This window comes from Moschus berezovskii, chromosome 13, assembly GCF_049115385.1.
Source record: "Moschus berezovskii isolate FMDL1 chromosome 13, NW_MosBer_1.0, whole genome shotgun sequence".
Lineage (NCBI taxonomy): Eukaryota > Metazoa > Chordata > Mammalia > Artiodactyla > Moschidae > Moschus > Moschus berezovskii.
The window spans coordinates 68,133,219-68,193,508 of record NC_142472.1 but is presented as its reverse complement, the minus strand read 5'-3'; the positions used below and the strand labels follow the sequence as shown (position 1 = coordinate 68,193,508).

General features: G+C 42.9%; 2 protein-coding genes across 3 annotated transcripts; both read left to right on the top strand.

Moving 5' to 3' along the window:
- Positions 1-13,769: 13,769 nt before the first annotated feature.
- Positions 13,770-16,173, top strand: MLNR (motilin receptor). Its single transcript, XM_055426821.2, has 2 exons — positions 13,770-14,661; positions 15,451-16,173. The coding sequence occupies exons 1-2, from the start codon at positions 13,770-13,772 to the stop codon at positions 15,819-15,821; spliced, it is 1,263 nt and encodes a 420-aa protein (XP_055282796.2). The 3' UTR covers positions 15,822-16,173.
- An 8,003-nt stretch (positions 16,174-24,176) lies between these two features.
- Positions 24,177-54,584, top strand: CDADC1 (cytidine and dCMP deaminase domain containing 1). Of its 2 annotated transcripts, none has more exons than XM_088842748.1 (10): positions 24,177-24,558; positions 25,322-25,419; positions 30,188-30,262; positions 33,905-34,082; positions 36,780-37,382; positions 41,382-41,431; positions 44,260-44,429; positions 46,218-46,407; positions 49,632-49,692; positions 53,915-54,584. In XM_088842748.1, exons 1-10 carry the CDS (start codon positions 24,324-24,326, stop codon positions 53,986-53,988), a joined length of 1,734 nt encoding a protein of 577 aa, XP_088698874.1. In that variant the 5' UTR covers positions 24,177-24,323; the 3' UTR covers positions 53,989-54,584. The 2 variants fall into 2 exon arrangements, with proteins under 2 accessions (XP_088698874.1, XP_055282086.2); XM_055426111.2 differs by having other exon boundaries at positions 24,181-24,558; positions 36,813-37,382.
- The last annotated feature ends 5,706 nt before the right edge of the window (positions 54,585-60,290 follow it).

The window sequence follows — 60,290 nt, the reverse complement described above, 5'->3', positions numbered from 1 at the left end:
GAACAACTTATAATACCAGCACACATACACAGAAAAGAACAGAAAGCCCATAGTCCCAAGGACATAGAAAATCTGGTACAGGCATTTCAGACCACACATAAAGCTCTAATTTCTTTACTCCAAAATTTCATCCTTAGATACACTGATTCCCATTTTGAGCCTCCACCCTGCCCTAGGTTTAACTCATTCTCTTAAACACTCATTCACCCACAGGTGAGACAAGCTCACTTGTTCAAAAAGGGAATATAGCTATTGGGTTGGCCAAAAAGTTCATCGGGGTTTCTCTGTGCCATCTCACAGAGAAACGAACTTTTTGATCAATTTAGTACAACGTGGCTGAAACCTGAAACCAGGCTGAGTCAAACTAGACACAGCAGGTCACATATTGTGTGATTCTATTCATTGGAAATATCAAGACTACATAAATCCATATAGATCAGTGGTTGCCAGGAGCTGGAAGAAAGAAATGGGGAGTAACTGCTTAATGTGTATGCTGTTTCATTGGGGAAATGGTTTGGAACTTGATAGAAGTAGGTAGGTGTTGCACAACATTGTGACTATACTAAGTCCCTGGCAGTCCAGTGGCTAAAACTCCATGCTCCCAATGCAGGGGGCCCAGGTTTGATCCCTGGTCAGGGAACTAGATCCTACATACTGTAACTGAGCCCCAGCACAGTCAAATAAATAAAAGCCCCTGAAATGCTCACTTTGAGATGGTTAATTTTCAGTGACTTTTACCTCAATTTCTAGAAGGGACTATAAGACATTCCTAAAGATTGATATACAGATAGCACATGACTAGAGAATCCTGGACATCAAGTCAATAAAGTGACCTAGTCATTAAGTCCACGTTTCTAAGGACACAGACCAACTTCTCACTTCCTTTCCAACTTCCCTGATATCCTTGGGTGTTCCCATTCCCTTTAGTTGGTGGGTTGTGCCTGGTAAAACGGAGTCTTTTATGGGTGTCATTAATAGCTATTAAATGATTTGGCCTGCTTACTAGTTGCCAGCTCTGTCTGACTCTTAACATTTCTAGGATGACCCAGTGATGTTGGAGAGGAAGTTACGTTTTACAGTTTCAGTTTACCAATGACAGTAGCTGTGCAGTAAGAAGTTCATATAGGGTAGCATAAGACCTTTTTCCTTACAGCCTGTATTCTGAAAAGCAACCTAAAAATCATGTGAGGAAAATTCATGTATTAATGCTTCCCTGGTGGCTCAGATGGTGAAGAATCTGCCTGCAATGCAGGAGACCCAGGTTCAATCCTGGGTTGGGAAGATCCCCTGGAGAAGGGAACAGCTACCCACTCCAGTATTCTGGCCTGGAGAATTCCATGGATAGAGGAACCTGGTAGGCTACAGTCCATCGGGTCATAAAGAGTCAGACATGACTGAGTGACTTCCACTTTTTTCAAGTACTAATACTCATAGAATTAATGTATGATTCTCTAAATTTGATTCAGACCTTTAAAAGCAGCATGAAGTCTAGTATCCAGTCATGCTATGAACAATGTAAATCTGGCTCAAAATGACCTCAGAGGAGGACTTCCATGGTGATCCAGCGGTTGAGAATCCACCTTGCAATGCAGGGGACACGGGTTCAATCCCTGGTCGGGGAACTAGGATTCCACATGCCAAGGAGTAATTCGGCCCCCATGCCACAGCTTTAGAGCCCACTTGACAGAATGAAGATCAGAGTACCGCAAGTGAGATGCGAAGCAGTCTAATTAATTAACAAAAAAAATTTTTTAATTACCTCAGATGGGTGACAAGTATAAAACTACAAAGGATCCAGGGAGTACACATTATTCTAGAAAGAGCACACACCGTTTATGACAATATCATCAATAACATTTTAAAGGGACACCAAATTTTAAAAGATAGTATAAATCTACTGTAAATAAGTAAACTGTCATTCATTTGGGAAAACAAAAATAGAAAAATGCTGAGAAAGAGCAATGAGAGGGGACTAACTGCACTAAATTATAAAGCCTTAATAATAACAGCAGAAAAGATTTGTTTGGAACCGACTAGAAAGCCCATAGACCCAATTACATAGAAGAATTCAGTACTTAATAAAGCTGGCACCTCAAATCAGTGGAGTAAAAATGAACAAGTCATCAAACGATGGGTAAAGAATCCGCCTGCCAAGCAGGGAACACAGGTTCAATCCCTGGGTTGGGAAGATCCCCTGGAGGAGGAAATGGCAGTCCACTCCAGTAGTTTTGACCGGAGAATTCCATGGACAGAGAAGCCTGGCAGGCTCCAGTCCATGGGGTCCCAAAGAGTCAGACACAGCTTAGCGACTAAACCACAACAAATAATATTGGTGCAGCTGGGTAGCCACCTAAACATTAAAGTTGGAGCCACATTTCTCACCTTATACCAGGATGAATTCCAAAGGAATATAAATATAAATCATGAAACTAAATAAATGAGAAGATATGGAGAATTCCTTTATAATCTTGGAGTTGTGGTGGCCTTTCAAATTGTGCCTCAAGACATAGAAGTCACAAAAACCCTGATCATTTTAATGCCATAAAAATAAAGACTTCTGTATAGCAGTAAAGAAACAAACAAAAAAAAATAGTTATAGCAAATAGCCAACCAGGAAATACTTGCACTAATATCCCAGAAAAGGGCTCATCTAATCTTTCTAATAAGGAAAATGTAAGTTCTGAAATATGGAAATGAAATAAGAAACATAAAAACCCAGAAAAACCATTTTCATTCTCACTGGCAAAAATGCAAAGCTTTGATTACACACCATTGATAACTGTAGAAAAACTAGATAGTGCTGGTGGAGCTTAAGCTATGCAATCCTTATGAAGGGAAATTAAATTTTGTTTGCACTCTTTGAGCAGGCAGTTCACTAACAAACATTGGATAGCACCATTCATTGAAGACCGTTTGTACCAGCAAAAGACCAGAAATTACCTACATGAGCCACAATGCGAGACTAGTTAAATAAATTGTACACCCAACGCAGTGGAACACCATGTGCAGCTATAGCAAAAGAGATTAAAGTAGCCTCCTATTGACTGATCTGGAAAGAGCACCAAGATAAGTCATTAAGCTAAATGACAAAGTGCAGAATAACGCAGGTGCTCCGGTCAGGTGCCCTTGTCCTCAAATTTCCTGGATCCAGGCCAGACAGAGAGAATGAGCTTCCAGCAATGCCATTCCCCAGGTGTTTCCCAGCCTTTGGGGTGTCAGCCTATTAGTTGTGTTACTGAGTGCAAGCTCGCAGTGCTTGCTGCACGACAGGTTGGTAAACTGAGAGACCAGTTGTTGGGGCAAGTGACAGCAACTTTAGTTGGAAAGCCAGCAGACCAAGAAAGAAGATAGTAGATTTGGGTCCCAAAGAACCATCTTGCCCGAGTTGGGATTCGGGCTTCTTTTATACTAAAAGGGAAGGGAATTAAGTCAAACTTTTCCTGGTTCCAGCCAGCTGCTGGAAAGAACGTGTTAGTTAATTCCTGCCTGCAGTCATTCACAGGTGGGCCTGGTCAGGATGTTTCCTGTGAGCTGAACAAAGGTATTTACCTTAATGCTCATTAGCTGGGAGGCAGGGTTCCCAGAAATGAGCCATTTATGTATAATTTAAGCTTATAGGCAACATCCCTTTAGTGATTAATTTGTAATAGAATACAAAGGTTCTTCCCTATTACAGTTCCCCAGTGTCAATGTCAGTTCCAGAATCTTATGGGAAAAAGGATGAAGATGGTTCAGGCTACTTCTTACTGAATGGAGGTGATGAATATTCTTAGAATCTCTAATCAATCCTTTTTTTTTAATCTACAGCTATTTGAACCTGATGAAATCCTGCTTCTTCACAAAATAGGTATGTGTGCTGTGCTTAGTCGCTCAGTCATGTCTGACTCTTTGCGACCCCATGGACAGTATGTAGCCTTCCAGGCTCCTCTGTCCATGGAGATTCTCCAGGCAAGAATACTGGATTGGGTTGCCGTGCCGTCCTCCGGGGGATCTTCCCAACTCAGGGATCAAAGCCAGGTCTCTGCATTGCAGGCAGATTCTTTAATGACTGAGCCACCAGGGAAGCCCAGGAATACTGGAGTGGGTAGCCTACCCTTTCTCCAGGGGATCTGCCTGACCCAGGAATCAAACAGGGGTCTGCTGCATTGCAGGCGGATTCTTTACCAGCTAGCTGAGCTACCAGGGAAGCCCCAATATAGCTACAGAGTCATTCAAAAGCCACTGTAAAGCCATAAATAGCAATTGCTCATAGGTCCATCTAGTCAAGGCTATGGTTTTTCCCGTGGTCATGTATGGATGTGAGAGTTGGACTGTGAAGAAAGCTGATTGCCGAAGAATTGATGCTTTTGAACTGTGGTGCTAGAGAAGACTCTTGAGAGTCCCTTGGACTGCAAGGAGATCCAACCAGTCCATTCTAAAGGAGATCAATCCTGGATGTTCATTGGAAGGACTTATGCTAAAGCTGAAACTGCAATACTTTGGCCACCTCATGCGACGAGTTGACTCACTGGAGAAGACTCTGATGCTGGGAAGGATTGGGGGCGGGAGGAGAAGGGGACGACAGAGAATGAGATGGCTGAATGGCATCACCGACTCGATGGACATGAGTTTGAGTGAACTCCGGGAGTTGGTGATGGACAGGGAGGCCTGGCGTGCTGTGATTCATGGGGTCGCAAAGAGTCGGATATGACTGAGCGACTGAACTGAACTGAACCAGAATTTTAGGAATTTCACATAATTTCTAAAATGTGTATATTAACATTTACCCATAGATACAATCTAAGAAGTTCTATAATACAATCTATTTCATCACCATTTATTTGACAATGCTTCTTATGTAGTTTAACATACCAAACAAGCCTAATTAGCTTGATATTCCTCAGAGATGGAGACAATAATTTGAGGTATTCCAGGGACCCTTTGGAAAGCCTCAAACTTAGCTTGAGGTCACATGAACTTCATTTAGAATTTGATCTTTGGGCAGTTTGTCAAAAATATCAAAAGTTTCAACCAGTGATATAAAAGTATCTCAATGACAAATACAGAACACTTAAGGAAATGCACAATTATCAAAAGCAGTTCAATATGTTAAGAAAATCTTGTCCTCTTTAGAGAATGAAATTCAGGTTTTGTACATTATTTTTAAAATTCATTTTCTTAAGTCAGTTCAATGTTATCTTAGCCAGTCCTGACCATGCACAAAACTCTTTCAGTGTTCCTGCTCTAAGAACCTTCTACAATTTCTGTATCTGTATTAATCTATCCCTCACTTTCTTTTCCATTCAGACACAATTAGCTCAGGGCTTTCCTGTGGTCCAGCGCTTAAGAATCCGCCTTGTTCGATCCCTGATCAGTGTCACGTGGCAACTAAACCCGCACTCTGTAAGGAGACGCCCATGTGCTAACAATGAAGGCCCAGTGCAGCCTAAATTTTAAAAATAAATTCATGTATAAAAAAGAAACAGTCATCTCTAAGACAAAACCACCTTTTTTGCTTCAGGAAAATGCATTTTCATTCCTCATACCTTCTTTGCTGAAAACACATGTCCTATATCTTTGCATGCTGAAATTTTACCTTGCAATTCTGAACCTTAAAACCTTCACCTCTAGTGAAAAACGAAGAAGCAAGTAATTGGAAACTGTCATATCGCATTTCCTAACTGACAAACTTGAGCTTTAGTCTTCCTTTCCTGAGAAGGCAAAGGTAGGTAAACTTAGACATGCCCAGAAATTAATGTCCTAATATTTTATCCCATTTGAAATGGCCCAGATATTCAATGGATCCTCTTCATTTAACTTTGTTGAATTTCAAATTACATAAATCTGGAGAAACTATTTTAGATAGATATTCCCAAAATATAATTATTCCTATTTGTTGTTTAGTCGCTAAGTCATGTCTGACTCTTGTGACCCCATGGACTGTAGCCCACCAAGCTCCTCTGTCTATGGGATTTCCCAGGCAAGAATACTGGAGTGGTTTACCAGTTCTTTCTCCAATGGATCTTCCCAACCCAGGGATCAAACCTATGTCTCCTGCATTGGCAGGCTGATTCCCAGCTGAGCCACCAGGGAAGCCCCAGCTATTTCTATAGTGTTTACCTAAAACTCTTACCTCATTTATCTCTATTTTATTTACTTAAAAGCTTTGTTATATTGTTATTTTTCTTGCTGTAATAGGAATAATAAGGTCTTACAGTATTTGATTTCTAGCAAACCTAGGCACAATAAAAGTATTATACTTGATGTTGATGACCTAAAACATGTCTGTATTAATCAAACCAACAAGCTTAAGCTAACTTTAATACCAGACATTAATTCAATACTGAATATTTCCTAGGTCACATGAACCTGAAATTCCTTCTGGCCAGTGTTTTAAAAAATATTTGAGTATTTATTTAAGCACTTAAATTCCTTTGAAAGTGAAAGTCACTCAGTCATGTTTGACTCTTTGCGACTCCATGGACTGTAGCTTACCAGGCTCCTCTGTCCATGGGGATTCTCCAGGCAAGAATACTGGAGTAGGTAGCTATTTCCTTCTCCAGGGGATCTTCCCAATGAAGCGATCAAACCCAGGTCTCCCGCATTGCAGGCAAATTCTTTACCATCTGAGCCATCAGGGAAGCCCAGGAATACTGGGGTGGGTAGCCAGTCCTTCTCCAGGGGATCTTTCTGACCCAGGAATCGAATCAGGGTCTCTCACATTACAGGTGGATTCTTTACCAGCTGAGCTACTGCTACTGCTAAGTCACTTCAGTCGTGTCCGACTCTGTGTGGGAAGCCTAAATTCCTTTAGGTCAATTAAGTTATTTCACAAATTAATTCTGGCAATGCAAGACATCTGTAACATGTACAAACAAACACAGTTCCCATTCCAAAATTTCAGTCATGAATCAGGTATAACATTGTATAACCCATCAGTTACAAAAGAGAGTGGATTCAAATTGGGTTTCTGTCAGAATAAATCCTATCTGTCTAGATGGCAAAACCCCTTACTAATATTCATGGAAAAGACACGTCTATTTCTGTTTGTAACTTTTGGTAATTTTAGGAACCAAGGGGAAGATTTCTCTTCTTCCTGGGAATATCCCACTCTTGGACAAAAAAAAAAGTTTGTTTTCTCTTTGCTTTTTTTCCTGTTCCTTACCTCCACTTGACATCAGTAAAAAAATTTTAAATATCACCAAAGTGGGCTGGCGATAAATGGAGAAAGAATATCAAGCAAAATTTAAAAGAAAAAAAAAACCTAAAGGACAATCAGAAAATCTAAATAAACCCTCAATTTTGGACTTGGGGGCTTGACATATGCCAGTGAAGGAGGAGACCCTAAATGATCTAATTAACACAACAAGGATAGCAGTACAAGGTGCCCAGGGTCCCCAGATAACCCTGCCTCAACCCCTCCTGGAGATCCTAATAGGCACTGTGGCCACACGTTGTTTCAGTAAAATATCTTTTTCTCCCTCATGGGTTCACAGCTGTAACCAGATCACTGATCCAAAATGCACCTCAGAGGACCGTTGAAACATTCTCCGTTTTTAAAGACAGAAATTCAAGACAAACAAAGCATTCTGTAAAGCAATTATCCTTCAAATAAAAGGTGAGTAATTTTTTCAAAAAAGACAAAGGACAAACTGCATATACAAACACATACGGCACCCAAAGAAACAAGTGAACCGGTCACAAACCAGGTCAAAGCCCAACAGCTCTTTCCTTTCTCCAACAGGGTTCCCCACTCAAATGCAAAGCAAATCGGCTTATTCTCAGAAAAGACCCCGAATGGAAAGGAAATCAATTTTCTGGCTGAACACACCAGAGAAACTTACCCTACCATATGGAGCCTGTCAGCCTCCAAATGCTGATTCCTTGCTCCGACTGCCAAGCGCTGAGGCAGCCAGAGCCACTCTGGGACATTTTAAGAAGATTCTCAAGACAAGTGGTCCCAGCAGCTGCTAGGGCCTTACCCGAAAATTCCCCAAAGGGGACCAGCTAGCCATGAGTAGCAAGGCTCCTGGCTGACTGCACCAAAATTTGTTATCAAGTCCAACCTGGTACTGCTCGCCACACGACAGGCCAAAAAAAATCAAGCAACTTTATTCAGAGAGCCAGCTGACCAAGAAGCTGGGGAGCCATCTTGCCCGAGTCAGAATTCAGGCTTCTCTTTTGCTCAAAGCATAGGAAGTAAAGACAAACACGTCCAGCTCCAGGTCAGCCTCCAAAGGGGATGTGTTCATTTCTTCCTCCCTGCAGTCATTCACAGGTGGGCCTGGTCAGGATGGTTCAGCCAGCCAAAGGTGTTTTAGCTTAATGCTCATTACCTGGGAGGCAGGGCTCCTTAGAGGTGGGCCATGTAAGTTTACAGACATCATCTCTTTAGTGATTAACTTGTAATAGAATACAAAGGTTCTACTCCGTTACAGCTGGGCGGAGAACCTCCACGGCAACCCCTCACTCTGCCTGAGGACCAGGCTGGGTTACTGTGGCCCAGTCTCCAGGTTCCTGTGCAGATGGGAGAGGCTGCAGCCCAAGGGCAGCTCCCTAGTGAGGTGAAGATGAGTGGCAGGAGCCTGCTCAAGGATGACTCAACCCTACAAGGGCTCCAGGAGCACGGGAAACGGCACTGTAAGTGTGAAACTAACACAGCACGGTAAATCACGGTGGTTGTTTAGTTGCTGAGTCATGTTCGACTCTTATGACCCCCTGGACTATAGCCCACCAGGCTCCTCTGGCCATGGGATTCCCCAGGCAAGAATGCTGAAGTGGGTTGCCATTTCCTTCTACCCAGGGGATTGTCCCCATCCAGAGATTGAACCCAAGTCTCCTGAATTGCAGGCAGATTTTTTACTGTTGAACCACCAGGGAAGACCCCAAATCAACTATACTTCAATTTTAAAAAAAACAAACCACTTCTGTTTCCATTTGTCCACAAAAATCTGGTTTATGGAATACGAACTAAAACATACTTTCCAAGCAGAAGTCGATCACACGAACCATTCCTAAGACTGGTTGTGCTATGGCCCACCAAGTGAGAGGCCCTGGCACAGAGGTCGTGCCTTCGGCCTTGGGAAGCAGACACTCACCAGCTGCGTGACCTAAGGCAGCTTCTCGGTGCCTTGGTCTCCTCATCTATAAAATGGACATACTGAAAGCACCTGCTCAAAAGGCTGTGGTTAAAGACTCAATGAGTTACCATATGCAGGTAGTTGAAAATGCGCCTCACATACAGCACAAAGTTGGCTTTATTTTCTTTTTGGAGTACATTCCAGCCTATGAGGCTTCCAGCCAGGGACGAAATACCTATTAAGGACATCAGCCCCTTGCTTCCAGGGAAGCAGGGGGAGAGCTGGGTCAGTTTTAGGCTCGGTTTTGCCCCACACAAGCAGCAAATGTGAAGGTGGATGCTTCACATTCGGTAGAGGAGGAGGATAGCCACACGCTGCGACTGCTGAAAATTCTCCCTCTCCTCCAATGAATACAGCGTCATGAGCTGGTGGATGGCTTAGAAATACAAACCAGAAAGAGGGTTGAGTCATTCTTCAGGTATCTGGTCCCATTTCTTCCTAAAACATGGAAGGCCAAGCCATCATAATAGGGTTCAGATCTGCCCCAGGGACCAAGTCATGCTTGAGCCAAAACATAATGAAAACCTGGCCATGAATCTAATTCTCTATCAGTATTCTATCTCCAACCAGATCATCAAGGAGTGCTTGCTGAACAGCTCCTGTAATCACAGTACTGTTCTCAACTGCTGGGAATTGTAAAGAAAATAGTGGTGCCCTGTTCTGGAGAGGCATATTCATGCTCTGAGATTAAAAAATATTTATTGAATTCTCACTTGGTACAGGGCACTAGGGAAAGATGAAATCCTGTCTTCTGGAGCATGTGATGTCAGGAGATGGAGGGGGCTGGATAACAAACAGCTAAGTAGATTCAATAGCAGGTCAGTTGGTCGTAAGCTCCACAGAGAAAACGCAGCAGCGCAGGGGAGGGTCTGAATGGAGGTGCGCAGTACAGAGGAGATGGAGGGTCGGCTTTTGTGAGCCTGCTGAGCCGCAGTGGGCCTTTCTCAGAGTGGTCACGTGGTGGAGACAGGTGAGGGGGCCTTTCAGCAGACGTGGGCAGACCACCAGGCCAAGGAGCAGAAAGGACCCAAGGACAGAGACTCGAGGGGGCTGCAGCCTGTGACAGCCGACAGCTGGTACCTACCAGGTGTTCCTGGGAGCATCACGGGAGTCAAAGAAAAAGACCACAGGTTCATGAGCCACAGACCTCTGCCTTCAGGTTAGCAGAGCACCTAGTGACCAAGGTGGACGAGGATCCTGAACTGGAGTCCAGCAAGTGCCAGCCCCCCAGGAACCAACACAAAGCTAGGCATCCCCTCCCTGCTTGTTTCCTAAGTCCCTTTAAGCCACCTGACCTTCACTTCCTGCCCACCTGGGCCCTCTTAGGGAAAGGGGGCAGAAGGAGGAAGCCATAGGAGAGAAGAGGGCCGAGCACTGCTGAGAGGAGCTGTCTAATTCACCCAACTGGACAATGCTTTACGCGGCTAGATAATTGTTTCTTGCTACCCCAGGGAGTAAGGGAGAGTTCAGATCAACCAGAGATGGAGAAATTACATTTCTGTTGCTTAGGCAGAGAGGGAGACGGAGGGAGGCAAAGGGGAGACAGTGGATGCAGAAACTGTTTTGAGTTTTGCTGAAAACATGGAAACGATCCAGAAGAGGGAGGAAAATCTGATGATGCGTGTGAGAGAGAATTTCCAGAGTGAGTTCTAGGATTTTGAGGAAGTGAATGAAGTGCCGAGTGGCAGAGTTGATCAGGTACAAGTACCATCCACTCATTCATCTGTCCAGGAAGTGGAAGGGGGTGTGTGTATTGAAAAGCAGAGACATTACTCTGCGAACAAAGGTCCGTACAGTCAAGGCTATGGTCTTCCCAGTGGTCACATACTGTTGTGAGAGCTGAACCATAAAGAAGGCAGAGTGTCAAAGAATTGATGCCTTCAAACTGTACTGTTGGAGAAGACTCCTGAGAGTCCCTTAGACAGCAAGGAGATCAAACCAGTCAGTCTTAAGGGAAATCAATCCTGAATACTCATTGGAAGGACTGATGCTGAAGCTGAAGCTCAAGTATTTTGGTTACCTGATGTGAACAGCTGACTCACTGGAAAAGATATTGGGAAAGATTGAGGGCAGAAGGAGAAGAGGGCGTCAGAGGATGAGATGGCCAGATGGCATCACTGATGCAGTGGAAGTGAACTTGGGCAAACTTTGGGAGATAGTGAGGGACAGGGAGGCCTGGCGTGCTGCAGTCCATGGGGTCTCAAAGAGGCAGACTGGGTGACTGAACAACAACATCCACTCATTCATCTCTCTGGGGATTGGGGGGATGGTGGCTGTGGTGATGGGAGCATGTAGTTCTCGTCCAACTGTTTCTATTCTTTCCAGGAATTAAAGTACAAGGTCACCACCTGAGCGTGAGGATGGGAAGGAAGTCTTGAGGATCAAGGAGAGAGGAGGATGTACAGAGCGGTCTGGAGTATGGGAAAAGCAAACGAAATAGGATAAGGATGAGGATGGTGGGAGAAAACTAAGCCCCCAGATAAAGGTTGTGAATTTCAAGAGATGCAACTCTACTCAAGATACGTGGAAGCTTGCACGAAGTAAGCAGAGGGTTCAGCTTCACCAGGGTTACTCTGGCCAAGGAGACCAGAAAGAAAAGAGCAGAGGCATTGAGAGTGTTTTCCTGGAAGCCTGCTCTTGGAGTTTAAGTCGTTACAGTCGTGAAGTGTGGGCCTGAGACTCGTGAGGGACAGGGTGGAGGAGAGACTGAGTGGAGGTCCCACTGAACTCCAGCAGCTGCAGGAGTTGAGGGATCAGAGAAAGTGAGCTAGAAAGACAGGGGCTGGAGGTCAGAATCTGGGGTGGCTGAAACTGAGACGAAGGCGAGCCCCCAGGTCCTGGGAATGGAATGATAAGGCATAATGGATGTGTTCACAAAGGCACTGCCTGAGGCCAGGCGGAGGACAAGGCCACGGATAGAAAGGAGAGGCAGAGGAATTGTGTAGGGGCGTGAATTTTATTAATATCAGAGCTCCTGAGAAAATGAAGGTCAGGTGCCAAAATTCTCAAGAATGACGTTGAATGAGTGGGGAGGGGCTGGAGAGGGCACAGTGTGAGGAGGTTAGATTTAAAGATAGGTTTTAGGACAACCGGGACAGTGATGATGAGGGCAGTGACAGGTACCCCTCTTCCGGAGGGCTGAGCGGAGCAGGGGGGAGCCAGGCTAGACCAAAGCCTGCTTTCAGTTCCAGGAAGAGGAAGGGAACTCGGAAAAATAAGTTGAGGATTTAAACCACAGCAGGACGGATGGAAAAACCGCTAGACAGTGTCCATCCACAAACAAAGAACTCAGTTCCAATGACTTGAAAATTAAACGGGAAGCACAGCACCAGACACATCCTGAGCTCTCAGCTGTCATCAAGACCACAATGCATGGACTCATGACTCAGTTTTTCGTCTTTCCCCCAGGATTTTAGTTCTTCCTCTGTGACTGTCCCTCAGTAGGGTACGACTCTTTGCAACCCCATAGACTGCAGCCCACCAGGCTCTTCTGTTCATGGAATTCTCCAGGCAAGGATACTGAAGTGGGTTGCCATGCCCTCCTTCAGGGGATCTTCTCGACCCAGGGGTCAAAGTTGGGTCTTCTGCATTGCAGGCAGATTCTTTACTGTCTGAGCCACCAGGGAAGTCCTTGGTGTTGGCCAACACTATGCTTTAAGTTAATCACATACTTCGTACACAGAAACAAAACAGCACACGTTTAAGTACTCAGATATCAGCATAAATACTTAAGCCTTGTTCTTTAAAATGAGTGCTGTGCTTAGTCACTCAGTCTTGTCCAACTCTTTGTGACCCATGGACTGCAGCCCGCCAGGCTCCTCTGTCCATGGAATTCCCCTGGCAAGGAATTGTCATTCCCTTCTGCAGGGGATCTTTCGAACCCAGGGACCGAACCCAGGGGTCCCGCATTGAAGACGGATTCTTAACCGTCTGAGCCACGGGGGAAGCCCCTTAAAACGAGTAGACATGGTCATGTCCATAGATTTCAGAGTCATAAGAGATCGTTCAAATTACTTGGTCAACTCCATCATCATTTGAAAATTTACAGAAGAGGAGAACTGGCTGTTGCCCCCTCAGGCTGGGGCTGACCTGAGATGACTCGGCTGTCGAGCCACCACCAGAGCCCAGGAGGGGCTCTAGATCTGGTCTAAGCTCCGCTCCCGCTATTAGTCCTGCGGCTCCGTCCCGAGCCGTCAAGACGCAGCCACCAGCCGAGGTCCCTCAGAAGGTCCCTCTCAGAACCCAACCGTAAAAAAGCGCCCGCACTCCGCTGGGCGCAGTAACCTATGTGGCTGGGGGCTCAGAAATCGCTTTCCCGCGTCGGGGCAGGCGTCGTCCTGGGCGGCCGCCTCCCGCGTTCAGCTGGGGAGGGAAGCGCCTGCAAAGCGACGGGCCGGGGAGCGGGCGCGCCCGCGGGGCCGGGGCGGGCCGGGCGGCGGCCGGGGGCGGGGACTGCGCGCCACCCGCTCAGCAGCCCTCAGCGGACCCCGCGGAGTCGCGTTCCGGCGCGCGGTGCAGCGGCGCTCGAGCCGTGCGGGCGGCGGGAGCTCCGCGCGCACTCCGCGCGCCGGCCGCCGAAGGAAGCGCTTTCGCAGCGGGGCCAGGCGCTGGGCACCCGGCCCTGCCCCGGGGACCCCGCGCGCCGCGCCCATGGGCAGCCCCGGGAACCGCAGCCACGCTTCGCGGGGCGCCGGGGAGCCGCCGTGGGCCGCGCTGCTGCTGTGCGACGAGCGCCGCTGCTCGCCCTTCCCCCTGGGGGCGCTGGTGCCGGTGACCGCCGTGTGCCTGGGGCTGTTCGCCGTCGGGGTGAGCGGCAACGTGGTGACGGTGCTGCTGATCGGGCGCTACCGGGACATGCGGACCACCACCAACTTATACCTGGGCAGCATGGCCGTGTCCGACCTGCTCATCCTGCTCGGGCTCCCCTTCGACCTGTACCGCCTGTGGCGCTCGCGGCCCTGGGTGTTCGGGCAGCTCCTCTGCCGCCTCTCACTCTACGTGGGCGAGGGCTGCACCTACGCCACGCTGCTGCACATGACGGCGCTCGCCGTGGAGCGCTACCTGGCCGTCTGCCGCCCGCTCCGGGCGCGCGTCCTGGTCACCCGGCGCCGTGTCCGCGCGCTCATCGCTGCGCTCTGGGCCGTGGCGCTGCTCTCCGCCGGGCCCTTCTTCTTTTTGGTGGGCGTTGAGCAGGACCCCGGCCACGATGCGCTCCAAGACCTTAACGGTACCGCGCGGCCCTCCCCCGTGCCGCCGCTGCCCTTCCTGGGGTCCTCTCTGGCTTCCCCGCCGTCCCCGCCGTCGGGGCCCGAAGCAGCCGCCGCCGCGCTGTTCAGCCGGGAGTGCCGGCCGAGCCCGGCGCAGCGGGGCGCGCTGCGCGTCATGCTGTGGGTCACCACCGCCTACTTCTTCCTGCCCTTCCTATGCCTCAGCGTCCTCTACGGGCTCATCGGGCGCGAGCTGTGGAGGAGCCGCGGGAAGCTGCGAGGCCCGGCCACCTCCGGCCGGGAGAAGGGACACCGGCAGACGGTCCGCGTCCTGCGTAAGTGACGCCGCCTCTGTTCCAAACACCCCAACCGCGCGGTGCCCCTTCGCCGGATCTCCCAGCCTTCGGCACCCCTTCTGGCCACGCTTCCTTTTGTAGTCGACCCCAGCCTCCACCTGCTTGTCCCTCCAGTCTCCGTAGAAAACCATCTCGTCTTCTAGGAGCTCTGTGTCACCGTCAGGGAGCCCCCATAACGGTGGGATATTCGGGTCTGGTAAATAACTATTATTTATTTAGCCTCTGTGAGCAGAGAGCTAGACTGATCCAAGATGAATAGATTGCAGGCTCTTAAGCCCACTGCCTGTGTCCTTTAGATGCCGCAGAAGCGGAATTATTCACAGAACCCTGGAGAAGACGGGATACCTCACGTTAAGATAAAGTTTCTTCACTTAATGTTATCTTGAAGACTAAAGTGAATCGTGCCCGTGTCAAAAAAAAATAAAGATCGTGCAGACGTTGCATAATTCTTTTCAACGGAAAATAGAGAACATGTTTCTGAAATAGGTTTGTGGAAAGAAACGATTTCTACTTGTTAGTAGAAATCAGTCTCTCTGGTTTATGCCCGGCCTTGCTAGTGCATGTATGAGCCGAATATTCAGCTGTTGTTGTTCTCGAATATTCAATTTCAAAGCAAACATTGATGCTGTCTGTAACCTGGTAGTTTTTCTGGGGTGGGGATCTGGCTAGGCCAGAGTTTTATTGATTTTGCTGTTAATTATTGCTTCAGTGGGAACTCTTGTTTTCGGATGCTTTGGCTAATTCTGGTGTCTTTGTTTTGTTTTGCAGTGGTGGTGGTTCTGGCGTTTATAGTTTGCTGGTTGCCTTTCCATGTTGGCAGAATCATTTACATAAATACCAAAGATTCCCAGATGATGTACTTCTCTCAGTACTTTAACATCGTTGCTCTGCAACTTTTCTATCTGAGCGCCTCCATCAACCCCATCCTCTACAACCTCATTTCGAAGAAGTATAGAGCAGCGGCCTGGAAACTGCTGCTGGCCAGATGGTCCAGACAGAGAGGTTTCTGCAGAAGCAGGGAGGCCAAAGGGAACCTCGCCGGAGACAGGGCTGGCTGCACGAAGAACAGCACCAACATGCAGGCGTCAGCAACCAGCACTGCCAAACCTGGTGCCCTGTCCTATGACTCTGGGACTTAAGGGAAAACAGGTCTGTAGGGAGGAAAGAATCAGGAGGGGGTAACAGATGCTGTTAAGGAGAATTGAAAAGAGTAGTTGACATTTTGCAGTATAAGGAAATCAACCCTAAATACTCATTGGAAGGACTGATGTTGAAGCTGACGCTCCAATACTTTGGCCACCTGACGGGAACAGCCGACTCACTGTTAAAGACCCTGATGTTGGGAAAGATTGAGGAAAGGAGGAGATGGGGGCCACAGAGGATGAGATGGTTGGATGGCATCACAAACTCAGTGGACATGAGTTTGAGCAAGCTCCAGGAGATGGTGAAGGACAGGAAAGCCTGGCGTGCTGCAGAGTGGAGTTGCAGAGTTGGACACAACTTAGCGACTAAACAACAAGAAAGAGTGGTTGACGTTTTGCAAGTTTGTCAGCAGCTTAGCGTGAATTTTTTTTTTTTTTTTGTAAACAAAGGTATGAGATGTATCTGTACCAATTCTCTGGCTTTCCTTTCCTGTACCTCCTTGGGGAAGTTCATTTCATCCTCCTGAAATCCCACATCATAAAATGTGCTCTGGGGAGGTTTTGTAAGTCCTCACTCTCCTACTCTCAGGATATGACACTCATTTTCCAGTTAACAAGTAATCCAGACAGATGCTGCCGTGAAAACTGTCACCTGTGAGGCCAGAGGTGTGTTTCGTTTTAGATATATGTGTTATGTGTTGTTTATGTTTTAGATAAATGTGATGATGCATCTACCAGGAATCCAGGATAATGAGATTTTGATTCAAGAAATTACTTAATGTTTACTTATGGCAGCAAAAATGTTTAGAAACAAGTGAAAGGAATTCTGGGTAGAGTTGAGTGATCAGGGGTCTCACCTCTCTCAGGCTGGTAGAAAATCATTTACTTTAGGCACAGTACCCTCTGTTCAGAACATAGTCACTGAAGCCTGAGGGCAGGGAGCTGCAGCAGGACTTGGCTTCCACAAAGAGACTGCTGATCACATTGATAAGAGCTTTCCGGTTCCAGTTCAGTCGCTCAGTCGTGTCCGACTCTTTGCGACCCCGAGGACTGTAGCCTACCAGGCTTCTCCGTCCATGGGATTCTCCGTCCATGGGATTCTCCAGGCAAGAATACTGGAGTGGGTTACCATTTCCTTCTCCAGGGGGTCTTCCCGACCCAGGGATCGAACCCGGGTCTCCCGCATTGGAGGCAGATGCTTTAACCTCTGAGCCACCAGGGAAGCCCGATAAGAGCTTTAATATGCCTTATTCGCCTTGGCGAATTCAAGACTTGAATGGATTTAAGTCTCAGGACTGAGTCTGATTTCTTAAGAGCCTTACCCACTCCCACCCTGAGAAGCTATACTTACAGAAAAACATGAGTCAAGGGAAAGATTGGGGGCGTGAGGAGAAGGGGGCGACAGGACCAGATGGTTGGATGGCATCACAGACTCAATGGGCAGGAGTTTGAGCAAGCTCCGGGAGATAGTGAAGGACAGGGGAGCCTGGTGTGCTGCAGCCCATGGGGTCGCAAAGAGTCGGCCTCGACTGGGTGACTGAACAACAATGGATGCAGTCTTGGTGAGAGAGACTGTATGGATGTTCTGGCCAACAACTGTGTAACGTTGTTTTAGTTTGAAACATAAACCTGTTTTCAGAGGGCTGCTGCTGCCTCTGGGAACTCCAAAGGGCCTCAGCCACTGCCAGGGTCTTATGAATGGTGGCCCCTGGAGGTAGGCAGGATACAACTGGCTCAGCTGTGAGCTAAAATGGTGACTCCATAAACAAGGGACTGCTCCACATGCTGACCAGGTCCTTTTTTATGCTTTTTCATGTGATTAGCTATGTACGTGACGCCTTCAAGTCCCCTTGAAGCGTCCTGACACCCTGGCCCTGCCCTCGTGCAGCAGTGAGGAAGCCTCCCGTCTACACTGTTTCTTCCAACTAGTGAAAGAGGCATACTGGTCACTTGGGGCAGCAGTCCCTAAACTGTGTTCTGCAGGTTTTAAGAGAGCATTTGAAAAAAGGATTCTGTGGTCAGCTATGATAGAAAAACACTGCATGCTGTACCCACCTTCCCAAGAGTCACACAACACAAAAGTAGATGTCAGAGGCTCTGAGAAGTTGTTGCTGGGGACACTGATGGCGGGGGGTGGCGCACACTGGGCTCTCAGTGCAGCCTTGTGCCTCCGCCACTCGTTTGCTTGGTGGCACTAAGGGGCACGTGCTGGAGCTGCAGCCACACAGTCTTTCTTCTCATGGGAGTTCCTCTCTGGGGCAGTCAGAAGTGGCTTCTTCCCTGCGGAAAATCATGGCCAAGAATTTTATTGATACATTCTTTATATTATAATGCTTTTATGTTTTTATAACATTTTATTTATGGTATAAAGTTTAGAAGCAAAGAGCTCTCCTTTGAACTTTCTTGTTCAGATTCTAGAAAAAAGGGATCTGCATCACACTTTCCTGTGACAGAGGTGTGTTTCCAGGTGTCACAAGGAGCATCAGCCTTCCTTACCACTGAGTCCCTGACATGGAGGCTCTGAATTCCATTGCTCCTGTGGATGGCTGGGCACCTGCTTTCAAAATGTCCACCTCATCCATTGGCAGAGTGTGAGATGACTGCAGTCTGTCACATGTTTATTGGAATGTGAGTAGAATAATCAGTGTATCATGTGTAGTAAAGCCAACTGTTATGTTGTGAAACTTTTGTTGCAATTATATATCGGTTGGTATCTTTCATGGTTCATAAAATGTATTCTCATTGTGGGTCATAGTCAAATATATTTGAAAAGTTGTTCTAAGGTCTAAAATTGTTCTGTGTTTAGTCATGTCTACAGAGAAGGCAATGGCAACCCACTCCAGTACTCTTGCCTGGAAAACCCCATGGACGGAGGAGCCTGGTGCGCTGCAGTCCATGGGGTCGCTGAGGGTTGGACACGACTGAGCGACCTCACTTTCACTTTCATGCATTGGAGAAGGAAATGGCAACCCACTCGTGTTCTTGCCTGGAGAATCCCAGGGACGGGGGAGCCTGGTGGGCTGCCGTCTATGGGGTCGCGCAGAGTCGGACATGACTAAAGCGACTTAGCAGCAGCAGTCACGTCTAACCTTTTGCAACCCCATGGATTGTAGCCCATCAAGCTGCTCTGTCCATGGGATTTTCCAGGCAAGAATACTGGAGTGGGTTGCTATTTCCTTCTTCAGGGGGATCTTCCTGACCCAGGGATCAAACCCATGTCCCCTGTATTGGCAGGTGGATTTTTTACTACTAGCACCACCTGGGAATCCCCAAAGTGTTCTCTAGCACAGCAGAAAGTGTCTTCTTGCGTTGACCACTAGCTGTAAAGGGGAGAGGCATCATGGGAAGACGTGAGGAGTGGCCCCACGGGTCTCAAGTCAAGGGTCACTGGAGAGGGATGGGTGGCTGCAATTTCAGTCCTGGGCCTCCCTCTGCCCTGAGGATGGTGTCCTGGATGCCCTGACTGGGAACTCTCGCTGCCCCCAGAAAGAGCTCTCTTTGAGCCCCCCAGCTTTTTCCAAGTGAGGCACCAACCTTGGGGAAGGGTTTGTGTTTCATTAATTGACTCCACAAATACTCACCGAGCAAAGTGTATGACAAAATACCCTAGAAACATTAGTTCATGTTATGGGGTTGAAATCATCTCGACTTTTGAATGGCCTTTTTGGCCTTGAAATGTATGACTGTATCATGTAGACTAACCACAGATTCAGCTCACAGGCCAATAAAAGCACTGACATCAGAAGGGCCTGCAGAATTTCAAGTGATTAAAAAAAAAAAAGGTGGTTCTGTAAGATTCTGAAAGATTCTGCTTTCGTAGGTCTGAAGTAGGACCCAAGGTTCTGCATTCCTAATAAGCTCCTAAATGATGCTGATGTTGCTGGTCCTTAGCTTCCTTGCCTGTAAAATGGAGATGAAAATCTGCATCATAGATGTTATAGTAAATGAAGTGATGAGCATTTATATCTTTCTCCCACCCCCTCAAGCTGTGTCTGCTTGATCAAGGTACTCAATGTCTCAGTTCCTATCAGTAGGGATAAAAATAAAAATACATACTTCATGCGGTTGTTGGAAGGAGTAAATGAATATGGCATTCCCAATTGGCTCAGTGGTAAAGAACCTGCCTGCCAATGCAGTAGACGTGGGTTCAATCCCTGGGTCAGGAAGATCCCCTGGAGAAGGAAATGGCAACCCACTCCAGTATTCTTGCCTGGGAAATCCCATGGACAGAGGAGCCTGGCGGGCTACAGTCCATGGGCTCACAGAAGAGTTGGACATGACTGAGCGACTGAGCACGGAACACACGCAAAATGGCTAGAACAGAGCCTGGAACATAGCAAACGCTCTGTACTGTAAGATACCATTATTACTATTACCATTATCATTGTTATAAAGTTGATTCAAGAAGCTATTCCACCAGCATTAGTTCCCTATTCCCTGTCTTACCTGTCCTCTCATTCCTACCCCTCCCTCTAGTCCCTGGACTTCTAACATGAATCATGAGGGAACCTCTTCAGGCTGCTGATTCAGAAACGCCCAAACCCAGTCCAGACGGTGCTGCACACATGGGGACCCTCACGAAGCATGGCCATGGATCGTGGTACCAGGCCCACTGCCTGCCTGCTCCCAGGCCGCCGATGGCAGAGAACCCCAGGACATCACAGGAGGCGGGCCTGCCCGTCCTTCCTACCTCGTGGGGCACAGACGCCCTCAGGGTCCCCGGATAGCACATTGATCTCTGTGGCACCGAGTTTACTTTTCTTAGGACACCAGTAGGGACAATATATGGAAAACTTGAGAAGTGATTTCTCTCTGGCAGCACTGCCCTCCATAACAAAGCAAATGTGCCATGAAGGGCGTCTGGATTTTGTTTTGGCTTCTCTTTGCTTCTTTGAGGTTGAAGTACTGCCAGGAACTGCCTTCCAAGAATTCTTTAGGAAGCCTCAATTTCTGGATTCAGGATGGTGCTTATGGTTACATCCTTGCCTAAAACAACCACGTGAGGGCCGATCCTTTGCACAAGGGTGCACTGGCCACCAGGGGCCCCTTATCTCCAGGCGCGCAGGCGGCACGGTCCTTGGTCGTGGTGTGCCTGCCACCAACCAGAGCAGGACCGAGGGTGAGGCAGGTTTTCTTCTATAGGCCAGGTATTCAGCCTCTGCCAAACTTCACCATTACCAACAAACCCAGCACAGACACCTCAGCTTGTTTTATTGTAAGAGGACTCTATCCAGATACACACACTGCTAGGACCAATGTTCCCAATCAACAGGACCTAGAATGAAAGAAAGAGATCCAGGTTATCTACAAAGAATAAGTAAATGAAACACAAAGCGGGGAAGGATACTAATTAGTGATGTTGAGCACCTATTCTTTACCAGCACTGAGCTACCTAGGATCATTGAGTTTTTAAGAAAATTTGGGATAAACATAATAACCCTCCCTACCCCCCTCCATCCCCTCCATCTGTCTCTCCCTCCTTCTTTCCCCATTCTCTGAATAAGCTGGCCAAAAAGTCATTTGACAGGACTTCCCTGGCGGTCCAGTGGCTAAGGCTCCGCCCTTCCAGTGCAGGGGGTGCAGTTTGATCCCTGGTCGGGAAGCTAAGATCCCACTTGCCACAACTAATATTTCACATGTGCAGCTAAAGATCCCACATGCCACAGCTAAGACCCGGCACAGCCAAGTAAATATATAAATATTTTAAAAATTAATAAAATAAAACTTACATGGATGATTAAAGGGTCAAGAATAACCAAGATACTCCTGAAGAAAATCAGGTGGTTTTATTGGGGGGTAGTGGGGGGAGTTAAGGGGGCAGAGGTATAATAAACCAATAATGTACAATATAGAACCCAGAAATAGATTTACGTATATATGGAAACTGGATACATGACAGAAGTGACACTGCAGATCAATGAGATAATGCTGGGCTAACTGATTTTCCAAGTGGAAAAGAAAGTGGATTCTGACTTAACATCAACAGTTCAGTTCAGTTCAGTCGCTCAGTCATGTCCGACTCTGCGACCGCATGAATCACAACACGCCAAGCTTCCCTGTCCATCACCAACTCCCGGAGTTCACTCAAACTCATGTCCATCGAGTCGGTGATGCCATCCAGCCATCTCATTCTCTGTTGTCCCCTTCTCCTCCCGCCCCCAACCTGTCCCAGCATCAGAGTCTTTTCCAGTGAGTCAACTCATCACATGAGGTGGCCAAAGTATTGCAGTTTCAGTTTTAGCATCAGTCCTTCCAATGAACACCCAGGATTGATCTCCTTTAGAATGGACTGGTTGGATCTCCTTGCACTCCAAGAGACTCTCAAGAGTCTTCTCTAGCACTACAGTTCAAAAGCATCAATTCTTCGGCAATCAGCTTTCTTCACAGTCCAATTCTCACATCCATACATGACCACGGGAAAAACCATAGCCTTGACTAGACGGACCTTGGTTGGCAAAGTAATGCACAAAACTAAATTCTAGATGAATGATGATATAAATATGAAAAGAAAAACCTATGGCCTTTAGATAAAATATAAAAGTTACTGTTAAAAAGGTGAGATTAATTGACACAGACAGACAAAAGGTATCTTTATAAACCTGGATAAAAAATGCTTTTTGAAAAGATACAAAACCCACATAAGAAAATTATTTGTATGTTTGGCACATTAAAAAATAAAGAACTATGCACTGAAAAAAATAATTAAGTGAAAAAGCAAGTGACAAATGGGGAGAAGATTTTTACCATACACATTCCCGCCCAAGAATGAGTATCAAGGATGTATAAAAAATGCTTACAAATGAATAAAAAATAACTACCAAATAGAAAAATGGTTAACAGGTATTTCATAGAGAGGACACATGTATGGCCAATGCACCTAGGCAGAAATCAGGGAAAATCATAATCACAAGATATCATTTTATGCCAACCAGATTGGTAAAAATTAAAAGTTTGACAATACCCAAGAATTAGTGGGGATACAGAGCTATGTAAATTGGTCCAATCTCTCCGGAAAACTTTTCAGCAGTATTTGGAAAACTTGACAACTCAAGAATTCTACTCCTAAGTGTAGTCCCTAAAGAAGCTCATCCATATGAACATAAGAAAATATATACAAAAAAGTTTAAAGCAGCATTGCTTGCAATAGCAAAAAGCTGGAGATAGAGCAAATGTCTCTTGACTCAAATATGGGTAAATAAATTGTGGTATATAGCTACAATGTGGAGAAGGCAATGGCACCCCACTCCAGTACTCTTGCCTGGAAAATCCCATGGATGGAGGAGCCTGGTGGGCTGCCATAGGGTCCCTGAGGGTCGGATAAGACTGAGCGACTTCACTTTCACTTTTCACTTTCATGCATTGGAGAAGGAAATGGCAACCCACTCCAGTGTTATTGCCTGGAGAATCTCAGGGACGGGGGAGCCTGGTGGGCTGCCGTCTATAGGGTCGCACAGAGTCCGACACGACTGAAGCGACTTAGCAGCAGCAGCAGCTACAATGAAATACAACAGTGACAATTAATGAACCACAATCATAGCAATCAACACTGAAAATTCTCTTCAGTCTTTTACAAAAAAATGTACTTTCATAACGTTGACTTTCGCTTTCACAGTCGTGGAGCGGTTTTTGTGCCTATTTTTTAAATCAAATATGATAACAGCTTAGGTTTGAACGGAAAATGGCCTGAGTCAGTGGGGGAAGGGAGGAGCTTCATTCTGAGTCATGCCTAGGACACATCAAATCATAAAACTAAATTGCACTGAGCACAAATCCACAAGGTCTGGTATCTCTCAGATTTTCCAAGGGCCACTTCCTGCATCCTCAATTTCCTGAGGACAGTTCTACCCTCAATGTCTTCATGTGCTTAAGAAGCAGCAGAATGTTCTTGTGGCGGTCCCCAGCACTAAGTTGCCCAGGACTGGCCAATCTTAGAGGATAACCACATGGGACCGCCCAGCTCCCACCTCATTCGCCTCTCAAACTCTCTGAGACCCTGACCGCTAACTGTATGGGGGCTAGTTTCCATCTTAATGGCTCTGGGTGTAAAGAATCTGCCTGTAATGCAGGAGACCTGGGTTCGATCTCTGGGGTCGGGAAGACCTCCTGGAGGAGGAAGTGGCAACCCACTCCAGTATTCCTGCCTGGAGAATCCCACGGACAGAGCATCCTGGCGGGCTACCGTCCATGGGGTCGCAAAGAGTGGGAGACGACTGAAGATTAACACAGACTTCCATTTCAATTCTCCTTCACGCTCGGGCCAACTCTCACGTATGCGAAGCCCTCATCGCCCTCGCCGAGTGTGCGCAACCTGGGACTTCGAGCCAAGACATCCTCAAGCGACCAGACTTCATTCAGCAAACCCTAAGAACGCAGCCAAACACGAGCGTCAAATGACTCACGGCCCCGTGTCCCCTGCTACTCGCCGGGTCGCCGCAGGAGGAGCGGCCCCGACGCCACCGCGGCCGCGCCTCGCCGTGACGTCACACAGGGCGCCCGGAAATGGCCGCCGAGCCCGCGCGTCATCTGACCGCGCCGAGTCGGCCGTCGCCGTCCTGTCTGTTACTGGGAGGAGGCGAGAGGTGGGGTTGCTGGGGCAAAGATCATGCAGGACAGCGAGAGGTTTGCTGGGCAGCAGAGGCCGCTAGGCTGGGGATGAGAGAAGCGGGGCAGATGCAAAATCTGGAGAGCGCGGGGGCCGGACGGTCAGTCAGCACCCAGACGGGCAGCATGACCGGTGAGTGCCCCGAACCCCGCTCCGGCCGTCAGCCTCCCGCTCTGCTCTGCGCGTCTCCCGCCGTTTCACTCCCGGTTTCCTGCTTGCTCTTCTTCGCCCGCGTTTCCGCTCCTGGGTGTCCCATCCCTGCCCCGGGCGCGTCCCCGCCTCCGTCACCGGGATCTCCTGGCCCGGCTGCACTGGCTTCTGAAGTTGCGCTCACTCCTCACTCCCCTTTACTTTTTCCTCCCAGGACCTGGAGCTGGGGTTTCTGGGGATCGGCGAGCCTGAGAACTCCCTAAACCGTGTTTTGTTTTTTAAATTTAATTCCAAAATTAACCGCACGCGGCGCTTTCTTGTATTTCAGCTCCTTTACCTTTTAAGGTCACCGTATTTTTAGTTCTGTGTTCTAATCCCCGCCCTTGTTGCAGCGCCTCATCACAGTTCAGAGTAAAGCTTGCTCCACCGTGATCTCCGATGCAAGGACTTTTCATAACTTTTTTTTTTTTTGGAATTCCCATAGCTCCGTGCATCACTTGTACTTTTTTTTTTTCCCCTGCTGGGTGAAAGAGGGCCCAACTTCGAAGGTGCTGGAAGAGGTTGCCCTTAAGGAGACTGAAACTTTCTGATAAGAAAGTGCTTTGATTCTTTTGCACACGAATCCAGTTTCTCTGCCTCTTGCTAAAACAGCGGAGCCAAGGCTGCAGCACCCAAGTAGCAGTGAGCTTAGTTCTTATTTTCATCATCAGTAAAAGTTTTAAGTGTTTGCCCTCTCTTTTTGTAGGTGAAATACCAAGGCTTTCTAAAGTCAACCTTTTCACTCTGCTCAGTCTCTGGATGGAACTCTTCCCAGCAGTGAAAACCCAAAGACAGAAATCTCAGGTATAATTTGTTTCATAGATAGTTTTTCAACCTTTAGACAAGCGGCGGTCTAAAATCTGATTTTATTGCTTTAGTTTTGGTCACACTTAAAAACACACTCAACAAGCCTTCAAATTTGCAAAACACTCTTCTGGTTTTCTGTGATGCCTGTAGTTCATAGCTGTGATGGTTTCGCTTTCCAAACTAAAAATAGAATATTGACAGTTACCCTCTCACACTGCCATCTGTATTTTCTTTGGTCAGCTGGCTGTTAAGGTCCACATTTTCATCAGGTTATCTGTTTTCTTATTGTTGAGTTTTAAGAGTTCTTTGTATATTTTGGAGAGTAGTCTTTTATTAGATGTGTCTATTATAAATATTTTCTCCTAGTCTGTGACTTGTCTTCTCATTCTCTTGAGACATTGTCTTTTGCAGAGTGGTTTTTAATTTTAATGAATTCCAACTTTTTTGTATTTTAAAAGTCATTGCCATACTCAAAATCATCTAGGTTTTCTCCTATGGTTATTTTCTAGGATTGTTATAGTTTTGGTCTGTGACTCATTTTGAGTTAATTTTTGTGAAGCATGTAAGGTCTATGTGTAGACAGGGAATTTACTTCATGATAAAATGATAGTTCTTGGAGTGGTTTTCTCCCAATACCTATGTGAAATGTTTTATAAATAAAACATTATTTAAGATGTGCATATTTATTTCCTATTTTTCAACCACTTACTATTATTGGCTTTGAGAAGGTTCTTCATTTTCTTCATGGATTTTGAAGTCCTTTTTTCTCCCTAGTTGTTAATAGCTTAGTATTATTTTATGAAAATAGAAGATTGCCAAGCTGTTGGTTTTTCTGGTTTTGGGATTTTTTTTTGCTGATGGAATTTGTCTTAAAAAGACAGAAGGAAATGTTTAAGATTTAAGCCTTTTAAAGTGCATTTAAAAGTTGGACTTTACATTGCAGTGATATTCAGCTGTGAGAAGGAAGGACATCCTCCTATTTGCAGTGCAATAAATGGACCTTGAGCACATTATGCAAAATGAGTAAGTCAGAGAAAGACAGTACTGTGTGGCCGAACTCAGAGGAGAGTGAAATGGTGGTTACGGGGCTGAGATAGATGGTGTTTAAGGGTGCAGACTCATGAGTAGGAAATAAGCCCTGGAGATCTGGTGCACAGTCGCAGGGAATGCAGAAAACAATACTGTTTTATAATCATCAAACATGCTAAGAGACTAGGACTCAATTATTCCAACTACTAGAAAGAAGTGAATAGTTGTGTAACATGATTGAGGTGCTAATTATTGCTATAATGGCAATCATATTATAATATACAAATGTATCAAATTAATGTACACCTTCATTTTTTACAATGTTATATGTCAAATATATTTCAATTAAACATTAATTAAAAGCGGGGCTTTTTACAAATTGAGTAATAATTTTTAAGAACCTTTTTTAATATGAAGATTTGGTATCATTTTAATTCATTCATGCACACCACATACACACACACACACACACACATACATACCAAAATAGATCTTGTTCTTTTTCATCAGACAGGCACATTAATTTATACAAATAATTCCACTATTAATTGTACATGATGTTCACAAAGTTGATAAGATCTTTTTCCTGTTAAGAAAAATGTTCTCTAAGCTAAAGTAATAAATTCCTTTCACTTGAATTCTTTATCCTGCTTTTGCTATAGAAAGTAAGCCACAGAAACTCTGAGATGCAATTTCATATGTACTTGTATTGGAAACACTGCTTTTGACACTCTAAAAATCTTTGTCTTTTTAAAAATAAAATAATGAAAATAATACATGTTTATTATTTACAAAATAGAAGAAAAAATTCCCTCATAGTTGCACCACTTGGAGACTACTAACATTTTTGTGCTGTTTCCCAATCTTTTTGCTCTATTTCCTTTATTCATTGGATATCATTTAATTCTGGATCCTGCCCTTTTGACTTAGCAACATTGGAAATGCTCATGTTGTAATACTGTTATAAACACTGGAGTGGCAACTTAGTCTAATACTTCCAGAGTAGCCAGTGGTTCAGCAGTTTCTCCCACCCTCACCCCTGTCTTTGTCAACCATCATTCTGTTCTCTGTGTCTACGAACTTGGGGACTTCTGTTTGTTTCTTTTGAGATCCCGTATAAGAGAGATCATATGGTCTTTGTCTTTCTCTGTCTGACTTACTTCAGTTAGCATAATGCCCTTGAGATCCCTTTATGTTGTTGTAGATGGCAAGATTTCATTCTGTTCTATGGCTAAATAATATTCCATTGTGTGTATTGAATACTCACACAATGTGTCTTCTGCATTCATCTGTTGATGGACGCTGAGGTTGTCTTCATATTTGGGCTATTGTAAGTAAATAATGCTTCAGTGAACATTCAGTTCAATTCAGTCGCTTAGTCGTGTCCGACTCTTTGCGACCACAGCACGCCAGACGTCCCTGTCCATCACCAGCTCCCGGAGCTCACTCAAACTCATGTCCATCGAGTCGGTGATGCCATCCAGCCATCTCATTCTCTGTCGTCCCCGTCTCCTCCCACCCCCAATCCCTCCCAGCATCAGACTCTTTTCCAGTGAGTCAACTCGTCACATGAGGTGGCCAAAACAGTGAACTTTGGGAGTGGATATATCTCTTCAAGTTAGTGTTTTCATCTTCTTTCGATAAATACCCAGAAGTGAAATTGCTGGTTCATGTTATAGTTCTATTTTTAATTTTTAGAAGAACTGCCATACTGTTTTCCATAGTGCCTGAACCAATTTATACTCTCAGCAACAGTGCATGAGGGTTCCCTTTTCCCACACCCTCCCTAACACTTGTCAATTCTAGCTTTTTTGAGGATAGCCATTCTAACAGGTGTGAAATGATATCTCATTGTGGTTTTGATTTGCACTTCCCTGATAATTAATGATGTAGAGTATCTTTTTGTTTACCTGTTGACCATCTGTGTATCTTTGAAAAATTGTCTATTCAGATCTTCTGCCCATTTTTTAATTGGATTTGTTGATTTTTTTTTGCTGTTGTGTGAGTTCTTTATATATTTTGAATATTAGCGCTTTGTCAGATATGTGATTTGCAAATATTTTCTCCAACTCAACAAGCTTTTTAGTTTGTTGTATTTCCAGTTGTTTATTTTTGCTTTTGCTCTTTTGCTTTTGGTGTCAGATTCAAAACATTGCCAAAACCTATGTCAAGAAGCTTACCACCTGTTTTCTTCTAGGTTTGTATCATTTTATTGTCATCTTAATGATTGCATAACAATCCATTCTATCAATGTAACATGTTTATTTTCTTATTATTGAACATTTAAATTATAATTTTTGCCAACCTTAGGGAATTATTAACTACAACCATTTCTGAATATATGATGGACAGGGAGGCCTGGAATACTGCGATTCATGGGGTTGCAAAGAGTCGGACACGACTGAGTGACTGAAATGAACTGAACTGAACTGAGTTTTCTGTGTTGTCAAATATTTACACTGTATGAATGTGTCTTGAGGATTGTCCAGCAAAGTATACATAGTATAAAGAGTAAGAATTTTTAATTATCCAGTCTAAAACTAGATAAATGAGTGGGACTTCTGAGGGAAAAAAAACACCATAAGTATTTAAAAATTTTGAAATAATACACAGTGGAATATTACTCAGCCATTAAAAAGAATACATTTGAATCAGTTCTAATGAGGTGGATGAAGCTGGAGCCTATTATACAGAGTGAAATAAGCCAGAAAGAAAAACACCAATACAGTATACTAACGCATATATATGGAATTTAGAAAGATGGTAACAATAACCCTGTGTGCGAGACAGCAAAAGAGACACAGATGTAAAGACTTTTGGACTCTGTGGGAGAGGGCGAAGGTGGGATGATTTGGGAGAACAGCATTGAAACATGTATATTATCATATGTGAAATAGATCGCCAGTCCAGGTTCGATGCATGATACAGGGTGCTTGGGGCTGGTGCACTGGGATGACCCTGAGGGATGGGATGGCGAAAGGAGGTGGGAGGGGGGCTCAGGATGGGGAACACATGTACACCCATGGCTGATTCATGTCAATGTATGGCAAAACCAATACAATATTGTAAAGTAATTAGCCTCCAATTAAATAAATTTGAAAAAAATATTTTGGAATAGAAATTGAATACTATTGAACTTGGCTGTCATTTAAAAATAGTTATCTCTCCTACTGGTTCATAGTTTTAAATTTCAGTTGAGTAAGACTTTTCTAAAATTTCCCGAATATTACTTCAGTAAGACTTTACAATGACTGCGTCGTTCCCTCGTATTTCTCTATACATCATGTATTGTCTTTCTCTCCCAGCTCTTCCCATGGTGTCCTCTGGGACCTTATCTTTATGCTGAAAGACCACACATACTTTTCCAGGACAGAAGTAATATAGCATAATGGTGAAGACAATGGATTAGGGGCTCAGATCCCTGCTTACCCATTTACTAGCTCTGTGACCATGGTTGAGATACAGTTTCTTCATCTGGAAACTGAGAATGATCATAGCTACTTTGTAAAGCTGGGGTAACTGAAGGAGGTGATTTAGGACCAGATCCACGGTGACTGTTAGGCATTATTATCATCATCACACATATAGTCAGCCCTGCCACTGCCACCATCCACACCCCCGTCATTTCATTGCCATCATTACTTCCTCCACTTCCTGTTCTTTACACAGGAAATATTGAATTAATCACATTTTATGTACTAATCCTTTTTTCCCCCTTTAATCTGCTTTTAATTAGGAAAAGGAGGAAGGAAAGCATGGACCCTTAGGAGACAATGAAGAGATGGCCAGAGTATCTGCTGACAAAAAACAGGTGCATTTTTATGATTTTAAAAAAAGACATGTTCATAATAACAAAGCAAAAGGGATGATACAAAGTAGAATAAAAGTTTCTTTTATATTCAAGTTCCCCTTTCCCATTTCCAAGGAAAGTTTTTGTGTACCCTTCTAAAAATCATATATTTATAAGACTATGTATGTCTCTGCAAAGGCTGGGGGTGGGGAGGTGAGACCAGATAGGATTATATAGTCTACAATCTATTCCTACACCTTGCTCTTTTTTTTTTTTTTAACATTTTCAAATTTCACTCTAATCACTTTCCCATGTGAGTTCATATAGAGTATGTTGAGAAACACTCTTCCATATTCTCTCAAACTCCAGCACGTCCTGCTGGTCTTGCCAAGAATGCGAGGCCCTCCCTGTGCTTTGCCCAGGCCATTTCTCGGGAGTTGAGTTTGCAGCAGGTAACCTGAGGGTTGAAGTAATGTTTCTCTGGGACATCGGACAGGTTTGCTCACTATTCTCAATAAAACACAGCAGAATTCCCGAGCACAGTGTTCCTCTCCCGTAACACAGCTAGCTCACTTTGTGTCTAGAAATCTATATAGGCCCGTCCGCATGACCCCTTGTGGGCAAGGGAGCCATCGCAGACCTGAGGCTCACACTGCTTGCTGTACTATGAACCATAGTTGTTCTGACTTAGGATGTCTTCTGCTAGCATCTGTGAAACAGTACCAGGCCAATTTACGAGCTTATAAGTAGAGTAACATCAAAGCCCAGACCTCACCAGATGAGCCTCGTTCTTTTTAATATGTATAGTATTTCCTTGCCATCTTAATCTTTTGAGTTTTCCAGAGAGACTCTGTGATTCATTGGGTGTGGAGTGGAGACAAAACATTCATATTTTGAAAAAAGTTACCTTGTTGTACATTTTTGTTGTTCAAAAAAGTTACCTTGATGTACATTCCTGGAGACTTCTGGTTATTTTTGAGAATGAGTCTCAAAAATGCCCAACAAGAATATAGAAATGATTTGTTTTTAGAATATGTAGATGTTTTTAATTATAAGAAAGGCAAAAGGAAAATGTAGTGAACGTATACAAAACAGACTGTCCTCTTTCACTTCTGTTTTACTATAAAACTCTGTGATTAGGATTATGTAGACGACTTGCCAAGATATTAGTGAAGTGAAGCAAAATCAGGATCCAGAACAGTGACTCACTGCAAAGATTTAGTCCTCTGGGAGTTGGAGTAAGCAGAAGTCCCAGAATGGAATGCAACAGAGGCTTTTATTGGCTTTAAGTTTGGGATGGAAGAATCCTGGTCTCAAAGTTGAGGTTTTGGCCCTAGCTACTCCAATACTTTGGCCACCTCATGGGAAGAGTTGACTCATTGGAAAAGACCCTGATGCTGGGAGGGATTGGGGGCAGGAGGAGAAGGAAACGACAGAGGATGAGATGGCTGGATGGCATCACCGACTCGATGGACATGTTTGAGTGAACTCCGGGAGTTGGTGATGGACAGGGAGGCCTGGCGTGCTGCGGTTCATGGGGTCGCAAAGAGTCGGACACGACTGAGCGACTGAACTGAACTGAACTGAAGAAACAAAAGGGGAAGAAAATACTTTCGAAAGTAAAAAGTGCCCTCAATAAAAACTAATAAATGTGGCCTAAAAGATTGTTCCAATTAAAAAATTAACTGATGAGTAATGCTTCATTTTTTAAGAATGATTTTTAGATATTCCACTGAGTCTCATTCTCCACCGTTACAGAAGTTTATACTCATAACTGAAACTGAAACTTGGCTCTTTTTGGTCCCGTCTTGAAAGTGATTTCAAACATGTCCTCTTGGGAATAACTCTAGAGTAAAATCTTTTTGAAAGGGAATAGGGAATAATGGACACTGTGTTCTCAGCCCAATTCCCCCTCCTATTGTAAAGTCCCTTATGAAGCCAAGGATTAGTGTTATGTCCCTTCCTTCAGAATCTTTTACTGTGAAAATGGCTATTTTGTGGCACACGGAGAGCTATTTTTAACCTTAATGTATTTTATCTGATGTAATATTGTTACAGCTGCCTTTTTGATTAGTATCTGTATAAATTAGGTCACTTTAGGTTTAAAGGAACCACTCTTTAGCCCTCCAGCCCATGCCCAGCTTCTGGGACTGAAAAATAAGTCAGCCCAGCCCCTTACTGTGGGCGGGAGACAGCTGAGACGGCTGTGGCTTACTGCTCTTGCTTTGAGTTCTCTCTTCCTTTCTGACACCCGAGGTTATGTCTTCCTTTCCTTGAGCTTGACTACATGTTTTAAAACATTTGAAAAATTATAAATAACCTATGTATTTGTGGGAGGTGGATCCTAACCACTTAGTCTAGACTGCCATAGTTTTAGAAATTAGTAGAATCATTTGTTAGAAGTTGAGAATTATCTTTATTTTAGTCAGCATTTAAAGTATTTTAGGGACTGCCCTCGTGGTCCAATGGTTAAGACACTGCTCCCAATGCAGAGGGCACAGGTTCAATCACCAGTCAGGGAACTAAAATCCCACATGCCAAAGCCAAATAAGTAAATAAATAAAAATAAAAAGTAAAATATGATCAATTAAAAAATTTTTAGTTAGTAGATGTAAACTTTTCTATATAGAATGGATAAACGGCAAGGTCCTATTATATGGCATCAGTTCAGTTCAGTTCAGTCGCTCAGTCGTGTCCGACTCTCCACGACCCCATGAATCACAGCACGCCAGGCTTCCCTATCCATCACCAACTCCCGGAGTACACTCAAACTCATGTCCACAGAGTCGGTGATGCCATCCAGCCATCTCATTCTCCGTCGTCCCCTTCTCCTCCCGCCCCCAACCTTTCCCAGCATCAGAGTCTTTTCCAGTGAGTCAACTCGTCGCATGAGGTGGCCAAAGTATTGCAGTTTCAGCTTTAGCATCAGTCCCTCCAATGAACATCCAGGATTGATCTCCTCTAGAATGGACTGGTTGGATCTCCTTGCAGTATAAGGGACTCTCAAGAGTCTTTATGGCATAGAAAACTATATTCAATATCCTATGGTAAACCATAACGGGAAAGAATATATATAAAAAAATGAATGTATGTATGTATAACTGAATCATTTTGCTTAACAGCAGTAACTAATACAGCATTGTAAATCAACTATACTTGAATTAAAAAAAAATTTTTTTTTAATTTAAGATGACCTCTGATTTCGTTCTGGCTTTTACCATCTGTGAGTCTTTCAGAAATTCATGTAAATTTTCTGGGCTTTACTTAGCCATGTGTAAAATCACAGGGTTTGTCAGATTTTTCCTTCTTACTGTCTAGAACCTTAATACTAAGTAGTCTTAGGCGAGATGCTATAAGAAACAAGTCAAATTAACTTCATTATTGCCCTTTACTGGGGTGAAAAGTAATTCATTTTTTACTAGGATAAATTTGTGACAATTAAGTGCTTATTTGGTTAAGAAAGCCTAGATTTAGAAAACTTCTGGTATAAAGTCAACATTTTAAACCTTCAGAAAATTTTTTGGACCTAATGAGAAATGTGCATTTGTTCAAACTATGTTCAGATGAAGAATTAAACTTTCATTTTATTCATAAACCAAGTATAATCCGTGATATGATCATTAGATATTATAAAATAAATTACTATTTTATATCTTAATATAGGTGAAGAGAACTGGTCTTGTGGTGGTGAAAAATATGAAAATTGTTGGTCTCCACTGTTCAAGTGAAGATTTACATGCTGGGAAAATTGCTCTGATAAAACATGGGTCAAAGCTGAAAAACTGTGATCTCTATTTTTCCAGAAAGCCATGTTCTGCTTGTTTGAAAATGATTGTAAATGGTAAGTGCAGATAAGGCTTTGTTGGGGATTAATAGCATTTATCTGAGAACAAATCAAATTGCCTAATATAATTTAAAAATATACATATGTATCTGAAGACAGTTTGATATACTGTAAGAAGAAGAATCGGAAAACATGTATTCTAGTCTCAGCTGTGTCACTAACTAGTTAGGTGACCCTCAGTGTATTGGTAGACTAATACTAGCTGCTTTAACAAACACCAACAACATTTCAGTGGCTTAATATATTAGACACTCATCATGCATGTCATAGTCCAATGCAGGTGTTATCAAACAGCAGCCAACTGTTATGTGGTTGATCTGTGGGCCTCAGCATCTTCTGTCTTATTGCTACTGGAATCCCTGCTGGCCTCTCCTGTATCTAGAGACAGAGTAGAGGAGGCATGTTGTTGTTTAGTCACTAAGTAGTGTCTGACTCTTTGAATGTTTAAAAAAATATTGCTTTGTTATTGTTGTTTAGCCTCTAAGTCTTCTTTGCTTCTTTTGAAACCTCATGGACTGTAGCCCACCAGGCTCCTCTGTCCATGGGATTTCCCAGGCATGAGTACTGGAGTGTGTTGCCATTTACTTCTCCAGGGGATCTTCCCACCTCAGGGATCAAACCCGAGTCTCCTGTGTTGGCAAGCAGATTCTTTGCCACTGAGCCACTAGGAAAAGCAAGAGAAAGCATACCTGTTTCTTAAAAACCCTGGCCTGGAAGTCACAGACATCATTTCTGTTCGTGTCCATTGTGGGAACTGTTAATTCCTGGCTGGGTGGCTGCCTCCCAGTGACTACTCTACCCCTTGGAAGGAGAAGCACAAAGATGTGGAGCTATCTATACACACTGGGCTAGTCTTCTCTAATCTTTGTGTTTATGATTCTGTTTTGCACCTAGGTATGGATCCAGACCATTTTCCTATTTAAAAAATGGTAAATCTTTTACATGGGCTTCTCAGGTGGCTAGGTGGTAAGGAATCTGCCTGCCTGTGCAAGAGGGTAAAGATCAGATTGGTGGTAAGGGGAGTTCCCTTGAGCTATAGGCACTTCCAGAAGAAGTGGTCACGTGGCTAGAGCCCCCTTCAAAGGAGGCCTTCACAGTTACCTTATAGCCCAAGCCACAGTTAGAGTCTGTAATAGCAAGGAGTAGATAGAAATGTGCATTTGTTCGACTCAGATGTTTATTATTTTGAATAGAGAAAATCTGTGGGCCATCTGTCTATTCACCTTTGGGCACAATGATAAAAAAATAAATGCCTCTTCTAATGGAAATTATATGAGACATGAGCAAAGGGGTTTCTTTGTTTTAAATACTAATTAATTGATGAACATTTATGTGTTTAATTCTGTATCAGGCATCTTGTTCAGTTCCAAACGCAAATTTAAAACTGTTTTCATGTTTGTTATTCAGTTTTGCTTTCTCTTTTATAAGTTTACTTTCTCTCTTGTCAATTCACATGTGCTGTCAAGAATTTCGATCTCTGTCTGTTAAAGATGGGACTTCTTGGTGGCTCAGCGGTAAAGAATCCACCTGCAATACTGCTGGGTTTGATCCGGCTTCTGGGTTTGGTCTGGGTCAGAAAGATCCCCCTGGAAGAGGGCATAGCAACCCCCTTCAATATTCTTGCCTGGAGAATCCCATGGACAGAGGAGCCTGGTGGGCTGCAGTCCATCAGATTGCAAAGTGTCGGACACGACTGAGCCACTAAGCACAGCAGCCCATATTAAAATGACTAACTTTTCCTCTGCTACATTGATTGAAAAATGTTCCTTCTGGTTTGTTGGTTTTTCTTTAATTTTGTATTCATAAAAGCAGTTCACACTTCTTCCTCCCCCGCTGCTTCCCTGCTCCTGTCATGTTATAAATTCTTTGTGGATGTTTTGGATAACTGTATATTTTGTTGTGAGGAGGACTGTAATGTGTTAAACTGTTCCCCTGTTTTGGCCATTTAGATTTTTTCTATTTTTACTGTTTTAAACAATGCTGCACTAAACATATACGTACATGAATTTTTATTTTTTGTCTTTACTTCACATATTTTCTTAGACGAGCTTCCCAGAGAATACCAGTACAATTTTCATGCGTGGGTGAGTTGTTTATTTTAGGTTCAAAACGCTAGTCAGTATCAGTTATGCTGTACTATTTCTAGAAGCAGCCATTTCATTACTTGGAGGACTCTGGTGCATCTTCCTAGCTCTGGGCTTTGGGACCACACTTAGCAAAACCATTGATTCCATAGATACTTCCCACAGGCTTTGTTGTCAGCAAACATTTCCTATAAAGGGCCACGTAGGAAGTATTTTAGGCTTTGCAGGCCTAATCGTATTCATACAGCTATTCAGCTCTCAGTTCAGCTAATCCATCAAAGTACAGAAACAATGAAAATATGTCAGTGATTAGGTGTGTCTGTGTTCCCATAAATCTTTATGGGCACTGAAATTTGAATTTTATATAATTTTTATTGTGTTACAAGTATTTTTCTTTTGATTTTCTCAACTATTTAAAACTGTGAAAGCCATTCTTGACCCGCAAACTGTACAAAAGTAGGCAACGGGACAGATTTGGCCTGTGGCCATAGTTTGCCAACACTCGGGCTATATTACTGGTGATTTGGTGGTAGACATTTATTACATTGGGACCTCAGGATCTACTGCAATGATATGATGGATTTATCAAGAAAACCCTTAATTTCAGCAGGCATCTGCTACCTTTCATATTTTTGTATTTCAGCTGGAGTTAATCGAATTTCATATTGGCCTGCTGACCCAGAAATAAGTTTGCTCACTGAGGCTTCTGGTTTTGAAGACGCAAAGTTAGATGCCAAAGCAGTGGAAAGACTGAAGTCAAACAGTCGGGCCCACGTGTGTGTCTTACTTCAACCTTTGGTGTGTTACATGGTGCAGTTTGTAGAGGAGACCTCTTACAAATGTGACTTTATTCAAAAAATTTCCAAAACGTTGCCAGACACTAACTTTGATTTTTATTCTGAATGTAAACAAGAGAGAATAAAAGAATATGAAATGATATTTTTGGTTTCCAATGAAGAAATGCATAAGCAAATACTGATGACTATAGGTTTGGAGAACTTGTGTGAGAATCCGTACTTTAGCAATCTAAGGCAGAACATGAAAGACCTTGTCCTTCTGCTGGCCGCGGTAGCTTCCAGCGTGCCCAACTTTAAACACTACGGATTTTATTGTGGCAACACCGAACACAGTAATGAAATTCACAATCAAAGTTTGCCACAAGAAATTGCAAGGCACTGCATGATTCAGGCCAGGTTACTGGCATATCGAACTGGTGAGTTACACGCTTAGTTCCTAAATCGGGGTTGATGGGGTCGTGTGTGTGTCAGACATAAAAGTGGTGTTCATTTCACTTCTGGTAGCGTTTATTGACTCTTAGATACTAAAGTGTTGCTGCTCATACCAATATAGAGAAGTGAGTGAGACCCTTGAGCAGACAGCTCTTTCTTAGAGCAGTTTTAGGATTTCTTGTGGCCTATATTGGATGCTGCATTTATAAATCAGGATCTAATTCAGCCCTTTCTGCTTCTTGCTTTCATCATTTCCCAGTTGAATGAGCCCTCCAGTAGAGAAAGGAGACAAGGAAAGAGAGAGAACCAGAATTATTCCTCTTTTTTAACTGCTCAATATTCTATATGTATTCAATATTTAGTAAAAACTTAGAAAAATCTTTAAAAATATGAATTTCGAATAGTCAGTAGAATCAAAGTAAAGAAAATTTGGCAAATTCTTCCCGTTTCTGGTATGTTTTCAAACAGCAAGGGGAGAAAGCAAACATTTTTACTTTTTTAAGTTGTACATGAGTATGTATGTGAAGAAGGAAAATATTACTTGGGAATTTTACCTTATCATGATAAAGGGTGGTATCTATATTTCCAGTTACAGAATAGTGTTTTTACATCTTACCAGACATAACATTTTTGAAAGTAGAATGATGATCACTTTTTTAAAATGCGACTTTGAAATAGGGAAAAGAAAATGCTGGCAGGAGGAGCAGTAGAGGAATATCTGGTGAGTGGGCTATATAGTAGGAATTTTAAAACTTATCCCAAGAAGAGAAGGAGGATACAGAAAATCTTCAGAAAAAGTCCATACAGATGCACTGGTCTGCGGTACACGCTCAACAAAGACCATGGGTTGAAGTAAATTCAGTAAGATGGAGGTTTTCAAAAGGCAGCTTGTCAGGATCACCATAGAAACTTTTATTAAAAATGAAAGTTTAGTCACTCAGTTATGTCCGACACTTTGCGACCCCACAGACTGTAGCCCACCACGCTCGTCCGTCCATGGGATTTTGCAGGCAGGAGTACTGGAGTGGGTCGCCATTTCCTTCTCCAGAGGATCTTCCTGACCCAGGGGTTGAACCTTGTTCTCCCACATTGTAGGCAGATGCTTTACTATCTGAGCCACCAGGGAAGTTCTAAGTACAAATGCTCAAATTCTAACCCAGACCCACTAAACCTGGTCCCTGTGGGTGTGTCCTAGGCCTGTGAATTTTTAAAATTCTGCAAGGGATTCCAACATTCAACAGGGTTAATCATCACCTTAAAAGCATTTGATTCTACTGCAGGCACAAACTGTATGATGCCAAACAACTGTAGGGCATCTAGTCTTGTCTGTCTGGTTTAAGTGTGAGTTTTGATTTCTGTTTGTGTCCTGTTTTCCATTAGACGAGGTGTTTTCCAAAGCTGACAATTATGCCTTTGTCCTGAACCACACAGTGTGGATGGTGAAAGTAGGGTGACATAGCCAAGAAAGCTTCACTGCTTCCAATCGTAACTCAGCGGCTCTCAACTTTCAGTTGAGGCGTCTGCGGCCTCCCTTGGAAAGGGTAATTCAGGGAGTTTCCATGGGAGTCAGGAGTCTGCCTTTTGAACAAGCGTCCAGTTGTTCTGATGCAGTTGGTCTGTGGACCACACTTGGACAAACCCTGATGTGACCACAGTATTGGGAGTGAAGATAACCACACTTTTGTTCCAAAACAATAGCATAAAGAGTCCTCTGACTTTCGGTGATCAAAGGGTCTGAGGAGTTTGGTTCAGTGATTACAAGTTGACCTTTCCTTCAAGGGTATACAGAGAAAACCCTGTGAATGAGCAGATCCTGCATAGCAATGAAATATTGTTTTTTTTTTAAGAAGTTTTACATAAAAATTACAGATGTGAAAAGATTTTCGAGAAATTACCTCATCTGTCATCCAACCTTGAGTGCTGGGTAAAATCTACTCCATTGTATATGGATGAAATTTTATTCTGATTTCAAAAGACATGTAGTAAAGTATATTTTCTTGGTGAAACTAACTTAGCTAAACAGTGGAGCTTAGTTTAAAAATCACATTTTGCGGGGGCTTCCCTGGTGGCTCGGTGGAAAGAACCTACATGCCAATGCAGGAGACACGACTTCAATCCCTGATCCAGGAAGATCCACATGCCATGAGATAAATAAGCCCATATGCTATTGAAGCTGTGCTGTAGAGCCCGGGAGCTGCAGCTGCTGAGCCCATGTGCCCCAACTCCTGAAGCCGGGGCAACCTAGATGAGAACCCATGCTCTGCAACAAGAAGCCACCTCATTGAGAAGCTCTCACACAGCAACTAGAGAATAACCTCCGCTCACCACAATTTGAGAAAAGCTTGGACAGCAACGAAGACCAGCACAGCCATAAATAAAATTCTAAAAAAAAAAGAAATATTTTTAAAAAATCACATTTTTTCCCCCTCTTGACAAGATTTAGTCTGTCCTTAGACTGAAACAGAAAAGGTGGCTCCTGAACTAAAAAATAATAATATGAAGAATACTTAGTGGTAGGAAAAGTAGACTTGATATGAAGAATTTCTTTCCCCCCCCCAGCAAATAGATTTTCTTATTTCATTAAAATTACTGTTTTTTTCATTCAGCAAATGGTTATTTGAGCTTTTACCATGTGTTAGTCACTGCCCTGAACTCTCTACATAAAGTTAATATTTTTAACTTTTAAAAACTTGGGATTTGAAGAATTTCTATGAGTTTTTCATTTTTTGTTCCAGATTTATGCATGTATTAAGTACAATTTTACTTAGAGGTTTTCATTTTTAGCTTCTGCTACTTGCCTTAGAAATGAGCATAAAGCCATAATTATGTTCTTTTCTCACCATGTTATATTCGGAAGATCTTGGAAGGCACAAGACTTTGTTTATCCCCAAATCCCTTTGCTGACAGTCTCTGCCTCTAAAGTACATTCCTGCCACACTGTTCTTGGTATCATGCTCCTTTCCTTTATAGCCCAGCACACTGCCTTTGCTAGACTCTTTCTTGTTAGCACCTTCCTCCCACACCAGACCATGAGCTTCATGAGTGTAGGGACTCAGTATTCAGTAAAGGGAAGTCTTGATCACGAAATTCTTCATGTCAGAGGAAGGCAAGCAGGTTGAGTGAAGAGACCTAAATCTTAATCACTTAATTTGAATATGTAGAATTTCTGTTTGGATTTTGTATTTTCTGTTTAAGGTTAATAGTTTAAAGAAATACAGCTTTGCTTGTTGCAGAGTAATTAAATTGGTTCTGCAGGGAAATTTTAATCTAATATTTGTAACTTCTACCACTTGATTTAGAAACGCACATCATGTCACCAACTTTGCATTCTTCTGCCCACAAGGTAAACTCAGGGAAAGGACATCATTTTGTGTAAATTAAAATTCCTTTCATGTACCTTCCAGCAATATATATATATATAAATATATGTGTGTGAAGGCCCATAACGATATATGTTTATGAGTTTGAACTTTTTTCATGGCAAGAACACGTCCATGAAATGTATTTTCCTTGATGAGAGTGCAAAAAATGCTAGAAGACAGATTTGATTGCTGTGAATGGTTATTATATTACACCAAATCCATTAGTTCAGAAACTTCTATCTTACTTTCATCATCTGTTAGAAATAGGTATTTAAAAACTGACTTGGTGGAGATTCAGTAAAGTTACCCCAAAGTCTGGTTACAGCTTTGAAGTCACCCTAGCGTGGGCACTGCTCCTGCAGTAATCTCTGCACACGCATCATCTGTGACTGGGCTGGTAGTGACACTGTCTGTAATTAGTTCATACCTAGCTCCCATATTCTACGCTTGACAGTATTTATTCTCATACTTTTCCATAATTAGTGAGGTTGTCAAGGATTGCCGCTACATTTATGAAGTATATTTCAATTAATACATGTTTATTATTTTTGGAAAAACAATCTGTTTCTGAAACTAACAGATCATTGGTTTTCACTGAGTCACATGCCATGTATCTTTCAGAGGATCATAAAACAGGAGTCGGGGCAGTCATCTGGGCAGAAGGAAAATCTGTAAGTGTGACATTAATTCTTTATAATCATTTAAACTTGATTTTGTTTAACATATTTTGATCTTAAGTGCATGACATTTTGTTGACCCATGGGGATTAATATTTCTTAGTAGGGTATTTATTAAGTTCTAAAAACATTTGCGCTTTCTTTCAGCAGTTTTCTAGATAGATTCATTCATTTCGTAAACCTTCATTCAACACCTTCCACAGGACAGGGTAGACTCTGTGCCCACCAGTATCTCAGATGGTAAAGCATCTGCCTACAATGCGGGAGACCTGGGTTCAATCCCTGGGTCGGGAAGATCCCCTGGAGAAGGAAATGGCAACCCACTCCAGTATTCATGGACCGAGGATCCTGGTGGGCTACAGCCCACAGGGTCACAAAGAGTCGGACACGACTGAGCAACTTCACTTCACTTCAGAGGCCACATATTCCACGCTTCACGGCCTTACACAGTCTAGTGATGGAGACAGAGGTGAAAAAGAGACGGTCATATAACTGTAATCATAACATGACATGGTGAGAGCATAGAGGAGGCCTCTTCCTCTGCTCGGAGAAATAAGCAAAGCATTCTTGGAGGTGGTCGGGTGCTATCATTCTTAAAGAATGAGGAGGAGTTCCTCAGCCGAGCAAGTCAGTGGGACTCAGAGGGCAACACGCAGAGGTCGTGCGTAGGAATGTGGGGGAATGCAAGAGATTTGGCACATTGGAGTCCAGAGACCTGTCTAGTAGAGTAGCAAAAAATTAGGCTGCACCATGAAGAACTTTGTATACCAGGGAGAGTTTAGACTATCTTCTCGACAGTGGGCATACCCTAGCATAGCACTAACCAGCAGAAATAAAAAGCAAGCCACATATGTGATTTAAAAGTTCTTAGGAGCCACATTAAAAAAAGTAAGAAACAGGTGAATTATTTTTAGGAATATACTTAATCATCTGTCAAGAAATATTACCATTTCAGCATGTAACCAATATAAAAATATTGGTTACTATTTTTAATAAAATATTTTACATTTGAGGGGAGTATTGAGTCTTCATAATTCTGCGTGTATTTTATACTTATTTGTTGTTGTTTAGTCACTTCAGTCTTGTCAGACTCTTCTGCGACCCCATGGACTGTAGCCCCCTAGGCTCCTCTGTCCGTGAGATCTTCCAGGCAGGAATCCTGGAGTGGGTTGCCATTTCCTCCTCCAGTCATCTTTTGGCACCTCTCACTTTGCACTGACCACGTGTGCCTAATTGCTACTGTATTGGACAGTGCAATCCAAGAACGTCTTAAGTGGAAAAATGATCAGATTTGAATTTTAAAAATAAAGTAGGGCTAGACAGGAAATAGATCAAGAAAAGAGATGATGAGGACTTGAAATTATGGGGATGTGTTGAGAAGGAATGGAACTAGGAGACAGTAAATATGATGCTGGTGATACTATCACATGAGTAATTATAATATTAATATATTGAAATTTAGTGAGGTTTATGGCATTTTCCAAACTATTATGAACAGGTTTGGTTTATTAAATATTTCACTCTTAGAGTTGATAAAGCATTCATATTAACACCTAATATGCCACTGACCAGGAGAAAGAAAAATGCCACTTATGTAGGAAGTTCTATTATACACACATACACACACAACAGAGGCTCAGTAAACATAAAGATGAAAGGAAAATACATTGTTTATTTTCCAACTATATATATAATAGCACATTTTTAACCCCAAACAGAGACTGTTCAAAATATTTTTAGAATTTCTGACTTGCTAACCAGTAGCACAGCGCAGAGCATATAATAAATTAACAATAATTTATAATAATATAGAGTACCTGCTCTGTATGGACCACTATAATAGGTGTGCTTTAAGGGCCAGAAAGAAGGTATAAAACATGGTTTTTGTTCTCTGGGATCTTATAACCAATCAGGGAGGGATGTCTGAGTCAAGTGAAACAGTTTGTGAATTAAGCTAGTATTTAACTAACTGCTAGAATGAAGGACTGTCTTGATATTATATACTGGAGATGATCAGCCTGCTTGAAATTTAACTTTGACATGATCACCCTGCTGAAGGAAGATCTAGTACTGTATTTTTCCGATGGCTCAGTTTATCACAGCTGTTCATTGTTGAATCACTACGTTGTGTCCAACTCTCTGCAACCCCATGGACTATAGCACTCCAGGCTTCCCTGTCCTTCTCTGCCTCCCAGAGCTTGCTCAAACCCATGTCCATCGAGTCGGTGATGCCATCCAGCCGTCTCATCCTTTGTCGCCCCCTTCTCCTCCCGCCCTCAGTTCTCCCCAGCCTCAGGGTCTTTTCCATCGAGGCGGTGATGCCATCCAGCCGTCTTATCCTCTGTCACCCCCTTCTCCTCCCGCCCTCAGTTCTCCCCAGCCTCAGGGTCTTTTCCAGTGAGTCGACTCTGCATCAGGTGGCCGCAGTATTGGCACTTCAGCTTCAGTCCTTCCAATGAATATTCAAGATTGATTTCCTGTAGGATTGACTAGTTTGATCTCCTTGCTGTCCACGGGACTCTCGAGAGTCTTCTCCAGCACCACAATTTAAAAGCATCAGTTCTTCAGCACTCAGCCTTCTTTATGGTCCAAATCTCACGTCCGTACATGACTACTGGAAAAACGATAGCTTTGACTATACAGACCTTTGTCAGCCAAGTCTCTGCTTTTAAATATGCTGTCTAGGTTTACCATAACTTTATAGTGTATTATGGAAAAGTTAATCCGTTATACAAAGTGTGATACTAGGCTCTAAAGATACAATGTAAGATGCCTTTTAAGAATGTTGAACACAGCTTTGTTGGTTTGCTCACTTTCCATAGAGAAGTTGTGATGGGACAGGCGCCATGTACTTCATAGGATGCGGTTACAATGCTTTTCCTGTTGGATCTGAGTATGCTGACTTCCCACACATGGATGACAAACAGAAAGACAGAGAAATAAGGAAATTCAGATACATCGTACATGCGGAACAGAATGCCTTAACATTTAGGTATGAAATCCCTTTGTGTGTAATTTGTATAAAATGTAGCAAGGGTTAGTTGAAGTTAGCTTTCATTTTGCTGTAATTTATTGCCTTTTTAAAAATTCCAAGAAATATCCTTTTCAGAAGCATAGCTCCGGTCGTACTTGGTTTTTGCTACGTGACCAGAGGCCACTGTCAGGGATCCTCCAGGCCTTCAAATTTATCGAGCAAATCTTTTTTCCTTTCTTCCTTCTCTCTCCAGGATAAAACTGAAGTTTTCCTTAGGGTCTTGCATATTTCTGCATTATAAGATCGCCTTTGTTTTCTAAATTCTGAGCATGTATTTATGAATATATAGGTTTTATTATTATCCAGATTGCTTTAACATAGTTTTTGTTAGAGATTATCACTGGCATTACCTCCTTCTAATGTTCATTTCGATAATTTCCACAAATATTTCTCAGCATTTACCATTTAGTGAGTGCTCTTGGGAGATTCAGATCTGTATGAGTTATGGTTTCTGTCCTGAGGAGTTTATAGTCCAGTGTGGGATATAAGACTGTACTCAACCTAACGTGGTCAGTTGTGTAGGAAGTTCCAACACAAAGTGGATGGAAATTCAGGGGCTGCAGTAGATAGAGAGGGAGTGTGAGGGAAAACCTTTATGGAGAAACTGGCATTTGAGCTGAGCTTTAAAGCTTTGGTAGGATTGTGGCAATTGAAGATGGTTACTTGAAGGGAAACCATTCTTGCCTGAGGCATGGCAGGGGGCTGCTGCTGCTGCTGTTGCTGCTGCTGCTAAGTCACTTCAGTCGTGTCCGACTCTGTGTGACCCCATAGATGGAAGCCCACCAGGCTCCCCCTTCCCTGGGATTCTCCCGGCAAGAACACTGGAGTGGGTTGCCATTTCCTAGAAGATGGAAAATGCTTGTGTATTTCGGAACATAGATGTTCCGGTTAGGCTGGACTGCGGGCTAGCTTGGGACTGACAATGGAGGCCTTCGAGTTTAGACTTCATTTGGTAGTAGTGGACACATGGAAAGACATTGACAGAGCTGCGGTAATGATTACTTAGGTTACAGGTATATGGTTTGAACAGGCTGGATGCATAGAATTCTGCTTCCCTGGTCCAGGGGAACAGAATTAGACTCTACACTGAGGACATGGATGCGGAAGGCTGGTGGTGGGGAGCATAAGACCGAGAGCTTTGTAAACCACAGAACCCAAAAGTACAACTCCTCTATCCTCAGTCCTAAACTACCCTGGCGTGCAAAATTTCACCGCACAGGTTTTTTCCTTGAACTCTTCATTACAGATTTACCTGCTTCATTTTGTCAAATCCAAGTGTTAAATTATCCTATGTGAGGTAAAAGCAGTAAGGGAACTATAACTCAAAACAGAACTCTAACATTAATCAACTTAGTAAGCATTTCTTAAATATCTGTTAGGCACCAGAGGAGAGGTGGACCTTCTGGCTACCACGATGACTTAATGTCTCATCACACATGGTGCATTCTCAGGGAAGGCGTTAGTTCTGGCCTGTAATTCAGCTTTATAAAGAGTTTCCTACTTAGAAAGCATTATTCCCTCTGTTTTTATTTCCTTTGTAGTCTAAATACTGAAAATCTTGGCATTGACTAATTCAGCAAGAATAAAGCTTGATCATTATTGGGTATAATGTTGTAAATCTGTTTCCAAAATGGCTCAATTTTAACTTTTAAAGATTTTTCTAAAACATAACTTACCCTTTCAGAGACTACCTTCCTGATTTTTTCATATATATATATATATATATATATATATATACTTTTGTAGGTGTCAAGAAATAAAACCAGAAGAAAGAAGTATGATTTTTGTGACCAAGTGCCCTTGTGATGAATGTGTACCTTTAATTAAAGGTGCAGGCATAAAACAAATCTATGCAGGGGATGTAGATGTTGGGAAAAAGAAGGCAGACATCTCTTACATGAGATTTGGGGAACTTGAAGGTGTCAGCAAATTTACAGTAAGTAGATACACATTTTTTTCAAATATACTTTGTATTATGTTGATAGCTGTTGTTTAGTCACTAAGTCATGTCCGACTGTTTTGTGACCCCATGGGCTGTAGCCCACCAGGCTCCTCTGTCCATGGGATTTTCCAGGCAAGAATACTGGAGTAGGTTGTCATTTCCCCCTCCAGGGAATCTTCTCGACCAAGGGATCGAACCCATGTCTCCTGCATTGGCTGGCGAACTCTTTACCACGGAGCCACCTGGGAAGCCCATGTTGTTAAGTTACTCTGCTGCATATTTTAATGATTCTTGCCCTTTTAAAGAGTTTCAACAAAATATTATCATTGAGTTTATTTTTATGTGCAAGCACTTGCCTAGTCACAAATGTTCAGCTTCAGTTCAGTTCAGTTCAGTCTCTCAGTTGTGTCTGACTCTTTGCGACCCCATGAATCACAGCACGCCAGGCCTCCCTGTCCATCACCAACTCCCGGAGTTCACTCAAACTCATGTCCATTGAGTCGGTGATGCCATCCAGCCATCTCATTCTCTGTCGTCCCCGTCTCCTCCCACCCCCAATTCTTCCTAGCATCAGACTCTTTTCCAGTGAGTCAACTCGACGCATGAGGTGGCCAAAGTATTGGAGTTTCATCAGTCCTTCCAGTGAACACCCAGGATTGATCTCCTTTAGAATGGACTGGTTGGATCTCCTTGCAGACCAAGGGACTCTCAAGAGTCTTCTCCAGCACCATAGTTCAAAAGCATCAATTCTTCAGCAATCAGCTTTCTTCACAGTCCAACTCTCACATCCATACATGACCACGGGAAAAACCATAGCCTTGACTAGACGGACCTTTGTTGGCAAAGTAATGTCTCTGCTTTTTAATATACTATCTAGGTTGGTCATAACTTTCCTTCCAAGGAGTAAGCGTCTTTTAACTTCATGGCTGCAATCAGCATCCGCAGTGATTTTGGAGCCCCAAAAAATAAAGTCTGACACTGTTTCCACTGTTTTCCCATCTATTTCCCATGAAGTGATGGGACCAGATGCTATGATCTTTGTTTTCTGAATGTTGAGCTTCAAGCCAACCTTTTCACTCTCCTCTTTCACTTTCATCAAGAGGCTTTTGAGTTCCTCTTCACTTTCTGCCATAAGGGTGGTGTCATCTGCATATCTGAGGTTATTGATATTTCTCCCAGCAATCTTGATTCCAGCTTGTGCTTCTTCCAGCCCAGCGTTCCTCATGATGTACTCTGCATATAAGCTAAATAAGTAGGGTGACAATATACAACCTCGATGTACTCCTTTTCCTATTTGGAACCAGTCTGTTGTTCCATGTACAGTTCTGACTGTTGCTTCCTGACCAGACAGATTTCTCAAGAGACAGGTCTGGTGGTCTGGTATTCCCATCTCTTTCAGAATTTTCCAGTTTATTGTGATCCACACAGTCAAAGGCTTTGGTATAGTCAATGAAGCAGAAATAGATGTTTTTCTGGAACTCTCTTGCTTTCTCCATGGTCCAGCAGATGTTGGCAATTTGATCTCTGGTGCCTCTGCCTTTTCTAAAACCTGCTTGAACATCTGGGAGTTCATGGTTCATTAGTTGGTTCTATAGTGCCATCTGGTGGCTAACAAAAGAAAGTCCCTGACCCACCTCTTCCCGCACACTTTTAATTCAGTAGTTCAGTTCAGTCGCTCAGTCATGTACGACTCTGCGATGCCGTGGACTGTAGCACGCCAGGCCTCTCTGTCCATCACCAACTCCCAGAGTTTACTCAAACTCATGTCCAGTGAGTCAGTGATGCCATGCAACCATCTCATCCTCTGTCATCCCCTTCTCCTCCCGCCTTCAGTCTTTCCCAGCATCAGGGTCTTTTCAAATGGGTCAGTTCTTCTCATCAGGTGGCCAAAGTATTGGAGTTTCAGCTTCAGCATCAGTCCTTCTAATGAATATTCAGGATTGATCTCCTTTAGGATGGACTGGTTGGATCTCCTTGCAGTCCAAGGGACTCTCAAGAGGCTTCTCCAACACCACAGTTCAAAAGCATCAATTCTTTGGCACTCAGCTTTCTTTATAGTCCAGCTCTCACATCCGTACATGACTACTGAAAAAACCATAGCCTTGTCCAGATGGACCTTTGTTGGCAAAGTAATGTCTCTGCTTTTTAATATGCTGTCTAGATTGATCATAACTTTTCTTCCAAGGAGTAAGCATCTTTTAATTTCATGGCTGCAGTCACCATCTACAGTGATTTTGGAGCCTCCCAAAATAAAGTCAGCCACTGTTTCCCCATCTACTTGCCATGAAGTGTTGGGACCAGATGCCATGATCTTAGTTTTCTGAATGTTGAGCTTTAAGCCAACTTAAATTCAGTAGTAGATAGAGATGAATATATTTTAAAGTTTAAGATTACACAAAAGAAGGGAACACACACACATACACATGCATTTCTCATGAGAAAAATCAGGAAAAAATTAGAAGCAATTAGTATTTGATATTTCCAAAGAACTGCTGAGGTGGTAATTGTTTTGTGGAAAACTCAGAACTTTAATTCCTCATGTTTTTTTTTAACTACCCTGGTTTCTAAAAACCTTTCTTTTTCTAGAAATAATCTCAAGCATGCAGAAAAGTTACAAAAACACTTCGAAGAATTTTTTTCCAGAACACTTAAGAATTAAGTTGTTGCCATGATGCTAAGTCACTCTTAAATACTTTCTTGTGTATTTCTTCAAATAGTAGGTTATCCTACGTAACCACAATACAACCACAAAACTCAGGAAATTTCACTGATATGTTGCTACCATTTAATCTAGAGTTCAGTCAGGGTTTACCAGTTGTCCCGATAAAGTTCTTTATAGCAAAAGGATCCTGTTCAGAATCATGTGTTGCTTTTTAATGATATTCTGGCACTGAATATAACTTTTATATGCTATAGTTTGCAGTAAGTACAAAAGGCATATAATAGTATTGTTTATAGATTTCAACTTGACTTTTCTGTTTGAGTCCAGGGTGCCTGGAACATATAAAGCACCTAAAAAATACTTACTAAACCATATATATAAGATTCTCTAAGAATACTGATCCTGAATCCAGCAGTCATATCATTCAGGGCTTGGTTGGTATGACACACTAACTTTTCCTACTGTTTTAAGCTGTTTTGATATTTGAAAGCATAATACTGAAATGCTATTAAAACCTTCTTAAACATATACATAAAATGTTTGTGTCCTTTTATAGTGGCAACTGAATCCATCAAGAACTGGTGTTCTTGAGCAAAATGAGCCTGAAAGCAGAGAGAGTAAGTATCTGCAAGTCCTTTATTGGGGTTGACTTTATTGCTAAGAAAAGAAAAATAGTGACTTATAATGATCAGATGTTGGAAATGGCTGTGGTTGGAGGTGGAGCAGATTCTTTTTGCAGATTAGATTTTTGCCATTCAGCTTGTGCACAAACACTTGTGTATCGACTGTATGCTGCATGTCATGGGAAGTGTGATTAATGACTAGTCCTACGGACTCTGCAGTTTAATACAGATAATCATGCACAAATTGAATTTATAAATTAAATTTATATGAGACTATAGGCAACAGTGCTCTTCTATACCAAAACAAAAGCCTCTTGGGCAGTTAGAAAGGAAAAATACATATAATTAATACAGATGGATCTAGGGCCAAATTATGAGGCTATGTAGATTCTTGTTAGAGTAAAGCCACATTAGCTCAGATTGGTCAGAGAACGGAAATATCCTGGTTATTTTAATAATCTAATTAAGAGTCATCACAGATACCATGAATGAATTATTGGTCTTTAGAGTTTTACTGTTTATATATTAACTCATATTTTTAGTGTAGTATAGCCTTTAGGAGGCCTTACAGTTCCTCATGCGTATTATTTTGAGTATGAATTATTACTGTACAATATTATTTTAAAATAGTAGTTATCTCTGTGGATTCAAGGTAAGTAGAAGTTCAATATAATAAGTAAAATTTTCTTGATAATAACAATGATTTGATTACTCTGAAAAATCAGTAAATATGAAAGTCTTTATGAAAATAATGTCTATGTGAATATCCTGATTTTCTGTGTTCTAACTTAGCTTTATTTTATTCAAGTAGTGAAATTTTAATTTGCAGTCTGGAAAAAAAGTACATATCCATTCCATCTTTCTTTTTAAAAATTTATCAGGGGGGATAAAAGTGGTTAAAGATAAAAGGAAAGGAAAAAATATGGATCTGATTAAAGAATATGTATTCAATCATAGTGTTCAAGGGGGGTGAGTTAATAATTCCCTGTTGTTAGGGAGAAGACACAAAAAAGCATTAAACATAAAAAATGAATTCATTTATCTGTGTTAAAATAAAGAACATCTGTTTGTCAAAAGATAGCATTAAAAAAGTACAAAGGCAAGCCATTAAAGAGGAGATTTTTGCCACTTATAATCAAGAGTCTTGCAGCCAGGATTCCCTGTCCCTAGATCACTAAGGAAGGGGAGACGTGCTGTCGGGGGATGTCCTGAGATGGGAAGGAGGGGTAGTGATGGTGAGGGGATGAGAGCAATGCTTTCATTTTGCTGGCAATGCTTTATTTCTTGACCTGGGTGATGGTTAAATATGTTTGCTTTGTGACTGTCCACTGAACTGCAGGTTTATGTTTTGTATGTATTTTTTAACAAATATATATTTCTTAAAAAAATTTGTTAATATGTATTTTTATATCAGTAAATAATATCTTTATCTCTTTTTCAATTTTATAAGAGCTTGATTGAGGTATAATCTATATACCATAAATTTGCCCTTTTAAAGTACAGAATTGAGTGGGTTTTGGTAGATTGAGTTGTGTAACCATCACCACAGCCTAATTTCAGAATTTTCCATCAGCTCAAAAAGAATCCTCTTACCCATTTATTAGTCATCCCTGTTTCCTCCTACCTCCAGCCCCAGGCTGCCACGAATCTACTTTGGTTATTTGGATTCATATATTCTGGCCATTGATAGATCGTTCCTCTTTTCTCATATATACGTTCACTGCTGTAAATTTCTCTCTAGCATTTCTTCCACTGAATGCTACAAATTTTGATAAGTTGTGTTTTATTCAAAATATTTTAAAATTTATCTTGAGTTTTTTGGGTGTTTTTTTTAAACTCATTTGTTATTTAGCAATATTATTTAACTTCCACATATATTTTGGGATTTTCCAGTTATGTTTCTATTAGTCATTTCTACTTTAATTATATTGTGGTCTGAGAGCAGACATTGTATGATTTCTATTCTTTTAAATTGATTAGGGTGTGTTTTATGGCCCAGAATGTGGTCTCTCTTGGTGAACATTCCATGTGAGGTTAAGAATAATGTGTATTCTGCTATTGTTGGATGAAGTAGTCCATGGTTGTCAATTATATACAGTTGATTAATGGTTGAGTTCATTTGAGAATAGGTAAAAGATAGTTACAGGCATTTCACAACAGAAAAAACACATCTAATAAACACATGAAAAAATGCTCAAGCTCATTAGCAGTCATGGAAATGCAAATTAAAATCACTGCAACAGTGTTTACACCCCTATTGCTGTACCTACTAGAGTTGCAAAATTAAAGTTTGCCGACACCAAGTGCTAGTGAGGAGGTGGATCGTTAGAAACTTTTGTATATTGCTGGTTGGACCGAAAATGTATACAGCCACTTTGGGAAAGCAGTTTAATGTTATCTTTGTAAAACTGAAGATGTGTATATTCCATGACCCAGCAATTTGACCTCTAAGCATATGCCCTAGGAAAATTCTTACATGTTTCATAGAAAAGACAGAGATAAATAATTCATTGCAACATTGCTCTTAAAAGCAAAAACTGGAAATAGCACAAAAATTTATCTCTGGAAATTAAAATATCACAGTGGAATATTATAAAGCAGTGAAAGTAAAATGAATTACATCTACATTCTTAAACATGGATGGATCTTAGAAATATAATGCTGAATGAAAAAATCAAGTTTCAGAAGACTAAATACATTATAATGCAACTTCTATGTAAAGTTCAACAAGAAGGCAAATACTGTATTGGTTAGTATATGTGGCAAAGCTATTTTTTACATGTGGCAAAGCTATTTTTAAGAAGCAATGGAATGATAAACGATTCAGCATGGTGGTTACCTCTGAATAAGGGTGACAGGGGGGTGGGATTAGACTGGGGGGCACCTGAGAGGTGGTAACATTCTAGTTTTGGGGTTTGGGTAGTAGGTTCTTGAGCAAACTGGGAAAGTGGAGGACAGAGGAGCCTGGGGTGAAAGAGTCAGACATGGCTTAGTGACTGAACAACAAAGTAGTTCTTGAGTGTTAACTTATTATTAGGCTTTAGGACTCCCATCTGTATCACACACAGTCTTCTTCTATTTTTTAATGTTTCCAGTATTACATAATAGAAAGCGTTCCAGACCTATTCTCCCTGCACCCTGACCCAGGTGTCCTTAAGACTAGGAAGAGCAAGGTGAGCACAGAGGCTTGGAGTGGGGGCAGATCCCTGGAAAGACAGAAGGGAGCAGGATAGAAGGAGACTTTCAGAGGTGGGGGGTACACTCACCATCTTAAGTGTGGTGGTGGTTTCTCAGATGTGTGCTTTTGCTGAAACCCATCACATTGTGCACTTTACACACGCACAGTGAGTGTCCCAGGAAAGCCAGGGAAATCAGGTCATGGGGCGAGGTGGAAGCCAGGCCCGTCTCCCACCTGACCAAGCTGATGAGTCTGCTTGCCTTCCGGTGGGGGGGTGTGTCCCCTCACACCTCGCTGCCCCACAGACTACTCCCTTCTCTCCCTGGACAACAGATGGGTCATTTTGTCTCCTCCAGCCTAATAGTAATAACTTTTTCCCCCCCAAAATTTTGTGAATTGTTGTCTATACACTGTTGATGAACCCAGTTTGTAAAAGGTCAGATACATTGTGTCACCTGTGAATGACTTATCTAGTTCAGTTCAGTTGCTCAGTCTTGTCCGACTCTCTGTGACCCCATGAACCACAGCACGCCAGGCCTCCCTGTCCATCACCAACTCCCGGAGTTCACCCAAACTCATGTCCACAGAGTTGATGATGCCATCCAGCCATCTCATTCTCTGTCGTCCCCTTCTCCTCCCGCCCTCAACCTTTCCCAGCATCAGAGTCTTTTCCAGTGAGGCAACTCATCGCATGAGGTGGCCAAAGTATTGCAGTTTCAGCTTTAGCATCAGTCCTTCCAATGAACACCCAGGATTGATCTCCTCTAGAATGGACTGGTTGGATTTCCTTGCAGTACAAGGGACTCTCAAGAGTCTTCTCCAACACCACAGTTCAAAAGCATCAATTCTTCGGCGATCAGCTTTTCTTTAACAGTTGAGAATTTTAAAGATAAAATCAGTATGCCCTTTTTCATTTTTATTTTTTAAATATTCCTCTTTAGCTTAAGCATTATTTTGACCTTACAGCCTCTGACTTTAACAAATGCTCATTTCTTTGAAGTGACATTTTCCTGACATTAAGTTATTCTTTACCATCAGATGGCGTGTTGGGATCCATCCCCCTGGATGAAGAACCTCACCAGAACAAGAAGCTGCGTCTTGCAAACCACTAAGAAGTCTTGTCTGAACAAGGGGTGAAGGCCTCAAGAATTTTTATTGCACTTTTAAAATCCAGCCTTGTTAACTCAGAAAATAAGAATGGATTTTGTAAATAGTTGAAAAAAAATTTTAAAGGAAGCTAATTTATTATTAGCATACGAAAGATACTAAGGAGAATATTTTTATTTAGATTTATTTGTATGTTTTCCAGAGTATAGTGGTGTGTTCTTTTCTTACACTGAAGGAGGTGTCAAATCATTTCATGAGACCAGTTCAGTCGGCTACAGGGATTGATTTCTCCTGGTCTTAGCTTTAGGGGATCCAGTCTGAAAGGGGCTGGTTCATTGGAGGTCACATCTCAGCAAAGAAGTACACACCTTTTCAGAAATATTAATCCCTTTGGATTATGAAGGTGATAATTATTAATGTACTCCAGGGAAATAAACAGCAACCTGACCATTTTTAAGTCAATGTGTGACTCACCAAAAGGCCCCATTTATACCCAAAGCTTTCTGGTAATCAGAATTTACTTGATTGGCATGGAGTCATAAAAATGAATTTGGTGGACCTGCTCTCCATTATAAAAGTATGTTTCTAACAAGGTTATTCATTTTTTTCCAGTCTTTCAGTGTGTAAAAATGATCACTTGTTGGACTCTGGTGTTACATCACTGATTCTGGGTAGCAATAGGAAGATGGCATTATTCTCAGACAATATTATTCTCTGATCTCACTGACTCTTGAAACCACTAACAAGAGAAGAAATATTTCAGTCTGGAATTCCATTCACAAATGCTGCCTGTTATCCCCTCCATATAATTAGCAGAGAGTGTTTCAGGGCTTTGAATGGAAGGCCTTATAAAAACATTTGCAAACCTTAAGAATACTGAAAGTCTTGGCAGTGAACATGATGGCCAGTTCAGTTATTTTCCAAATTGCTCTTCATGAGTCCTCTCATTTTTTATTTGTTGAGGAAACTTTCAGAAAATTAGCCCAAAGATGAAGGCACAGGCTTTGTATTTTCCTGAAGTTAGGGAGGAAGCCACATGGCTGGTGGCCTGCAAGCAGGCCTGGGGTGTGACATGCTCTGTGCGGGGAGTCAGCTTCACCTCTGCTGTTGCCCACTTTCTTCCCAGGGCATCTCGTATCCTCACAGGGCCTCCTACCAGTCTCAGGAGTGTGCACAGGACAGCCCACACGTGGACCGGTGCCCCTGTTTGGACAGCAGCCCGCTTAGCCTGTGTTGTGTAAATTTTTTTTTTTAAACTCTGAATCTAGTACCTGCAACAGTGTCTGGCACGTAACAGGCATTCAGTAAATAACTGTTGGACACTGGCTAGACCCTGGAGATGAGACATGTAATAAGTGCTCCCTGACCTCAAGAAGCTTGCAGTCTAGTGACAGATGTTAAAGTGTAAAGTCACGTATTACTAATAGTGCTTCTCAGAGTGGGGTCCCTGGACCAACAGCGTTAGCCTCATCTGGGGACCTGTTAGAAGTGCACATTGTTAAGCCCTAACCCAGACCTGGTGAATCAAACTCTGGGGCTGGGGCCAGCATTCCCTCAAGGTGACTCTGAGGACCTTCAAGGTTGAGAACTGCCCTGTGGATGTCACTGAAGGAACAGTGCTGGAAGGAACACACAAGAAGGCAGGCAGACACTCGGGTGAGTCGCGGAAGAAGGGCCCGTAGAAGTGGAGGCCGCGTGGAAGTGGAGGCCCTGAAGGGGCTGCAGAGAGTGGCAGGCGAACAGTGCGGGTGAGATGAACATCTGAGGAAGTAATGGAGATGGGTGGTCACCCCGGGAAGTAGGAAAGGGAAGCGACTGGGAACTCACGCAAAGATTGCTAACCTGTACCAGGAGCCCCCGGGGCAGCAACAGTACTGCCTAAAACCTAGGCACCCACAGTCAAGCGGGCTCACCCCGCAGGCTGAGAAATCGGAACTTGCCCTTAAAAGTACATCACCATTAATTTCAAAGTTTGGGAAGATGATAGTAAATGCATAATTAGAAAAAGAGCTCTGCATTTGTTTACTGCATTTGTTGGACAGCAGCTGTGCCAACTGGAGGTGGGATGAGCACAGGCCCGGCTCAGCCCTCGGCTGTCAGATGGGGTGCATGAGGTTTTACCTGTATTGGATCACTGCCAACGCTTTTTCTTTTATTCGGCTTTTCCATGGGTTTCTCTTCCTCAGTTACTTAATGAGTTTGAGAATATACCTTCTCATAAATCTTCTTCAGTTTATGCATGAACAGTTGAGCTTTCATATCTACCACAGCAATCTGCTTTTAACCCACTTTAGAGCTGTGTTTTGAAGTTCTGGTATTGCCAAGAGTGGCCGCTTAGCATTGAGCTGTGGCCGTTACCACTGCTTCTTAAGGTAAAGGAACAGTTAGAACCTTCATTTCATGTGTCATATTAAGGGTTTTTCTGCGATCATTTAAAACTGTTACATATTTTTTACATATAAGAAAAGTGAAAAGCCCTATTAATCAGTACCAATTGAAAACAAGGCCTGTTTAAAATGGAATACCCTTTAGAAATGCGTCCATAAAATGTGTTTACCCTATTCAACTACTGCACTTAGATTTCAAAGGAACTTAGATCTCATCTATTTAGAATACCCCTCTGCAGAACTGGAAACACGAGTGTCCAGAAGGTGAATGATTTCTTAAAGTCTAGCTCAGGATGTCACAAGGGCCTCAATCAGTATCAACTTTGGTTTTTTCTCTCTTTACGTTTTCAGTTTTGTTTTTAATGGCAGTGCTCATTTGTCCTGTACCTGTTGACGTATTAGCTGATTTTAACACGTATGTGACAGTAATAAAAGACTCTATAGTTGTAAATTAAGTCATTTTTTAAGTAAAACTACACCTACACATTTTAAATGAGCGAAACAGGTCTATAAAACTTTCTTTGAAACAGCGAGACCCACTCTGCCTTCTGTAGCACCCCTCCCCAGAGGCCACCAGGCTCAAGGATTTTAGCTGCTTTACTTTGTCTCCAAATCACACGTTCCTTACTAGTGTTTCAGTTTTAGGCATTTTCTTTTGAATTTCCATCATGGAAGGCCTTGCTTTTACCTCCCTCTCCTCAGCACACACTTCCATGTCTCCATCCTCCCAACATTCTTTCAGCTTGGTCATCAGTATTCATTGTTTGGTATTATGACTGTAAGTGCTGCTCACAGCTTTATCACGTTGTGTACTGTGATGACTTTCTGTATAAAATATTTTCTCACGTTTCAAATTTGTCTTTTCTGCGCAGGGCTGCAGGGACCTTGATTCTGTATATTTTATTGCTAACCTGTAACCAAACCCTCGGAGAAGGCAATGGCAAGCCACTCCAGTACTATTGCCTAGAAAATCCCGTGGATGGAGGAGCCTGGTAGGCTGCAGTCCGTGGGGTCGCTAAGGGTCGGACACGACTGAGCGACTTCACTTTCACTTTGCACTTTCCACTTTGACACATTGGAGAAGGAAATGGCAACCCACTCCAGTGTTCTTGCCTGGAGAATCCCAGGGACGGGGGAGCCTGGTTGGGCTTCCGTCTGTGGGGTCACACAGAGTCGGACACGACTGAAGTGACTTAGCAGCAGCAGCAGCAGCAACCAAACCCTTCTCCCAGCTGTGTAACCTTCTCTCGGTATTCAGGCACATCGGGTGTCTTAAAAAGCTTTTCTTATTGAAGAAGTGCCTCCCAGAGCCTCTGACCACCTCCAGCCTGGGCTGATCAGTCAGTGGACCTTCTGCACTGCTGTCTTCCCGGGTTCTCCCTCCGCAGCGCTCCTGGGGTGGCAGAGGGCGGGGACAGAGACATCCTCCACCTTCTTGAACTGGAACCCCCAGAATCCAGACTTTCTTAGTTGGGCGGGCATATCTTTCAGAAGGTCCCTGAGAAAAGGTACATGGTGGTGACATGACTGTCAGAATAGACTGTTGCTGGGGAACAGTTTCAATACTGGGTATCTGTGACTTTCTTTATTCTGCCCTCAATTTAGATAGTTTGTTGGGTGTAGAATTCTAGATTGGGAATAACCACCGCCCCGCCCCGCCCCCCGCCTCAATTCTGAAGGCCTTGTTTCATGATCCTGGTTACACTACTGGAATGAGTTTCAGGGTTTGGGCTGTCGATCTGACTCACAGATTCAACGAGGGCTGCTGGGCAACATCTTTCAGGACAGTAGAGAGTGGAGCACAGCTTCATGCACCGCAGCACGTTCCCAGGCAGAGCATCTGACTGTCATCACTGAGTCCTCTGTTCTGTCTGTCCTGAGCTTATGTTTAAAACAAAGAAAGCCAAAACTTCACTCTCATTTTATGATTTCAGGGGCATTAACAGAGGTAAATTAATATGTTTGTTCACTTCTCCATTTTCATATTTTCTGTAATGTTTTGACTTTAAGCATGAAATTCCTTTCCTGTAGTCATTTTAAAAAATTAATGTATTTAGTGTAAATGGCCTCAGTTGCTTCAGTTGTGTCTGACTCTTTGTGACCCTATGGACTGTAGCCCACCAGGCTCCTCTGTCCATGGGATTCTTCAAGTTCCTCTCTCCATGGGAATGGGTTGCCATGCCCTCGTCCAGGGGACCTTCCCAACCTAGGGATCAAACCCATGTCTCGAACCAATGTCTCCTGCATCGCAGGCAGATTCTTTACCGCTGAACCACCAGAGAAGCCCATTTAGTACAAATAGCCACCCCCTAATATTATGTATCTTTCCCCTGGGGATAAGCCCCAAAGATACTGTGTCAGAGGAGTATGTGTCCTTCTGCTGAGGGCTATTTTTTAGATGATGAAGGTGAGGAAGGAATACCTGAAAAATACAGATTTTCTAAAACACAGTCTTTGGGAATAAAGCATTAAAAATCTATTCAACACCACTATAGCATTTGGGTGTCTTTTCTATTTGTTATTTCTGATTGTATATTTTAAAAGACTTGAAAATAGAAAACACCTGACCAGGCTAACCATGTATTTTAGTTCATATTAAACATCTGCTGGAATTGGTCCACTAGGTGGCTTCAGGCTCAAGCTTACTTGCACAGTATATATCTGATTTAATACCTCAAATATACAAAGAACTCATAAAAGTCAATAGAACAAAGCACCCAGTTTAAAAAAATGAGCAGGGGATCTGAAGAGACAAATTTTCCAAAGAAAATATACAGATGATCAACAGACACATGAAAAGATGCTCAGCACCACCCATCAGAGAAATGCAAGTCAAAATCACAAGAAGATCCCATCTCACAGCTGTCAGAATATTCTGTCATTAAAAACAATAACAGATGACAACACAGAAAAGGTAGCCATTGTTCACTCTTGGTGGGAAGGAAATCGGTACAGTCCCTGTGGAAAAAATTGGAAAAAAAAGTATGGCTATTTCTCAAAAATAGATCTACCATGTATTTTAGGAATTCCAATTCTGGTTATTTAGCTGAAAAAATCAAAACAATTATCGGAAAATATATATGCACCACTACAGTCACGGCAGCATTATTTACAATAGCCAACCCAAGAGCCCATTAATGGATAAAGAAGATTATACATACATACATATGCACAACAGGATATTACTCAGCCGTAGAAAAGGATGAAATCTTGCTAGTTGAGACAATGTGAATAGACCTAGAGGGTACTATGCTAAGTGAAAATAAGACTTAGAAAAACAATTATTGTATGACTTCAATTATTGGTGTAATCTAAAAAAGCAAATGAACAGATTTGTAAATACAGAGGAAAAAGTAGGTAGTCACCAGGCACGGGAGTGGGAGGAGGGAAGAAACAGGTGAGGGAGATCAGGAGGTACAGACCTGCAAACAAATAAACAGTCTTGGGTATGAGATTTGAGAAATGTAGTTAATAGTTATGTAATACTTAACTGTGTATGATGACATACACAGACTTACTGTGTTGATCATTTTGAAATGTCCAGAAATATCTAACTGCTATGTTGGGCAACCAGAACGACCAGTGTCGTAGGTCAATTAGAGTTCAACAGACGAACTCAGAGTAAAAGAGATATGTGGTTACCAGACGCAGTGTACTCCAGGTTACAGGCAACTTTGGCCTTGGAGTACAGAATGAAGCAGGGAAAAGGCTAACAGAATTTTGCCAGGAGAACGCACTGGTCACAGCAAACACCCTCTTCCAACAACACAAGAGAAGACTGTACACAAGGACATCACCCGATGGTCAATACCAAAGTCAGATATATTCTTTGCAGCCAAAGATGGAGAAGCTCTACATAGTCAGCAAAAACAAGACTGGGAGCTGACTGTGGCTCAGATCATTAACTCCTTATTGCCAAA

Excerpts from the sequence above, each read along its gene's own strand:
- CDADC1 (XM_088842748.1), top strand. The coding sequence starts at position 24,324 with ATGGCCGCCGAGCCCGCGCGTCATCTGACCGCGCCGAGTCGGCCGTCG. Across the intron at positions 30,263-33,904 it reads TATCTGCTGACAAAAAACAG|GTGAAGAGAACTGGTCTTGT; the intron begins GTGCATTTTTAT and ends ATCTTAATATAG. Across the intron at positions 37,383-41,381 it reads GTTACTGGCATATCGAACTG|AGGATCATAAAACAGGAGTC; the intron begins GTGAGTTACACG and ends TGTATCTTTCAG.
- MLNR (XM_055426821.2), top strand. The coding sequence starts at position 13,770 with ATGGGCAGCCCCGGGAACCGCAGCCACGCTTCGCGGGGCGCCGGGGAG. Across the intron at positions 14,662-15,450 it reads GCAGACGGTCCGCGTCCTGC|TGGTGGTGGTTCTGGCGTTT; the intron begins GTAAGTGACGCC and ends TTTGTTTTGCAG.